Genomic DNA, 72,089 nt, shown 5'->3' on the forward strand with positions numbered 1-72,089 from the left:
TGTCTACCCGAACGATTGGTTTAAGATTAAGGGTCTATTTGGTAATTGAAAAATGAAAAACTGAAGGAAAATTTTTTTCTCTGTAAAATATTTTATAAGAGAATTTAATATTTTCTGTTATTTGGATAAATTGTCGAAAACATTTTTTATTATTTGGATCATTTTATAAAAAATATTTTCTATCATGGTAGAGTTATTAAGGTATTAAAATAATAAATAGGAGTTGATTATAAAACAATATTGATATTTGATTTTTGCTAATTTAGAATCAAAATTAAGAATGAAAATGAAAATGGACAAAATCAATAATGATATTTTTAAAAATTTAACCACATATCTATAATGAAAATAAACTCTAATTTTTAAAAAATCTTCCATCTTATCACTTTTTATTATAACTATAAAGATATAAATATTCATCAATTGTGTAAGATATTCAAAACCTATTCTTATAAATATGTATTTATTAAATGATGATCTTTGAAATATTTTTATTATAATTATTAGTAAGATTTAAACCTATTATAAATGTGTATTCATCAAATAATGATCATTAAAAATATTTTTTATTATAATTATTAGTAAGATTTATTCCATTTATAAATAAAAAATTTAATTGTATTGAATGGTTTCATTAAAAATATTTTTTTTAATTTTAATTGTGTTGTATAATTTAAATATTAATATTTAAAATTAATTTTTTTAAAGTTAAATATTAATATTTTATTTTTTTAATATTTTAAGTTAAATAGTAATATTTATCAAACTTATACTCATAAACTTAGTATAAAAGTGTTTTTGTTGTTCTTTGGAAAATGCCTCACGTCTTTCAAGAACGTAAAACATTTTTTGTGATTAACTCTATTGACTTATAAAATATTTTATATTTGACATTAATTTTTTGTTTTTTAAATAAGTATAAATTTTAAAAATATTTTTTTAAAAATATTTTACTATAAAACAAATGAACCCTAATGTAAGGTAAGACGTCATTTTCTAAAAACGATGGATCTCAAATAACTTGTTCTCTTAATAGAAACCACTCATCCAATAAATGTCAAGCTGTTCCCTCCAAATTTCTCTATAAGCCAAAATCATTGGTAATTGGGCCTTTTCTTTTCTTTAAGGTGACGTGTTGGCATTTAGTACTTTATAATGCAATGTAATTACAGGTAATGTGATTGCAAGTAATGTAATTGCAAGCAACGTGATTGCAGATAAAATAATATTACAATGTTTAGTATACAAACAAAATAATGATTAAAATATAAGGAAGATAACATTGCAGCATTTGGTTTACAAGTATTTTGCTGAAAATGTAATGTTAATTTTCAAAATTACCCATATTTATTAAAATATAAGTTTAATATAATTGTATTTTTTATTATTAATTTTTATATAATGTCATCTCTTAAATATAGTTTTAATATCATATATTTTATTTTTATTTTTATTATAATATTATATATTTTATTTTCATTTTTAATATAATTTTTTATATTATATATTTTATTTTAATTTCTTTTAGCTATATTATATAAATTTTAATTTCTTATATTTTATTTTATTTTATTTTTTAATTCTTATATTATATATTTTATTGTAATGTTTTTTATTTTAATTATAACATTACAAAATGGTTTTAACAAAGTAATAAAGTTGAAGGATAAAAATATATTTAATAACATTGCAGAGTGCAATGTAACGTAATTGCATTGGTTTTGAATTACAATCACATTATATCCCTTGACTATAATATGATTACATTGCAATATGATTGCATTAGTTTTGGATTGTAATCACATTACATCATTTGATTGTAATGTGATTGCATTGTAATCTTACATTATTGTGGTATGTTGCAAAACAAACGCTGTAATATAATTTAATTGGACACATTACAGAGAATGTGCTTCTACTTCTCTCATACCAAATGCTACTTAAGTTCATACAGGCATCCTATTAAGCTTTTTGAGCCACTAGGCCGCACCGAGACCGAGGTCTCACCCCTCCACTCATCATTTCCCAATCTAATTAATTCACTACTTCTGGTCGTTTTCTGGTCTTCCCTATTTTGTGAACATAAGTTTGTTTTTTTTTTTTTTGGTTTTTCCATAAGAGGGGAGACAGAATTTTAGAAACGAAGGTTATGAGTTTTAATTTCATCAAGTTACTATCCAATCTTAGATACATTTCTTGATTACTCGATTAATTATCTAAACCATTAATCCTAACTATTAATTGATTACCTCACCTTTATATTATTTACAAATCATGTTTTGAAATTTGAAACTTTGAAAGGAAATGTTAATGCGTCGCCAGCTTGCATCAGAAAAGTTTTCATGCAGGAAAGATGCGTACGATGCTTCAAAGAAAGTTCTATATAAAATCAGTAGCATAGCAAGGTTTAATTTCCAGCTTATTGTTCATGTATCAGATTCCTAATGAGTAACTACATTTATACTCAAAAAGGAAAAACCATTAATTAAGTAGATAATACGCATGCTATTGTTACAAGTGATGCATCATTTTCGGGTAAAACATAAGCAATGAATCCAAAAAGGAGGATCTTAACATGTAATTTCCTCCACTACAAAATCTCATGTAAATCAGTTTATGAAAATTTATAGTATCCTGGCTGAGTGTTTGAGTTATAGCAGATCGTTCTAATCAAATTTCATCAACATATATCTACGGGTGAAATTTGATTGCAAGAAACGAAACCCACCACCCATGACAGGCTCAAACGAGAAGCTGGTACTTATTGTCAGGCTGTCAGCTCATCGCTTCATCTTTTTCAGTGCATTGAGTTTTGATGCTGAGACTCTACCGACCAGTGCATGGTTTACATGAAACACATGCCTTAGTGAAGACGTTTTTTATTCAAAGAGAAAGAGACGTATGAGTAGACCTGTTTACTGATTGTAGGGTTGGGGATATTGTCAAAGGGTATCTTATTATCAAATACTTTATACAGTACTTTATAATCGAGTTTAAATTTTGATGATATATTTACGATTTGAATTTACTGATAAATAATTATTTTTAATATCAAATTTTTATTCTTCATATATTATTTTTTTATTTATAAATTTTTATAATTAATATAATATTTATTAAAATTTATTAATTGTTATAAACATGATTTATAATTTTTTGTGAATTAATTTTAATTTATTAATTTAATTTTTATTAATAATATACATAAACATTGATTTTATATTTATTCTAATTAAGAATTTAAGGAGTACAAGTATTTAATAGATAATGTCTAAGATACTTGGGCTATAAGTTTGGGTAACGATTCAAATATTTAATCGATTATTTATAACATTCAAATATCTTATCAAATAATAAGATTCGGATGAAAGTAAATAAAACATAATGAGTACTTTGGTGATTGATATCCTTAAATCGTATCCACTTATTATTAAGTTAAATTATATATTAAAAAATATTTTATATGAATATCTTAAAATATATATTAAAATTTAAATTTAAATTTAAATTTAATTAAGATATGTTTTTATTAAAATAATATGTTTTAATTACACCGAATCTCAATTTTAAGAATTATTTAAAAAACCAGATCTAAATTTAAAAAAAAGATCCATCTAAATGGAATCGAATTCATAAATAGAAAAAATAACTCCATAAATAGTTCCATGTTTGAAAACCTTAATATGTATGACAACCGATCTCTTGCACTCTTTTCTTGAAGTTTTGTTTGGTCCACGTGCATGATAAGACAGGTGCCCATCTGCCAACACGAAAGTATATACATTTTTGGATTGAAAAATAGACCCGTATTAATTAATTCATTAATTAAAATTAATCAATCGCATTCTCTCTCTCTTTTTTTTTTCATTAACAAATATTGCAAGGTTGAGAAAGAGATGGTATGTTCTTAATTCGATCTCCCCATTTATTTAATTAGGTGTTATTTTGAGCTCTTGGGTTTTCACCGATTTATAAAACTTCATTCAGAAACAATTCCAATCTTTACCACAATATGACATTGTCCCATACATTTGTTATGATCCATTTACACTCGGACATTTGTTTTGTAGTTACCAAAAATCTACTGACAATAGACTTGAATAATTCATCTCCCTTTCCTTTGCTCTACAATAGAGAAGGAACTGTGTGCCGTTCTGGCTTTGCATATGAAGGTAGGCAGACTATTTGGCCAAAACAAAAAACTTATGACTTTTCTTTCCAACCGTCCACTTGTGTGGACCTCACTATCACATCAAATAATTACGTTAGTGTTAAAATGAAAAAGTGAGTCCAAAGGAGAAATATTTGGTACAATTATTGTACCCCTTGTCCTTTAACTGATTCAATCAATTATTGTACTTGACATTCACAACAACTATTATGGCCTAATTTCCAAAACTTGAGGACTACTCTTCAAGGTTCAAGAAATCATCTAATGTTATATCATAAATATAATTCAAGTGCTGTGTAAAACTATTAAAATTCTTGAACCTTGGAAGCGTGGTTGGAGAGAGGGCACGGGTGTGCTACTGGTTGTTGTTGACAAATTGTCTCCAATTATATATTACAAGCAATGGATGGATAAAAGGTAGTGACAGTTGTTACTTTTTAATTTTTAATAATTTGATATTTAATTTATTATAATTATTTTTAATAATTTTTCATATAAAATTTTAAATTTGTTATTATTATGAGAGAATTATACAAATCTATTGTCAAAAAAATGATACAACTAGTAAAGAAGCATTATCACAAGGCTTCGAATTGAAACGAATAAACTATTTTTAAACGTACTTAGTCTCGTGTGGACAACCGAAATGTACCGCAAACTCTACGGCCAGGAGGAGTTAATTACCTCCCCCATTTTCCTCTTCACCTTATTTGTACCGTTTCATCATTCCACGAAAATAGAATAACATGACATTTGTCGTCATCAAAATGGCTGATTAATTTGTGAGCATGACTCATGTACAAGAATCAACTCTATTCTTAGGGAAGCAATTGATAGCGTTGAGTTGGCGACTTAACCCGGTCTGCTCCCATGCTTCAGTCGTCTGTGACTTCAATTATGGTTCATGAAGATTCACTTAACAAATTAATTAAAGTTCAATTCTATGACTTGTGAGTGTGTTAATTACATGGGTCTGTGAGTGTCATTCGAACAAGAAAAAAAAAAAAAAACTTTGTCTTGCATTGCGGTAATTAGAGAGTAGAGACCCACACATGAAAGAGAAATGGTTAGAGATACAGTAGCATTTAAGTGCCATCACATTCTCAAGTGATAGTTTATTCTAGAGCGACTTATATGTTGTTACTTTATCTCTTTCTGAATTTGTGAATCTCACGATATGTGTGCAAGTGATATCTGTTTTATAGGTGTGTTTGTGTAAATTTTCTTTCCTGTTTATAAGAGAGAACCAAGGACTCGTGTGGAAGCATCGCAGTCGAGTTTTTTTTGAAAATTTCTTTTTTAAATATTTTTTATGTGAAGAAGATGGCCCAAAATTCTAAAATTGGATCGACCTTTTAAAAATAAGCAAAACAAGCCCAAGCAAAGTAAGTTAATTCCAGAAAAAATATTGAAACCAAATTTATCACTAAAAACATTTTGGGCCAGAATGGTTTAGGGGAAAATTCCTACCGTGCTTCAGTTGGTCACCTCTTGGGCTAGACCCAGTGTGCGGTTAGAGCCCATTTAATAATGTCAAACAAACAAATGTACATTTAAGTAATTTATCACATTCAACTTAATGTCCAAAATTCATTCAAAAAAAAAAAAAAGATAATGTCCAAAATGGTATTTTCCTCTTACGTTACCGTCATTGTTATTTTCACTCTCACTGAAATTAATCTCATCGTCGTACCCAACAGACCCTTGATTCCCATAATCTATATTTATGAATAGTTATAGTATATATACAATCGTATATATACAAAAGCATGGTTGCTGAAAAACTTTTTGAGTGACAAAAATAATTATATTCGTTCTTTATATTTTTAAATTATTATTTTAAATAATTTTTGTTATTAATATTATCTAGTTTGTTAATATATGAAAATTTTAATTCTATAGAAGACTTTTATTAAAAATATTTTTTATTATAAATATTAATAAAATTTATCAAATTTATTTTTAATAAAAAAATTTATTCAATTGGTAAATAAGAATTCTATTTGCATTAAATAAATTATATAATTGAAACGTATATTGAATTTATATATAATAAGAATTCTAATTGCATTTATTCAACTATTTTGTCAAAAGATTTATCCAATTTTAAATAAAAATAATAACCGCATGGAATGAAATATATAACCAAAACATTAATTATTTTTATATATAAGTATCTTTCAATAATAATTTGTCTTGTGCTTATAATTTTCTTTTATTTATAGACAATTAACTTTACATTGAATTTAAGATTGTTGACTATGCCATGAATCGAATTTAAGATCAGAGTCAACCGGTGGTCAGATCAGAGTCAATATTTACAACCTTTGAGCCTGAAATCAAGCAGCTGCTTCTTGTTGGACTACAAGCAGAATTTTCATTTGTTAGGAGTATGGCTCGCTTTGCTGCAACTCTTGGACCTGTTGCATGCAAAGTTGCTTCCCGCAGGATTGAGCAAGCATTGCCTCCGGGCTGTAAGTTTGGTCGTGGGTGGGTTGGAGAGTATGAGCCACTTCCAACACCAGTATTAATGCTTGAGAGTCGTGCTCCAAAGGAATCTGCCCTGTTTATAAAGTTGCAGCGTGCTGCTGATGCTCGAAAGGATGATGCAACTTATGAGACCCCGGTTCCTTCTACTGGTGTTCGAAAGGATGATGTAACTTATAAGACGGCTGTTCCTGCTAAGCCACATCCTCTCAATGTCCCTGCTTCAGAAGGGAAATCATCTTCATTTCGTCCTGTTAGTGGCCAACATCAGAAAGAAGGCCATCTTTGTTTGCAGCTGCTGGGCCAAAGCCTGGTAAGCCTGTTAATAGTATTCATTAGAAGCAAAATTTGCCTCCCAGGAAATTTTCTGAGCCTGAGAACAAGGTCTCAAAGCAAGTTGAGTTGAACTTGCCACCCACCGCCAACAAAAATAATACTGATCTTATCACTGAGAAGAAAAATTCAAATAAATCAGAGACAGCGGCTTCCAAGTCAAGAGAGATGGTTTCAAGGAACATGAGTCTTGCAAGGGTTGTATCTTCAAAGCAGATCGAAACTAATGTAGCTGTTGATGGAGGGTTGCCTAATGGAAAAATCTCAAGTAATTGTTTTAACAATCGAGCAATGAATCCATCTTCTGACGGTATTCCTACACAAATGGCCAAAGCAGCTGCCTACTACTCCCATGGACAGGAGCAGGGCCTCAATGACCCAGTTCAGTTTATGAGGATTTTGGCAGAAAAGGCTCAAAAGCAACAAAATTCTTCAAATCAGTTCCCCCAGCTGATATTCCACCTGCTATGCCATCTGTTCCACCTATACGAAGAGATGATTCGAGCAGTGCTGCCGCTGCTCGTGCATGGATGTCTGTAGGAGCTGGAGCCTTCAAGCAAGCAACTCAAAATTCCAGCACTTCGAAATGCCAGATATCTGCAGAGCCATTACACAACCCAGCTAGCTAGGGAATTTCATCCACAAGGTTCACGAGTTCCAGGGGAGCTTCCTCTTTCTGCAGGGATGATATTTCAGCCACAGCCTGAGAAGAACAGTTTCCCACTTCATACTTTTGCACCCCAACCTGGTCGGTTGATGAATGAAGCTCAATTCCAAAACCGACCCATGGTTTTCCCACAACTAGTGGCAACCGACTTGTCTAGGTTGCAAGTGCAGTCCCCTTGCCCAGGTCTTAGTCCACGAACACAGTTAAGGCATTGTTGTAACATGCGGATATAAGAACTCGATAGCTAAATTTTGAAATTTGAGAAGTTTGTCATTAATTTTTTTTATTTAAATGTGATTGAAAACCTATTAAATTTATTTTATTTAATTTTAAATTGATTTTAGATATATCTAAAAAATAATAATTTGATCTGTAAGTTTATAATTGGATTCGGGAATACGATTATGTGTGGGGAAAGATTAAGATCCGTGATGCCCGTTTCACAAACGGTACCGTTTAATCGTATGTTGTTCTATTTAAACTTTAATTTTTAATTTTATCCTTATGTTTCCTTAATCATTGTTTATTATTTTATTTTTATTTTACTTATAACCTAAAACTTATTATTTGATTTTATGGGTGTGACGCGCACATGACACAATTATGAAATGTATGACATAAATCTCGATATATGTCAAATGAAAATCTTTTATTGAGAATATTTTTCAAATTCGTCTATCATACTGATGGGATCCAGAGATATTCTCTCACTTAGAGAATTACTCGAGAAAACTCGCATTCACAAGCTTATCAAGCAAATACTATCATCAGAGAGATCATTTGTGAGTAAAAATATTTTCATGAATGCAAACCCTAGTACGAGTAAAAGTCTTTTATTAAGAACATCCTCCAAGCCCTCCATCATATTATTAGGACCTGAAGATATCCTTTCACTTAGAGAATTTTTCGAATAAACTTGCTTTTGTAAGCTTTCTCAAACAATCCCATCATCATGACCTTGACTCGCATACAAAACTCGCATACAAAATATATCGATATATTATGACATTTTGTAATGCAATAATGGCTCATGGCATGCAAAAAAAAAAAATCAATATTTATTATTAATCGCTATTACTATAATCCTATCATTTTTTAAAATTTTTATATTGTTTTTTTACTTTCATTTATTTTATGCTTTTATTACTCTTTTTTTTATATACTTTAGAAAGCAAAATTATTCAATTATTTATTATATTACTTTCCTTCTTACATGCATTTTATATAGCTAAATATTTTTTATATCTATCCTTTTCATTTTAGAGATTTAAATTTTCGTTTTTAATTATTACAAAACTCTATATTATTTTATGTATTTCATCTATTATTTTTTGTGTTTATTATCATTATCAATATTATTATTTTTTATATTATTTCTTTTTTTGTTCCTATTCCTTTTTTTGATTTGATTAATATTTTTTATTAACTTAGGATTATAAATATTAAGTTTCGAAATTAAAACTCTCCCATCATATTGGCGAAGTTTTAATCAGAATCTTCACCTAGGAAGATAAATTCGAGATTGCGACTTCTTGAGTCCTGAACAAATATTTCATCATCGATTAATAATCCAAATCATATAGACTTTATGTTTAAAATTCTAGGGAAATAGACAGCCTATTTCCCAAGGCCTAAGTATTCTCATTATCTACATTTTTAATTTCATTATTTTTGTCTTTTATCATTTTATTATTTTTTATCAAAAGACAACCTCATGACTTACCTTACCAGGCCACAACTCAAATCCACTAACTATTCTTTTTAATATATATATATATATATATATTGCTTACATATATTAATGTTTTTTCTTCATAATGTAACTGCATGGACCACAAATATTCAACATAAGCATTCATATTTTTAAAAGTAATAAGCATTTATTTTAATGTTTTTTCCTCATAATGCTGCCACTTCCTTTATTACTTCATCATGTGCATATGTGCACATATATTTTTTTTTATCTTTTTTTTAAAAGTACATAATTAACTAATACAAAAAAATATCTAGATGAATACACATTTCTAAACTAAGCCCACAATCAAGCAATGAAATAAAGTTTCAAGGGGTTATACTTTCTTGGGCTCACTAAAGCAAGCCCCACGGCTGGCCTTCTTCAACAAGGCTTGTTCTCTCTTCCCATGACATACCGTCAGTGTTGAAAAGATGCCTCAAATGTCACTGTTTTAGAATTAACTTAAACCTGAATAGAAAAGCCTAATTTTCACTCACGCTTTTTCTCTACAACCACACTGTTATGCTTTTCTTCACCTGCAACCACGCCATTTAATCACCACATGGTTAACCTCTCGCCGTTGATCACGTCCTCGATCTCACCTCAACTACCAAATCCCTAATCTAGCGTAGATCTTAAAAAAAACCAACTTCTCAAACACAACAAAAACTGAACTCCTAAAACTTTTCCCCTAAAAAAAGTATGAAGTTGTATATATGATTTCTTGAAAGGATTCCATCCTATGTTTTCTGTATACATTTTGTGTTTCTTGTGGCTTCTCTGCTGCTAGATCTAGGGTTTATCTTCTTAGGTTTTTCTTTTACAGGGTTCTTCTCTTTTTTTTTTTTAATTCCTACCCTTTCTGTTTTGTTATCTTTGCTTTTATCAAGGATTTTTGAAAATCCCTCTCATCTTCTTGTTACCATTTGCAGCACTTTGGTGGTCGTATCAGTAAGGTCTTTAGGTTTGGTGTGGTGATTTGCTGTTAAATCTTTGATTTTCAAAATTGACTTGAGTCTTTCACTAAATAAAAGGGAAAAGTGGTAAATTTTGAAAAAGAAAAATTAGCTAAATTTGACATATCCTGGGAGAGAGAGACGCCAATTCACCTTGAGGAGAAATAAGGCTGATTGCCATGGCAGTCCAACCTTAGTTGACCACCACAGCAACTGCCTCGATTGTCATGCCAAGCATGGCAATAAATCACCATTTTTTCTCTCTTTTTTCAGAAAAAAATATTTATTATATATTTTGTTTTATTTATTCTGATATGAACCTTCTGGCCTTTGGGTCTTGAAGGCCAATTTAAAAGCTATGTAATCAAAAATAAAAATGAAAGTGAGAATAAGAATAGAAATTAAATTTACAAAAAATGGTGTCTACAGGCAGAACCTGGATGCGCTTCCTCCTGACTATCGGATTCCAGTCTCCAGGGTCTCCAGTGAAACAGGCGTTCTGGTTAATTCTCAACAGCCAGATCTGGCTCTGCAGCTCTGAGTGTGAGGTAGACTTCCTGAAAAATCGATTGAACTGGCAAGGGCTCAGAGGTGGTTAGATGGTGCTCTACCCTGTCTCAAGGATGTGAAAAATTTTGTCCCCTACCATGAAAGTGGATGGAATTGCCATTTCTTCCCTTATTCTTAGATGGTGCTCTGGCAAACTGAATGATAGATTTCGGTCCAAATCTTGGATTAGAGTTAAAGATGGCAGATTCAGCCCTTAAACCGTCTTACCTATATAGCATGAACTCCTTTTCTCTATCAGATGAGAAGGGAGAATCAAGAAGAACAGGGGCCAATAATCATGAAACGTAGACATTCGTTTAAGGTCTCTTTCCTAACAAGCATTTAATATAGTACCTGACGGAGCTAAGGTCATGAGAGTTTTCAGCAGAAGCATGATTGTTTTTATGAATTTATTGCCGGTTAACTCGCTGTTCTCCATCAGATGGATTACATACGTAAGCATAGTTCATGCTTGTACATTAGTAACAGGTGGGTGAGAAGTAGCTACTCAAATTTTTAGTTTGTCTTCGTTGCCTTTGAAAAAACAATGATCTTCTACAATTAGGGAAAAAACAACTAACAAATAAAAGCGAATGAAGCAATTTATTGGGATGGCACAAAGTACAACCATCTACCTAGGTTGGGTCCGGAGGCCCATTATTACAGAACAAATTTTCATTTGAAATTTGGGTCTTAAATTGTTCAGATAAGCCCATCTGGCATAAAGAGGGCAAAAAGCAGAAACGAAATTATCTTATATTTTTTTTTTGAAAAGCAACAAAGCTTGAGAGGTGGTAATTACAAAATACAACCATGTGAGGCAGTAATTAATCTCATAAAAAGGTACATAAGAACATCCAACAAGTCTCTCCCTCCATTAAAAAAAAAAAGGAAAATTCAACAAGATTCACTGTAAGTCAGTAGAGAAATTCTAGGTGTCACATTTTTCAGGCTTCATAATCAGGGAAATGGTAAATGGTCTAATCTTTAAGACAAGTTATGTTTCTTTCAAAAAGGGCAAGAAATAAATGCAAAGGACTTACATCCAAACATTTCAATATTTTTATGGACCATTGCCCTTGAGAGGACATTAATATTCACTACCTTAAATAATCTTCAACTTTTGGGGACAGATTCATCCCCCCTAATAAGGTAAAAACACTACAGAAATTCTAAACACAGGTGGTTAAAACGTGTACGAAAGAAACGAAAAGTTTACATCTATTGGAAGTCAAAATCTGTTGCACGCTCAATACATCACAAACTTTGAAATTAATATGCTAGCTAACTATATATACTAACTTTAAGATGTTCCATTCTAACTGCTCCTTTTATTTAAATATTTAATTTATTGATTAGTATATGATCTCCTTACTTAAAAGATATAGATTCCAATCTCCCTTCTTTCAAAAAAAAGAAAATTTTTTTACTCTTATGTGTGTGCTGAAATAATTACTACCAAACCAAAATATATACCTAATGGAAAAAAGAATGATACGATGATATAGAGATTAAATGATCAACATTCAAATCCTCCTTTCCTTCTTAAACTTCTCTAATGTACCTAAAAAAATTATGCATCACCTTAACATGTACAATCTCTTTCAATTTATATATGATATAGTATAACACTATTGTCATTCTTTTCTATAAGTTAAAGAATTTTATTCCAAAACTCAAAACCAATGCAATTGTAAACAATGAACCCAGACAGAAGCTTGCACAAAGAATGGAAAAACTAATTAAGGAATACAAAATCTTTTTTTTGAACCCAAAATGTCCAACAATTTTATTGGCAAGAAATTGCCATTTCTTCAATATAATTAGAAATTATTATCATATGTTGCCTGTAACATTTTTCACATCTCATAAATTTTGACAAATGTATATATATATATATTCTCTAAGTGGAATGTATTGCAATATGACCTTCAGTTCTAAACCCATTCCATATAGTAATATTCTTTTCTGAATGTTTTGGCAGATTTTTTTTTTTGCAACTCCTTCCTTGGAACATGTGGTAATATATATTGCATAATAATTCACTGAATAATTAAATATATATGAGAATATATATCTATGTTTGAAGAAAAATATGATGCTTCCAAAAATGTTCATAATGAAGAGCGAGCAGATTACATTATAATTAAATTCAGATATTTAAGACCAAGCACTCCATGCCTGTATACCTAGCTAGTAAGTATTCCAAAACTTGATCCCTATTATATCATAAAGATATTGCCTAGTATTAGTAATTGTATCCTATCTCTAACCTACGTCGATTTCTAAACCATTGTCTCCCTCCATCTCATCTCATTTCTCCAACTGCAATCTCCAAAGAACCTATGTTCCTAAAATGTTTATGGGGTTTCAGAATTGTTCTAGGGATAAGTTTTCAGCACTATGAACTGTAGGCTAATTTCAGTTATCAAGGATTGTGTAATGGATGCCTAAAATTAAGGTTTGCTGCACTGGCCAGGAAATACATGAATTCTACTAATCGTGTACTATAAGTGTGCTCTACAAAAGTACCAATATATATATATATATATATATATATATTATGTTTTAATTGTAGACTTACAAAGCTTAATCTTAGGGCATCCAAAATGGCTGCCTGAATTAATAAGTTTGATGGTATATATGTGTGTGTGTATATATATATATATATATATTAAAACATGCATGTAGCGAGTTAGGCCAAGAAATTATGATTAATAAAACAGAAAACTAGATTATCTTGCGCCAATTTCCTAAGGAAAGCTTACTAACCATGCGGGAAACTGCATACTCCAAGTATGCAATATATATGCACAGAAATATATACTAATGTCTAAGAACATATATCAGATGCTTCATCATCACTTGGTGCACAATCCAGGAACATGTAGCAAAGGTTAATTCACAATTGAACAAGAAGAATATTGATGCAAAAATTAAAAGAGAACAAAACCAAGAATTATGCATTCACTTAAAAGCAAAAACTGAACAAGAAAGAAGGAAAAGAAGAAAACAAAGTAGTAGTGTTTACATTTATGTGGCTTCGTGATAATCCATAAAAAGTAAGAAGAAAAGGGCTGCTTGATAACCTCACTGGATAGCTAACTAGTTCAATCTGCATCTCTGAAGGATAGCAGTCCTGAGCACCTCGTCGCTTATAAATCCAGTAGGAACTCTAACAACAACATCTTGAAGCACTAGCTCCTTCACGTTTGATATACTGGCATGGTGAACATGAAGCTCCAGGTCTCTAAGAGCATCCATCAATCTTGCGGCTGGGTAATTGACATCAGGACATTGAACTCGGATCATGGCTTCTGATCCAACAATCTTTACATCAACTTCAATTGTCTTAGGCCCATAACTAGGAGATGGCCTTGTATTTTCAAATGTAGATGTTGTGATTTGATTATCAAAAACATTTATCGCGTTCAACTTGGATTTTTGTGATTGTACTCGGAGTTTGGCCTCCAATTCTTCAACCTTGGATCTGAGCTCCTTGATATAAGCTACGGCATCCGAAAGCAAAGATGCTTTGTCCATCTTGGACACGTTAGGAACCACAGATCGAAGTGCATAGAATCGATGATTCAGTCTCTCACGCCGCTGCCTCTCTGCTTCCACGTGGTTTAAAGGGGAATCTTTTCCACTCCCTGGCTTTCTGCCTCTCTTCGACCGGACATTAAACTCCTTGTCCGCAGAGGCAAAATTGCCATCAGAATCAGGACCGGAGTCTGATGACGAGCGGCCTAAACCGGTAGTTTCTTTCTTGGCCTCGCCTTGTTGCTTTTCTTCAAGAATCCACTCCTTTTGGTCACCTGATACCATTCCGAAATCAAGAAAAGGAACACTTTTGGTTGAAATTTGGAACTTAGATTCATTGCTAGGCTGTTTTGAACCCAGACAGTTAATCTCAGAATCGAAAATTGATTTTGCAAGTTGCACCATGCCCCAGTCTTCTTTGATCATTTCTGAAGATCCCAATTCAACTACCCCGAAGGAAGTCGAAAGACAGACTAAAGTCTGAAACCCCCGCATACGAGCATCTCTAACTCGCTCACATTCGTACAATTGGAACTCCTCCTCTCCACTCAACCAAATGTAGGAGCCTGAGCCGAACGCCCTCCCAAGAATGCCATCTCCTATAGCGAAGGATCGGGTTATAGATACGGTGTAATACCACTCGTAGTCAGTGACGTCAACGTCCACCATTCTATCCAAGTCCATCTCTTCACTGAAAAGAGCTTGCATCTCTTTGTTCGACCTTTTTCTCTCCAAATTGGACACTAATTTGGGTTGGCTTATTAGCTTGTTGCAGGATTCGCCTGAAAAGTTCCTCGTCCCACGAAAATAGCCATCACCCCATGATAAAACAAGGTGTCCATGAGCATCCCTGGAAGCTTGCCAGAAAATGGAGTATACCCACCATTCAGGCCTGCTTTGGACGATGAATTGCAGGCGTTGTTGCAGCGTTGGTGAGGCATCTTGACCAAAGGTAATGAGAGAAGATGAAGAAGAGGAAGACATGATACTCCTTGATCCAAGGCTTTCTTTCCACTCTTCCTTTAAACTTTTTTTCTGTTAGACGTTCGAGCGTAAGGGAGACTTAATAAAAATTCAAAGGTTTTCAAAGCGATAAAGAAACCAAAGAGGGATCGGGAGAGGAAAGCATAGAAAGGGAAAAAGGTGGGAGCAGCAAAGCATTAGCTAGCAGCAGGGGCCAGGCAGCAGCAAAAAGAGGAAAACGAGTGATGCAGGCTGTTCGGAGAAAACAAGAAATTCCTGGGCATTAAAGGGCTATCTATCAGGGTACTATTGTGTTTGTCACAATCTGGACACCACTATCACGTGCTAATCCTATTCTATGTTCAACATCTGATTTTGATGTGCATCGACTCTATTCGATGTGAGGTTCAAGGTTCCGTTGGGCTACTGGGCTGTCACTCCTCGACTCGCCTTTCCCAATTCACTTCTTCTGGACGTTTTCGTGATCATCTTTTATTCGTCCTTTTCTATTTTTTTCCTTGAGTTTTTTATTTTATTTTACTTTTTTTTTCCAGAAACAGAAATACAGTATTTTAGAAATTAAGGTTATGAGTTTTAACTTTATTACGATACTACCCAATCTTAGCTTCTTAAGTACTTGACTAATCATCAGACCCTTAATCCTAACTACTAATTAACTACCCTACCTTTACATATCATTTAAAAATCATGTATTAAATCACTGAAAGAACTGTTTAAGCGTCACCAAGCTTGCATCACAAAAGCTTCCGTACATGAAGAATATGTAGGATGTTTCAAAGAAAGTTCAAAATCAGTAGCAAGGTTTAATTTCCAGCTTCATGTATCAGATTGCTTTTGCCATTCGGAACAAATGCAACTTTTAAGTATTAATAAAATTAAAAATGGTATTAATCTAATTATATGAGCAAAACAATTTAAATTGTACTAATTATTATTAACTATTTAGTGGCTCCCATCATATATTATTAAATTTTTTAAAATATTTTACAAGAGACTAAAAACGTCGATGACATTTATGGTGAATTTCAATATGAAATAATGAGTGTGTTTATTTTAATGATAATTGATATATTTAGAAATATAATTTCATAATTTCGTTCTAGGTATGTTTAACTCAGTTAAAAATTAAGATCTTGATATGTTACACAATATTGTTACACTTCATGTTTGACTATTTGAATTTATTTAATGGTCATGCTTTAATCCACATTATTATACACAATCTTTCCATTTGTTTTATGAGTGTTATTATTGTTAACATTCTTCGTTTTGATTGAAATTATTGTAACATATATTTAATTTTCCTTTCTATGTTACAGTTACTATGATTAAAGGAAAACATACCAAACCAAAAGAAAAATCCAAAGTTGTGTTAAGGTCTCTGCATCTGCTTGCAGAGGCTGCAATTTCGGCCGATCAATCAACTCAACCTCGGCCATGTCTGAATTTGGACACTAATCCGCTTATGGATGCATCCTGATTGATTAATCTATCCACTCGATCATGGGTGCATCTAGCTAATAATTTGTCTGCGGAGGCACCTTTTTTCATTGATCCATCCCCTACGGCGCTCCCTTCCGTCACTAATCCACTTACAGGTAGTGGAGATGGTTCGTCTACTGGGCAGCGGACTAGAGCGTCTAGTATAGGTTTATCGATGTCAATTGATTCGGACCAGAGATTGCGTTTGACTACTCTTACAGAGATATGCTAATTCATTAATAATGTGCTAACTCAATTAGTTATATATTTTAGTATCTAATGATTTGTATTATGTTACATTACTTGCTTAGAATCAAGAGTGATCTCGACAATTAAAAAAAAAAAAATCAGAAGTCATTCAAGCGCTTTGTGGTCCATGCAGAGGAAAGTTTTATACGGTCTTCAATGGAGACTTTAGTAGTGTAAAAAATTTATAAAAGATATGCAAGTATCGGTTAAAAGACATTATAATATCTTTCTTTGATGAAAATTTAAGAAGCATTTTGCCAAAAAAAATTATTTTTTTAATAAATATCGTGTAATATATTATAGTTTATTATTTAAGAATCACACAAGTTAAGTAAAGAAAGCGCTATTACTCAACTAATGAAAATATATTTATCCACTTGCGGCACAAATTACATGTGGGTTATTTAAAGTTGTAAAGCATGCTTGATTTATTATTGTTTGTTAAATCTCATTAAATAAGTAATAGCTGAGTTATAAAGTTGTAGGTAACAACATTTATACAAAAAAAAAAAAAACCATCAAAGTGATGCATCATTTTTGGGGAAAACATAAGAAATAAGTCTAAAAATAGAAAGAGGATATTAACACGAAATTTCCTCCAAAAATATTTATTATCATATGCAATCGGTTTTCAAGTAAATATCATCATGAAAAACGTGAGTAAGTTATAGTATGATCTTGAATCTGTGTTTGACTCATACTAGATCACTAGAAGCCAGATTTACCAAATGTTCCTTTGAAATTTCGGGAAGATACATTGATTTTGCAACAAATGAACGTAACCCTGCACCCATGAAAGGCACACAAATTAATGAGTAGTTGGGCCCTTGGTGTTAGCTCATCGTTTGAGTAACATATTTCAAATACATTGATTCTTGATGTTAAATCCTGCCAACCAGAAAACAGGATTGGGGAAATGGAAGCGGGGTTCAGCACAGGAAGGATAGCACATGAAACACGCCCTAGCTACTATGTTTGTGTGTGTGTGTGTTTTTTTTGAGAGAGACGGCTGGGAGAGTAATAACTTTGACCACTGATCTCTTCCACTCTCTCCTTGAAGCCTTGTTTAGTCTTGAATCACGTTCATGAATAGACAGGGGACCATATGCCAACATTATCGCTTTGTACCCCCTTGAAGGATAAATCGTCGCGTTCAGATGTAAACAGATATACATAGTTTAATACATCTTATTTGATTAACTTATTTGAATCAATCAATCGCTTTCTCTCTTTCGCTCCTGGGATTCAATGATTTAGGGAACTTTAATTATTTTTAATATGAGATATTATTTAATACATTTCTTATGATTTAAGTACTTTATAATTACCAAAAATCTACTTAGAATTACGAAGAAAATATTCATTCGATCTTGTAATATTAATTATTAATCCTACAATGTATAAATCATCACTCATTCCTTTGCTCTACAATACAAAAGTTTTGATGCGCCGTATGCATACGAAGTTAGGCTGACTATCTGAGGAAAAAATTCATCTGTCTTGCTGACTATCCATTTGTGACATGACTAGCATATCGTTAACGATTTTCAAATTCAAATGTAAAAGTGAGTCCAAAGATGAACAAGCCTGCACAAATTATTGTACTTGTTGTCCTTATTTAACCAATTGAATAAGCCGTTCAAACACTCTATTGAATATTTCAGAAGAACTGTTATGGCGGTTAAATTTCCAAAACTTGTGGACTATTCCTCAAGGTTAAAGATATCATCATGGGTTATATATATCTAACCTAATACATCAATGATAAAATCTAAGTTTGCTGCGTGTAACTAAACTTGTAAAAATTAATTCTTCTCAAGAACAGAGGGGAAAAATATAGTTGAACACATCGGAGTAGAGAATTACAAAATGGCGTGGTCGGAGACGAGACGTGCGTGCGCTAATGGTCGTCGTTGACAAACTGCAGTTCCCAACTTGTGCAATGGGGGAATTATATGTATCCCATTGTCAAAAATAACATAATTGGTACGGAAACGTTTTGCTAAGGGGCTTGAAAATTGAAGCATTTTGTTTTCAGATGTGGGCGGTCTAAGATTCTATTTCCCAAACATCTTGTTCACGTGGAGACCACCGAAATTAATGTACCACAAAACTTTAGAGGGGCGTGATCTCCCCATGTTCCTCGTCTTCAACCTCCCTTGTATCATAGCATTATTCAACGAACACACAATGACAAGACATTTGCCATTATCAAAATAGTTTGTTAGTGTATGTGGCAATGACTCATGTAGTAATTGTCTCAATGATACGACTTTATAAATATTGGAAACCAATTATTTCATTTCAACTTGTTTTCATTTCTGTTCACTATTTTCTTCTTTTTTATATATATTAAAAAAAGTAAACCATTACTTTAGTTATAACTTTATATTCTATGCCTCAATAATTTTTTCAAGAGATCATCTAGAAGATTGAGCTTTATTCTTTGGGAAAAACTCGTATTTCTAATATGGAATCAATTGTTAGGGTTAGGGTTGAGTTGGCAACGTAGCACGATGTGCTCCTCTGCTTCAATCGTCTGTGACTTGAATTATGGTTTATGTACTAAGATTCCCTTAACAAATTGAGATTTAATTCTATGACTTGTGAGTCTAATAATTACTTGTAGTATGTATGTGTTAATTGGTTGTGTGGGTTTTCTTTACTCCTAGAAAAGGAAAAGGAAAAGCTGTCATTTCGAAAGAAAGCTTCGTCTTGTATTCCTCTTTATACGAAAGAAACAAGTACTCTAATTCTTTTATGGTAACATATGAACCTTGGTGGAAAATTCCAAGATGTAAGGTTCCCGTTCTGGGCAAATTCATGCGCAACTTGCACTCTCTGTAATCAAATCAATTAATTGCTTGCAACACAAATAATTGAAAGTTTGAAACGAATTCTCCCCATCTTTCTCTCCAATCATTCCTGTATCGAAACTGAAATATCATAGCAACCTCCAAATAGTACACAATTGCAATTACTATGTGATATTGAATTCAAAGGTCAGAATTAATGAAAGTGGTGTATATCCATATTTCCAGAAATTAATCTAGTTAGGCAGGTAGAAGTTATTGTGTTACATCCCGGAGATTTATTTGACAAATAGATGGACCTAGAAAAACAAAGCAAGGAAAACGTCACCGCTAATGCTTGCTACGTGCTACTTGCTACCCTTCAAATTCATTTAAATTTGTTGGTAATTGCTGGCGTTTAAAGTCCACTTAAAGTTACTTTAAATTAACGCCGGGGTGGCAACAAAAACAGGGGTATATAGCCACCCTTTCCAAACTAATGGCTCTTCCTTAATTACAAGTCAAACTCCCAAGTATAAAAGAAAAGGGCATGTTCATGAACTATTATCTTTTACAAAAAAACAAAAAACAAAAGAGAGTAGAATACTGTCAAATATCGGGGTTAACAGCACATCAAATATCCAGTTTTAGCAGGGGGAAAAGGGAGATGAATGATGAGTAACGTGCGGTGAATGTGGGAGCAGATAAAGTTTGGTTGTAAACTTTGTGGGGTTTTTGTTTTTCCAGATGCAGATGGACGTTCGACCTCGTTGTCCTTTAAAAGAAAGCAAGAGGCAAAGGTGGGTCCCGAGGCAAAGAGGCCACGGACGTTTGACATAGAAAGGGAGAGAGAAGGAGGAAGCAGCAGAGAAATTAGCACATGAAATATGTGGGCGGCGCCCGTGCCTGGGAACAATGAAATGAACCACCATATAGTTACGGTCCCTTTCTATCATCGGCATCATATTTTTGTCACACCTTCGCGCATTTGTCAAACGGGAGATGTACAAAGAACCATAATAATGATTTTGATGATATACATAACTTTGTTAAATCAATTTGTTTGTACTATCATGTAGTGGGCGAATAATTCAACCGGTTATTTTTATGCAATATTGTCACCCAATGATTTTTTGTTATTATTAAAATAATAAAAATATGAAATATATAGAAAATGTAAACATAGAATCTATTACAAAAATGACAGTTTTGAAACAATATATTTTTATAAGATGGATGTTTAGATTCAACCGAAAGAGCTTAGTAAACGAAAGATTTTATGAAATTGTTATTGTACGTTAACACCGTTTTTATTTAAATCATATCACAAAATCATAATAAAATCATTAATATATAATATAATATTATAAAGTAACAATTTCATATGATTATTTTTATATTTGATAATTAATGATGACACAATCAACTAACTAAAATTGTGATTATTTGCTATTTGAAAGTTAAGCACAATGACCAATAACAGTAGGTGCATGAGTTAAGTTTCAGGTTTGATCCTTTAGATACCTTTCTTATCTTAGGCAAATTAAAGTTCCAAGTTTAAGTGACTTGCGTTAAGGTGATCCATATGAACTTCACATCAATCAAGATTTAACTCTTTTTTTTTTTATTATTATTGAGATCAAGATTTAACTCTTGCAAAATTACAGCCAACCCGAAAAGAAAAAAGTATTGTAAAAGTAATTAAGAAATTGGAAGCTAGTAATTCTTTAAGGGGAGCTTCTTCCAATTCCCTAATTAAATCACGACATAAATAATTATGTGGGGGTATTGATGAGATAATTGGGAGACACCCGGTTTCCCCTGAGGGAAGGAGAGAAAATTCATGTTCTAGAAAAGGGTAGGAGAATGGAGATCCCCATTTTTATTTTCATTTTTAATTTTTGGTCGGTTATGGGAAAAGACGAGAAAAGAACAACAAAAGAGAAAAGAAAAGGAAACAAGCAGAGGCTTTTCCACACAGTAGACACGACCATATCATTTTATGTTCAAACAAGGAGGCAAAGCCAAAAGAAATTGATGCCGGCGGAAGGGAAAGCCAGATTTCTTGTCAATAGCAAAGATTTGCCGCTATGAGAAAAACAGAAGTCTCAAAAAAAAAAAAAAGCAACACAGGCCGTGTCCGATGGCCTATGCCTTTGTTTTTGCCCTTAAGCGTGACAAGGTTGACCCAAGTGTTTCTGACCTACTATGATCCACGCATGTGACCGTGACTTTACGAGTATGAAATCAAAGATTTCAACTTCCTAGAAGTTAGGAGTTCTTTTTTCTTTTATTAGATTTGGAATAAAGAATTTGAATCTTGCCCTGGAAATTAGGGATCATTTACTAATTAATTAATCAAATGCTCTAATGTGTCTTAAAAGTTAAGAGTTGAGCCTGTAACACTTCTAATTATTGAAGAGAGGTTAAAGTCTCATCCCTACTTATCTTCTCTTATGAATTACATGCCCTTATGAATTCTTTTTATAGAAAACATGGTTTTATGGTTGGAGGAAGAAAAACGCTGATAATCAATTTTCCGGATAGTATTAGGCCCTTATCAGAGATATCCAACATCGGGGCATGGCCCAAATTTCGGCAGAGAGAGATAAGCTTCGATCATAGCGGGACCCATCCTGAAATTGAACATTCCAGGGCCTGGTCCATTTAAACATTAAGATGGATTCAATTTAAGGCCCATCAAGCAGCACTGATGGATTTATTAGGCTGCGTTGTCAGTCTGATGCATGGTCCATGGATAACATACATGCATTGAAGAATTGGGAGAATCAAATTTGCAGGTTTGAATTCCACACTTGACTTTGCATTAATAATATACCCAAATTATTTATATAAATAAGAAGAACACAGCGTTACATTCTTCATCTAATGGCTCATTCATCTTACATTTAAACCAAAGAAAGATACTACTAATTGTAGCTCTTAATTAGGACGACTGCTTGATATGGACCCACGTCCCTTTGCTGGGAATACCTTCATGCACCAAAAATAACTGGTAATACCCTGGCGGCGCCAGTGCCGCTGTTTCAGGCGCATAGCCCTTCACCAAATAGTTACCGGAAGGAGTCTTCTTCACTCCCTCATCCAATGCCAGCACTAGCAACCTTTGGTTCATCGCAATTGAATGTGTGGTAAAAGATGGAGCCACCATTGTAACATAAACATCTCCCTGATTAACATTCCCCTCCAATGTGAACTCCAGAGAAACCTTCTGCTTATAACCAAGTTTCAACCCAGGCCTTACGGCAAGGATCGATGGCCGAGGCTTTGTTGAGCTCAAATATGGAGGATAAAATGCTTCAAGGCTAAGTTCTGTTGGATAAAGGGCAGAGAAGTTGTAATTCATATTCGGATTGCTGCCACCGACTAAAACTCGACCGTCTGAAAGCAACTGAGCAGTTGAATGATAAAGTCTGGGAATCATAGAAGGGCTTAATACCTCAAATCTGGTGTTTTTGTCACTGCTTGGATTGTCCCCAGGGCGGTATAACACTGGGTTCAGGACAGGCTTTCGTGCAACACCCCAACCAGCACTGCCTTTGGCCGCACCATTTATGATAAGCACATCTCCTGTTGGCAACATGATCATGTCGCCCATCACTCTGTTGATTGGCATTTCCTCCATTTCCCATTCCGGGGATGCGGCTGTAATTATCAACCGGCCACAAGATCTTGATGCTGGGACAAAGATTCCGATATTAGCCTTTTCGTTTGAGTCCGGGGGTGTCCCACCGCAGATTAAGACCTCAGCATCCGGGGTACTAGTGTTGTTTTCGTTGTCGGTGCTTAAGAGTTTCAAAGGGAGAAGAACAGAGGAACCTGTGCTGGGATAATTGTGAGAAAAGCCACCAGGCATGACAGGATAAGTTCTAATCACCTTGTTGTTCACATAATCGAGTAGAATTCCTCGGTCATTGGCAAAAACAAACAGATTTCCGTCAGTTGAGAGATGTAGAAAGGGGTAGAGGTTGTTGGAGACCAGGGGTGAATATCTTGTTTCTTTTAGGAATGGAAGTTGGTATAGTCGTTGATCAGAACTGGAAGCTTTAGGAATAAATTCATATGTGAACTGGTATCTCCCACCGACGACAATGATCTTCCCATCTGGTAAAATTTGATTAGAAGCATACCATCTTGGTGAAAGAAGACCATTTTGATCCTCTTCCCAGTCGCAATCCATGCATGGCTTGAAGTACCGGACAACTTTTTCTCCAAGTCTGTAACCACCACTTTGTACTAAAGTACCATCCTGTGACAACGCACCAGAAGAACACCATGTATCTGACAATATAGTGAGTGGCCTAACAGCGCGGGTTGCTGGATCAAACTCTACAGAATGCGCAAAGCAGTCCGAAGATTGCAAGTCCTTCATGCACTTTCCTTGCGGAAGAGTAATGTTGGAAGGACCGAAATCCGTTCTGTCAAAAGTGACGATTCGCTCATTTGGCAGCAATGCCATGTGCATTGCTGAAATTCCGATGCTTCTCTTCAACAGTTTCCATTTTCCTTGGTAAGTTTGGGCGCCGAGTGCCAGATTGAAGAGTGCTGACGAGTAACTTACCAGGAGTAGGAATACCAAGATTTTAGGCTCCATTGCTGCTTTGCTCATTGCAAATATAGTGCTATTCGAAAGCATATAAACTATGAGGAACCGACATCAATTGCTCGAGTACTGTTTTGCATGTTATATGCACACAGAAAAGAGAAGTCAATGACAGGAAAACTCTTTTTTGGTCATGTGGCCTTTTCCTGCAGTTTCTTTAGCCCATACACCAGATAATTTAACATTCAATCTGGCTTCTAATTGGTTATGTTGAGCCACGGGACCATGAAAAGACTACATCTTAGCTGTACCACAATGCTCATGGTCAGTTTGGATCACTCTAAAACACTTCAAGGGTAGTAAATGCATGAACTACCAAAGTTTGCTGTTTTAAAGAAGCATTTATGTCTTTATGTAAATCAGTAAATCTGCTTGTAACTTCGTACTCTTTCGAAAGCTGGTAAATCTGAAATGTCTCTCTTGAAAAAAAATAGAAAAAAGTTACTACAAGGTACTTGGACAATTTCTAACCATCTACCTTTTGGGATGGTTGGCGCAGCATTATAGGTAAAGATGATGGGGTATGCACAGGTTAATAGCAAGGGACCGCTTACTGGCGACGATGATGGTGAAGATAATGCCAATGGTGACGCAAGAATATCATTAGCACAAATTAATAATCTGATGCCAAAGTCACCGATCAATTAGCTTAGAATATGAATACCCCCCATTTCCATGTATACCTGTTTCAGTTATTGGCAGGAATGGTCGATAAACCTGCTAGTTAAACTATGCAAACACAAATGCATAAAGCACATCTTAGTTTTCAGTCTCTTTCTCTGTGGTATAAATGTTTACAAAAACTCCCACCAAATCGTTTTGTTTCAGTAGAACACAGGGGGGGGGGGAAGGGATTGCAATTGTTAATTAAGGACATTAAACAATGGGTTGACATCAATACTAACCTATCTTGGAAATAGACAAAACTCTTAAAAGAAGCTTAAATCAATTGACAGTGCCAACCGCCATCTATTTACAAACTTTTGTAATTATTCCACCATAGATTGAAAGAAGTGTGGTATAATCATTATGACTACGGTAGGGATGGATATTCATGCTTCTAATAGTTACATTGGGATTGTGGACCCACAAGAAGATTCAACTTTTTACCCCCAAAAGAGAAATAAAAGGAGACCTTTATGAATTGTCGGTCGAGAAAGCGGTTTGGTTTAAATCAACATTTTCTTTTTATATTTAGAATGAAGTGAAGTGGTAACTGATAAGTGTGACATCCTAATTCCCAACTTTAAATTTTAATTAAATACTCTCTCTTTTCTCAAGAAGTAGTATTTGCAACAATTACTTTTACTGTGAAAAAAGTAATGTGCAACGGTTATTGCAATAAAAATTTTTTGCTACAGTATTAAAATTACTCAAAATAATTTTTGTTGCTAAATATATATGAAACTGCTACACAGTGTGTCTTCATTAGTTTGGGTTTTGTTTGCTCAAAATGCAGTGTTTTTCTTCAAACAACTTCCATCTCCCAGCAGCAGGCTGATTTTGGGCAGCTTTTGCTTCCATATTTGTCTAGATATCAAAGAGAAGTGTGGTTTTTGCTGTGCAGCTGCCAATGGCACGCTTCCTAAATTGGAGTTGGAATCTTTATCTCTTGGTAATGTAAAGTGGCAAATTCTGTCCATATGTCCGAAATTATGGACCAAGCATTTGCATTTGAAGGGAACTTGAGTTGGTTCGCTAGTGGCTGCTGGCTTTGCTTGAAGGCCTGCCAAGACTCAAAACAGAAACGGTAATTTATAGACGACAGCTTGAATGCAATATTCTTCGGCTAAATTTAGCATCCAAATTAAACTTGAACTACTCGTGAAGATCCACAAAAATATTGGAACCAAGCTGTAACAAATGCATGGACAGCTAAGCTATATTTTGTTAGTTTGTAACACTAACAAATTCTGGTTTTGAAACAAATCTATTCATAATTCACACACATTATGCTAATAACTAAATTAAACATGCAATCATATTTCATCAATTTAAAACTAAAAGCCTACCTTGATTACCAAATTCGAAAAATTTTCTGCATGCACAAGAAATATTATCAAAGACGATGATCCTAATACGGGGCAAATTGCAACCTTATATAGTCACAACTCACAACTTTCTAAAGTGACCGCGAATGTAGACTATTTAGCCCATTCAGGTACTCCACACATTATCAATAGCTTGCCCTGTCATATTTAAGATGGAGACGATCCATAACCCAGTCACCTTTAGTGGATCCAACAACAGAATCTAACCCATATTTGCTAAAAACCCAAAGGCCCACATGGGTCCAGAATATTTTAAATGGCTCAATATTTATTTCCAAAGAAAGAGCAGAAACAATCTGGAACGAGGTAACATCCTGCTAGAAAAGGAAAACAAAATACAAAGAATTAATGATAATAAAAGCTATCCTGCAATCCTCAATTTTTACAGAGGTCCCTATTTACATCATCTGCTGCGACATGCTGCAAAATAAAAAAAATAAAAAATTCTGCAAGACTCCCTCAGACTTCCTTACCATAGACTCTATGGATCGTTCCCTTGCTTCTAAACGAAATGAAGATAAGACACTCAAAGCACTCCTGAGTACCACTTACCTTAGGTAGCTCAACATTGTTCCTTGCATTATAAATTGTTTTAAGAGAATGATACGTATTCCTTCTATAAACTGATTATGTATATATATGAAGAATAGTTTCAACTCAGAAGCAAATCAAGTCATTACATTTTTATCTCACAAAAGAAAAAAGAAGATTATTTCAGGCGGGTGCTAATCTGATTGGTGTGATTGTCTGTCTAAGATATTCAGATGGAGGAATTTCAATGTAAGTGTTGTGAACTTATAGGCCAGGCCCACGACGCGACAACAGCCCTGAATGTGGTCGTTCCGATTTTGAAATCAACCCCTTTTCTTGGTCCAATTCGATTCAAGTTGTGCCAGACCCGTCAATAGCTTTGCATTGGCCCCCACACTGAAATTCATTGGTCTATAGTAATCGATGCTGCAAATGCTGCACGTACATGTAATTCTTGGTGTTTCTCCAGATAGACCCCCCCGGCCCCTTCAAATTCTGCAAAACTATACCATGTTTGCAGGGGCAATAGGAAATTGCATTGTTCCTTGCTTGCAACACTAGATCAACAACCATATTATTTGGACTGACACTGCCATTATATGCACTCATCGGAGCAATATTCCTGGCAAGTATTGCCCAAGACCTTAAGTATCAACTATCGATCATATAGGGTTAACATAGGCTTCACGAGGTGATTGAAGTGATCAACACCCCAGCTGAATCTTAAAGAGTACCTTCTAAGAAGACAATTAAATACTATCTCATATTGGAAAACTTTTCCCCTAACCAAAGAGCAAAAGTTAAAAGAAGATAATGTCAAGTTAGCTTATTCTTATCTTATCAATGGTTGTAACCTGTGTTACATGTGCTGAATAGTACAAAATACCTGTGGCTGTAACGCACTTATCTGTTCAGATATCATGGTAAGACAAAACTGTTCTCGTCCTAGTCAGAGTAATCGCTTCTGACTCCACTATTCTACTGGCGTATTATATCTGAGATGTGCGCAGAAGACTAAAAAGAGTACATCTCTTTCATTCATTTCCCTTCTCACATGGTGTTAACCAGAGAGTGCCTCTCTTTCATGCATTTCCCTCATCACTCCATTCTTGTTTTGGATAGCTGATTAATGGAATCTTGTTAACATAAATACATGTTAAAACTACCATATATCTTTAAGTTACTAACATTTACATAAATTTATCCAGTGGCAGTGTGTGAAAATCACCTCTCGAGATCAATTATTTGATTAAATATTTAAACTTTTATTTAAAAAATATATTCATCCAATAGTCAATGCATAGAAAATCAGCACATTTACAGTCAATTTATATGTTGCATTTGTCCTAAAGGAAAATACTAAAAGATCCCAAACCAAAAAAAAAAAAAAAACCTGTCTATTCTCTGAATTATCGACATTAAACTTATTAAGGAAACTTAGAGCAGTAGTTAATGCTTACATCTTTAAAATGGCACGTCATTAACAACTTGAATACTGTTTTAATTAGCAAATACTAAGTTGGCACTCTATCCGATGATTAAATTGCCTGTTGAAGACTAGCACACGATACTATAGTCTACAGCCATCTTAAGCTTAAGAAAAAAGTTTTCCTCATTAACTTGCCATATTGATAGCCAATGTTTTGAAGGTTTTCCACTTGAATATATATAACAAGTGCTTCGCTTGTAAACATGATACAAATGATGAAAGACAAATTATCTTAATTTTGTTCAGGGGTCACAGACTCTTTAACAAACAACATATTTCATCATGTTTGGAAACATGGTCTTGATTAAGTAATTTTAAAAGAATATATCTGCAATACTCAAGTTATCGCATATTATAATGTTGATAGAATAATTTGATTCCATTAAGAGACATAAAATGAGAAAAAGATATTGTAGTTTTATCAGGGTAGAGCATCTTTACGAGCGACACTTTATAATGGCAATATATAGACTACTATAATAGATATTGTGGCTTCAAAAGATTCTTTGGTTTTACTTTGCAAATGCAAAAGAGATCAAGAACAGATGCCAGGGGAGTGGGGGTTGCAACGCTTAAGCTGATAATTATGTACTAGATTCCTAACTAGATTGTGGAATAGCAAACAGAAAAAAAAAAAAAACCTTGGGTTTAAATTCTTAGAGCTTTACTTTAATGGATACTACATGGGTAGTCCATAAATATTAATCACAGTCAGTTTAAAGAGGAATCCATGGCGTCAATGCTGATGTTGACTCAACTGTATAATATACTAGCAAATATGAGAGAGAGAACGAGAGAGTCAGACCATTAAAGGCATTCAGTGTTGCATATGCCTCAGCTTCAGAAATTGATGACAGAATGAGGCATAACATACACAAAAGCAAGCAGCTTGCATAGACCCATCACGGTTGTCCTGTTGATGACGCTTCTCTTTCATTCACCTTTTCAATCACCTGTTTTTCTTTCTCTATTTCACTTCTGTATGGTCTCTGTTGCCCCTGCCTGATCAACTACACAAAGCTCACCATCTAAAGAAAAACACATTAATTAACATAACATCAACACACCAAAGACCGCCTCATCTTTTTCCTTTCTGCATATTGTTTTCTCTTCTGAAAACCTCTAAAATCAATGCCATGTATTTAAAGATGAAACACGTGAAACCCTGGTGATTCTGTGTGTTAGGTGTAATTATACATCGGTCAACAATAACTATAAACAAATATGAAAAGGAAAAAGAGAACAAGAAAACCCTTTGAGGTTAACCCTCATTGTATGTTTGGAATGACATAAAGGAGAGAAGCAATGGGGGTTTTCTGTTTTAAACTGCAAGCAGCTGATAATGTAAAAGACAAGACCACATGGTTCAAGCAAAACTCAGAGGTCCAATCTATCACATCATTCCTTTTTTGATGCAGATGAGTCCCAGAATTCCCAAACTGGTTTATAATGCTAAGCTCAAACCTCATAATTTATGAAGAGTGCTTCATTCATAATGCTAACTTAGTGGCATAGTTTTGCAAGTGGTTTTGATTCTCGAATACTGCCCAATAGTCACAAATCTCTCTCTTTTTTTGAAAGATTATTCTCTCACCTTTCTCCTTTTCTTTAAGCAATAGAAGAAGTGTAAAACACACGCTTCACAAAAGCTAGTACCATATAAGGATCAAATCTTGGTGATACTTCTAAGATTTACAAGTCAAAATTAAGCTCAAATTTAGATCTAAGGAACCACTTAAAAATTAAAAACATCAGATCAGAATAATAAAACAAAAATGTATGAAAGAATACCTCCAGGGAGTGGAGTCCATCTCTTCAGCCTTTCAAAGGGTATCAGTTGACCAGAAAATACACAGATCCAAGTGTTAATACTATATAAAAAGTACCAAAGTTAAATCAGAGATAAAAGCAGGCATAAAAACAAAAGAGGGCGGAGATTACACTGCTCCAGATAGTCCAGTAACTTACCCACCACTTCTTGCAAAGAAAACAAGCAGAACTGATATAAAGTTTTTCTGAAAGCGTAAGAAGGTTTAAGAAAAAGAACGGAAAAAAAATAAAAGAAGCAAAAAAACACCTCGATGTAAGCATCTTCAGAGTTGAAAACAGGTAAAAGAACATTCACTTCAATAGTAAAAATTACTATTAAGAGAATCTCAAGCAAAACAAGTGTTCTGAAAGAGCTACTTCTCTTTATCAACCGAGAAACCCTAACCAGAAACCTGTCTAGTAAGGCAAAAAAAAAAAAGACGGTTAAGAGAGAAGAGTTGGTAGTAGTTGTGGGAGGGGAAGAAGAAGCCAGCCAGGGCTTAGATCAGGATGGAGCAGAAACGGACAGAGAAGATTCTTAAGGCCATCATGAAAAAAACCAGTCCAATGATGAACCTAAAAGAGCTAGACTGACAAACAACACCACCGAGCCATAAAATTTAGAGAGAAAAAGATATACTATAAGATATATATGGCATGTAAAAGAGTAATGATGATCCTTTACATCTTCAGTCAGAAAAACAAAAAAGGAGGAAAAGCGCAGTCAAAATCTTTCATCATTACACCAATCTGGTGATGCCCAACGACCTTAATTTCCCTAATGACCAAAAAACCCATGTACAAAAACGATTAAAAAAAAAAAACCCCTTAAATTACATGTGACGAAGAGAAGATAAACAAGAACAAGAACAAGAAAAAGAAAACTCACCAGGAGATCAATGCAAAAAAATCAAGAAAAGGTTCGAAAGTAAACATCACGGAACATGGAAGCAATAATTGGGGGGAATGAAGCCTGGTCCGACGTCACTAACTTATGATCAATGATCATGATCTCAACTTTAGTCGAAAAAATAAAATCCACAGAAAATTTTGATCAATTGAGATAGAATTATAGATCTAGTTGGTGGCCTCGAGCCAGACAACATTCCCCTCAAAGGAAACAGCTTCCTTCCATTCTTCTCATCTATTTCACCAAAAAACGAAAAAGTTAACCAAAGTTCCCTGAATAAGAGAAAGAGTGAGGTGTAAAGAGATGGAGAGAGAGATGCTGGGTTGATTGTGAGTAACAGTGAATGAGAAATGATATGGGTGAGTGATGGAAGTGAGAAAAAGATAAGTTGATATAGAGATGAAAAGGCTAAGAAGGAGAGATGGAGAGGTGAAAAGGACAAAGAAAGTAATAAAAGTAGCAGACCCCCTGACCCTACGTCTGGGTCTTGGGTTCCAGAAATGACCAGACCCCCAACCCCCACTTCTCTCTCTCTCTCTCTCTCTCTCTCGTGTACGTCACTTTGCTTATATATCTATTTCATCGATCAATATATATATTTATAGCAATATAGCATTAGCATGCAACAATATATTATAGAGAGAGAAATTCAGGCTCCCCCTTTTTTTTCTCCCTCTTTTTCTCCTTGATATCAAATCCCATGTCTACCACGAGATCATAATCATGACCTAATCACACCATCAGCTCCAGCTGTTATATTTAGCTCTATCTTAATCCTAACTAACCCCATATCGAAAAAGAAATTATTAAACTAGTATATTAATTAATCCATTTCTTAATTTAAGAAATAGCCACTCTCAAAGCTGAATAAGCTTAGCTTAATGATAAAAAACAAGTTGATACATATAGAAAGTTTAAAAAGAAAAGGACATTTGAATTATGAACTTAATTTAATATTTTTTAATGAAAGTAGTAATCCATATTAAACTGGAATAATAAGGTAAAGCGCCCTGATTAAACTTGATGGCAACATTGTTAAAACATGATAAAGGAAAAAATATCTTTGCATTCCAACGCTAACGAATTTGACTCCAATATTTGCTACTTTCTTCTCACAAACATGTACAAATTCCAAAACTAGAGAACAACATTTCTGAAGGATTCCGTTCATGTCTTCTGTTCGAAAGGAAAACCAGTAGCAAATAGCCATAGTGGTATAATTATAACTTTCCCGAGTAAGAGTAACCTCTCCCAATAGCACTTTATAGGTGTAAGGGTAATTAACTTAGATCATATAGTTAAGAGGGTTTTAGCAATTATTCACTTAAAAGAAATAAAGAAAAAGAATATAATAAAATTCATGATCATGTTATAATTAATGATGCTGATGACGACGACAAGATATAGAGGAATTGACAAGGATGAGTCAGAGGATTAGTTGAGCTAATTCACCGTCCTATATTTGGACAAAGTGTGTTCCGTTTAGCAAAAGGATAGCATATATCATATACCATATTTTTGTACAGTATAAACTTTGATAGAAGAAATTCATAAATAAAGATCATGAAAATGGGAACCACCTTTCTTCGGCCCTCCCTCGTTCACTGCAATTTTTCGCTACTTTTTTTTTTCTTTCTACGCTCGCGGGGGATTCGAGATGACGACAGTCACAGACTCACACAGACTTAGGAGTAGTAGTAACAATATATTTAAAAGGAAAAAAAAAAAAAAAAGACAGGGAGCGTGTGGTCACTGGTCAGGTCAGCGTTTTCTGCTTAAAATTCAAGTGCTTTCAGCTTCACTGATGACACATGGTCCTTCCATTCTGATTCATTTTCATTACGTACTAAACAGTTTCCATGACGCTGACTATCCACTTAATCTCTGCCTGTTTTACTCTTTTGAAGCATAATTCCAAAGCTTTTTAACTTTTTAAGCACACACATTTTCAACACTGCAAGAATTCCTCAGCCAATTGACATACCTTTATGTTGCCAATAAGAAGATTCAACAGGAAATGGGGAAATCGTTTTAACCCTTGCATAAGATTGATCTATATGTGATGGCTTAGTTATTAGTGTTGAGAAATTTTATGACTAGTCTTATTACAAAGAGATGAAATTGGTTCTTCAAAATATTTTTTCTTTAGAACTAGAGTGTTGAAATTATAAGGTTTTTTGGTTAGGTCATTCAATGTTTGAAACTTTTAGTCACGTGATATAATTGAATTTTGGTTTAGACTTTTAGATGCATGAACCCCTGTGACTGTAGATAACTTTTTCTAAGTAAATCAAAGCTTGGATTGGTCATTTTAAATAATTTCTTACAACAATTTTTTCCTTTTAGCATGTCATTGCAGTGTCTAAATTAATTGAAAATCTTCATTTTACAAAGTTAGAGAATAAACTATTTTGACATAATGTTCAAAAAAATTTAAATAAGTCATTATTATTTTGTTGCATTCAATTAAGTTTTTATACTTTTATTTTAAGTTAAATAAGCTCTTATAACTAATGATGGGTTAATTGTCATCACTCAAAATATCATTTGTCATTTTATACTCATATGATATTGATATAGACGTTGAAAAATGTCACATGAGTATATCATTATGTCACATTAACACATCAAATCATCATCAATTATGACATCTCAATATGTTGTCTCATCATCAATTATAATATGTTAACGTGACACGTTAGAGACACGTGGTAAAAAAATGTAAGTGGCATTTTAAGTAAGTCAACTATTAATTATAATGATTTATTTGACTCAAAATAAGAGAATAAGGATTTCATTGAACGCAATAAAAAATAACTTTTAGAATTTTTTTGAATAGTTTAGAAACTTTTTTAAATATTATGTCAACTATTTTTTCATAAAAAAATTACACATAACAGAATTTAAGCTCGATCTCGTGCAATTTTAAACTCTGAAAATAGAGTTTCAGTAAATCTTTAAACTAAAAAATACAAAAACTAAAGAAAGAAAGAAGAGAGAAAGTTATTTAGAGAAAGGAAACATGAGCTTGTGACAGTGGTATATATCATAACAAACTTAAATCTTTACTGATATGGGATTTCCATAAGAGATACAAAGGTCGAAGTTAATCTGGACTATTGTAAGAGTTTCTTTCCTCTATGAGTAAAGAGCCAATGCAATAAGGACATCGCACAATTAACAAAGGTGAAATGCCATAAATCTCATATTAGTAAGGATAGGTAAGTCTTGAATATATAAATATGGACTTTCTTTTACTTATTAAGTATGTTTTTTATATTGAAAACATGGGCTCGTAATAGATTAAGTTTTTGTGACACATTGTTTGACCAAATTTCTTGACGATGGATGAAAATTAATACTCTTTTGCTCCCAAGCAAAAATAAACAAATTAAAAATGAAAAAATCCGAGAGAGGAAAATAATTGCCGCATATTTGTTCCATTGACCTCTTTAAGTCACTGTTTTGACCTTACCCTCGGGGAAAAACATTTTGAATAAAGTATTTAATGTTACATTTATCTTTTCCAAGACCCCCCATCCACCCCATTCTTCTTTTTTTTTTTTCTCTAATTTCATGAAGATTGACCTAACTCCTCATGTCGGCACCAAACTTTACCTAGATTTTTGTTCTTTCCCAATTCCCACCACATTCATTAACAGCTACGTCTGCCCTCTTCTTCCTTGGAAAAGAAATAATTCAAGCAAATCAAAGATAAATCCTTCAACTGATCTTATATGGGCTGATTAAGATTTTGGTTTATTATATTAACCTGTTGGGCGCAGCAAATAAGCTTTAGAAAATGTGGAAGAGTGGTTGAAAAGTGAAAAGGTGAGAAGCCTTTTTTGCAAGCTTTTAGGCCACCCAACCCCAATTCCAATTGAGAGAAGAAGAAGAAGATTCTCTACAAACTAAACAACGTAGAAAGCAGAACCAAAGGTTTTCTTCTTCTTATCCTCCATGTTTGAAATTTCCAACTCAAAACATACATGCCACGACACATTGAGTTTCGTTTCCTTTATTTTAACGCATAGCCAAACTGACCTTGATCATGCTGTTCCACACTGTTTTACTGCCAAATTTTTATTGTACCATTAAAGCTGGATACCAAAAGTGAGGGGGAAAAATATATTGTACTTTATTAAAGCACTGCACCAGAGACGTTAAAAGGGGAAAGAAGAAAGAAATAAAGGGGGGATGGAAATTGAATACGTGAAGCCAACAAACAAATCTATCAGACATTCACATATATATATGTGTGTGTAGAAAATCAACATTGTTGTAACATGGGGCCAGCTCCCTTCTGCTCACCCTTGTATCTGTATATATTTTTTTCTGATACACTCATCTTTACAATCTGGCATATGCCTGTAACTCAGTTTTACCTGTTAGTAATATGTTTCATGTTTATGTATATTATATTATATTGTGATTACAAACTGCGCATAAATTTGTGGGTCCTGAATCTCTTTTCAGGCCTCATCCTTTTCGTTTCCTGTAAACAAATCTTTTCTTTGGGCCAGGCTTTCACGGATTTCCTATGAGTAAAAGAAAAAGCGATAGAATGCTTCAACTTAACTAAAAGAGTGAAAGACCCAAGTATCGCCAAGGTCCAATCAGGGGCGATCAACTGGACTAAGCTAGCTGAAGACAGCTGAAAAACTGAACAGAAACGAATCAATTGGGACAGAACAAGGCCACCATACAGCCCATGGGCTCTGGTGAGTCCGGTTTCCAGATTGTTTGCACTCGCTCTGCCTCGGTTTTCATAGATTTTTAGTGCTGAAAAATGAAACGGATTCAACAACTATCAATTTCCAGAACATTGAGAACACATTTTGGTTCTGAGTTGAAAAGAAATGGCAAATCATTCGTATATATGTTTGCAATCTGTTAAAGAAAACTACGACAAAAGTTAAAACCTAGTTATATACTCTGCCTACCACTAATACATAAGATATTCATATGCCAGTAGCTTTGTACCAATTCTTCCTTGAAAAATTTAAAATCCAACCAACGTTAAGAATGTCCCAGTGTGAACTCGGAATGATTTTTTGCATAATCTGGGTGAAAATTAATTAGTTCAGATAGGTTGAGGATATTAAGTGTTTTGATAAAATAAATATATATCACATCTCAGTCTACGTCCATTAAAGTTCCCAATCAAAATTTGATTTATCGCTTCATTAGAACCCCACCAAGTATGAACGCTGATACCGTGGGGAGGGTATAAAATATTCTTAAATTCCAATTTGAACATGTGAAAGGAAGGATGGAACTCAACTGATGAATGTAAGTGAAGAAGACCCACCCACCCAACCCCATCAATTTATCAGAAACCGTAGGAGGACCTAAACATACAGCGAAGTGAGGATGCTGAAACAGTAACTCAGAGCGACAGTCTGGCTGGGAAGTGTGAACATCGAATCTTCAAGAATCAATTTTTGTGCCCTATAAGTAGAGTTAGCGGCCACTTGTCACCCAAAAACTCTTTCCAAAATCCCATCAAATTACACTTCACGTGTCCACAGAACCACAAGATGATCGACACGTTCAGATGCAAAATACCCCATGAATTCCGCATTCAGATAGATTATTACTGGCAGGTCACAAAAGTGGACCTCTGTTTTGACTCTGAACAAGTGTGGCGTCTACTGATTGGTTCTATACGTAAAGCCTGCTTTACCCTGGCTTTGTCCTGACGCTACGATCCAAAGTTGCCATTGTCAAAAGAATTACTTTAGACATAAAACGTGGCTTTCCCGCATTGTACGACGACGAAGTTGTTCCTAAACGAAATGACTTTGCTGAAAAATACCTTTCAATAACTTAGAAGATGGGAATGGGTGGTAGTGTCCTTAGATATTCATATTCCTAAGTCATATACCCAACAAATGAATTTGATATGATTGATTTCCATGTTTAATGGGTTGAGATGAGAATACGCGTATGGGCCTGCGAAATTTATGTATCATCATACCATCATCCGAATTGGGAGAATGAAAAGAACGTTTGCTCCATCCCTGAAAGAAATCTTAGGGAAACCCAGATCCCAAATCACAGAATAGACCCATGCAGGTCCCATAACCAATCACGTTGCGACATTATACATTCCAGGACGATTTTAAAACAAATAAATGGCCATGTCGGTTTGAGAGAAAAACCCACACGAGGCTGTCCAACAGGTGCACCAATAGAGCAGCAGCAGTACAGTTGGTATTTTCCCCATCAAAACCGGCTTTAGCCCACCCCTTGGATACCCTCACCACTTATCGCAGTCCCACCATATTTCTATACATTAAGCTCTCCATCTCCGTTTGCTTCACACTCCACTCTACAAAACAGATACTACCACCATGTTGACAAGGAAAGAGCAGCACCAAGCGGCAGCGACGGTGAAGGTGGAAGTTGGTTTATCAGGTTTGGATCTGCACGACCACCCTATTACAAATATTAAACCCAGTAGCAAGAACAAAAGAAGATTCAGTGATGAACAAATTAGGTCACTAGAATTCATGTTTGAGTCAGACTCAAGACCAGAGTCGCAGAAAAAACAGCTGCTAGCTAATGAGCTTGGACTACAGCCTCGACAGATTGCTATCTGGTTCCAGAATAGGAGAGCTAGATCAAAATCTAAGCAAATTGAGCGAGATTACAACATTTTGAAAGAGAGTTATGATGCTCTTGCTTCTAGCTATGAATCCTTGAAAAGAGAGAATCAATCATTGCGTATCCAGGTATTTTCCCTTGTCATTCACTATACATGTTAGAACACTTTTGCTTACAGATTCTAACTTCTAAACCTATTGGTTCTCAACAGTTGCAAAAACTGAAGGGTCAACTTGAGATGGAACATGGAAACAAAACCCATGAACCAAACAGAACTGGAAACAGTGGCGATGGCAATTCCGAGAACAAGAGTGTTATATGCGACGCTAACGAGAAGATTACCTTTCTATTTGAAGGCTATGACCACATGATTTCAAGCGATAACAATAGCAGAGATGCTGAGAGCAGGGATGAGGATAGAGTGGTTCTGGATATGATGGAAGCCACAGATGGTTCCTTGACTTCATCAGAAAAATGGTGCGGCTTCGAATCCAATTGTTTCCTTGATGAATCAAGTTGTAGTTCAAATTGGTGGGAATATTGGTAAACTTGAATGCGAAGTGAACATATGCAGCGCTTGCACTATAGTACACTGACTGACTCACATCAGAAATTTCAATTCTGTCTGCATATATTTTTCTATCGGCATGTAACTACATCCATGATGCATGCACCTTCGGTTCGTTTTCTTTTTCCTCTGTTTTTATTTGTTCGGAGCACTCCCAGTTATTAACTCTCTTAAAACTATACTTCCTTACACTGTCTAGGTAGTAATTGAATTCAAAAAACACATTAATGAAAAAGAAAAAGGTAACAAGGAGTTCAACAAGGCAGAGACGACCTAACTGAGAAAAGTTTCTAATACTTGGATTCTTCAAACATTCAAGACGATCACAGTTGCATGATATGAGCATGACAAGAGTTAAGGCCTCAAGCTGGACATCATGGTAGTACGGATTTTACGTCCATGAGCAGGATCACAAAGTCAGCGACAGTAGTTTTCCGAAAAATGTACAGCACTGTAGGATTCCCTTCCAGTCATTTATACTCATTTAATCGTATAAAAAATGCAAACGGGATGATAAAAGATTATAGTACAAATGACGCAAACAAGGGGACTATATTCAGGCAGAATGAGCTTATGAAAAAATAGGCAATATAGTAGAAAGACTGTGCCCCTTGACTAACACATATGAGTTTATGAGCAAGAAGCCTCACAACAACAGGCCTCCAATATGTCTAAACTAATATCTCTGTCAAATAACTGCACAACAAAAAGTACTGATGCAAATATACAATTTTGCCTTTCCAAGCTTCCAAATACTAAGAATAACTGCAAGAATATTTTCCACTTATAACTAGAATAACTGCCAGAATATTCCCTGCTTTTAATTTGCCCAGCATAGAGTTTTATTGTCAGTCTCCAAATAAATGGCGACAATTCAGCTTCAATCTGTAAAATAAAGCATATTGTGAAGTTTGGCTTTATTTGAGGGAAAAGAATGAGAAACAGTACAATAATTTTTGCTTCATTAGTCATGAAGAGAATGCTCATATGCTCCCATCATTAATATCAGAAACTGTACTACAAATTGCTGCATTCTTAATACTACTAATTGTCACATTCTTAATACAAGCAGGAAATGCTGTTACATCAGAATGTATTGACCAAATCTTGTACATACATAAACCTATATAAATGAAAAAAGGGTTAAAAACCTCCAAATCATCATCGATATGAGCGTCTAAAGCTCAGTTTTGACCTTTACATCTCCATTTGGTAACATACTTTGTGATTGAGCAAGCCGTTTAAATTCCTGCATTGTACCAAGTGCTTTAAGCTAACAGTAACCAATGAAAATAACTTAGTAAAGACTGGTAAAGTAAGAATTTCAATTTTCATGAAACTGCATGAAAGTACCCATAAACTTAACAAACTAATCAATTTGAATTATCCATGGTTTAGTATCAAGTGAAGTGAACTCAGTTAAACCTATGAGTCGTTTAGACATACACACCTAAAAAATATTGGATTCCAACAATTCATCGCTAAAGTATTTCATATCCATCTAAGCTTTAGCAATTGCAATGTGCGCTTAATGCTTCTTAACACTATAAGATATGCAGTTCAGATATCATAACACATGTTCTTAAGCCTTTTTCCCAATTAAATAAATAAACAGGTACATGCTTGTTTCCACTTTCGTCAACTACCAAACAGAGATTTGTATGCAAATGCAAGAAAAACATGAAACAAATGCAAAGAAAAGTCTAAATAGGCAAATAATTGTTTAGGAGTGTCTTCTTTTTAGTGCCTTACCCAGCCTAAGAGATTGTGCTCTCTCCATGAGAATAACTTGAAGACAGAAGCCAAAAACACACTAGATAAGGAGAAAATAAGCCTGAGTATTTTCAACAACCAGGCAAGACAAGATCCATCTAAAGATGAAATCAGGGAGGAGGATAACAAGATGTTGCAGGGAGAATGAACAAGTGATGATGGGTCAGAAAGCTTTGCCAAGAGGCCATGAATAAGGAGGTTTCCCACTTAAGAATCAAAATCCAACAAGAATTGATCACTACAACATGAATAGAAGACATATTCATAATCAAAGTCAGCTTAATTTGACTTACAGCAGCAGAACTTGCACGTATCTCTCTGTATGATTCAACTTCGTCAGGAAACGTCTGCTCAAGCTCTTCCAGAAGATGCTTTCGTAAACTCTATAAAATTCACGAGTTGAGTAAACACATATATACTAGTGCTGAATAAAATGAAATTAGAATAAGATATCCCATAGCTGGAGATAAAGACTACCTTGAAGGCATCAGTTTTGCCTTTAGTAACCTGATTTTTTGCAATACAGCTGTTTAAAACATCCCTTGTAAATTCATCAGGGTTCTTCCCATCATCAATCAAACTACATGAAAACACAACAAATTACAAGTGGGCAGTGAAGAAAACAAGCTTGAATGCACCCGAAAACACACACACACACGGACAAAAAGAACAGGGGAAACCCACTTGAGAACTTCCATAGGCACTTGAATATTACACTTCTCAGACAATTTTGCCATGTTATCAAGCTCCGAAACCAAGGAATTCCTACAACAACAAAAAGTAAACCCCAATTAGATAAGCAATGCTGCAAAGACTAACTAAAATCTTATAAAAACAAGAACGCGAAAAATATATGGGATTTGAAGAAAAATTACAGGCGTTGAAGGAGAGGGAGCTGCGAAGCAGCATTAAAAGAAGAGACGGTGAGGTATAGTTGATGGAGAAGGCCTAAAGTTTTCTGGATGGAGTTTATTACTTGAGTCAGATTCTGCTTTGGATCATCATTCGGCGTGGCGGTTCTCGTATCATTTGTTTGACTGCTGACTATCCCATTCCCGCCGCTCCCTCCCGTCCCTAACGTAGATGATTGTGATGAATCCATTTATACAGACTTGTAATTTTTCCTTCTCTATTACAATTCACTGTAATAATCAAATAGGTAAAAAAGATGGAAAGTTTTTAAACCCTAAAAAACAGAGAAGAGGGAATTGAAGTCCTGCATAAACCCTAAAATCTACAGCAAATAGTAAGAAATTGGCAGCTTTGAGAGAGATTTCGAAGGAATTGAAATACCTGGTTTTGGAGGAACTGGCAATGGAATATCAGGAGCTCCAATTTGCCTCTTTTTTCTTCTCTCGTTCTCTTCCTCGGTTCGAGTTGTCCAGTTCTTGTTTTCGGTTTGAGTTTTTGGGCTTCGGCTCTACTCCGGGAACTCTGGATTCATGTGGGACAGGCCCAATTCAACTGCCCGGGTAGAAGAAAGTTTCGAGACTTTTTTAAAATGAATGAAAATCGGGCCGATTGTTTTGGGGGAAGGGATAATCGACCATAGAGGGAAGCACTGTGCAATTAAGAGAGTGCAATCTGCCTGCTTCCAAGCCCACCTTAAAGTGAACCAAGAGAGAGCCCAGCTTTTTCCTTATTTACTTATCCTACTGAAAGAGAAATGTGATTCTTTTTTTTTTTTTTTTACATACATAATTTTCCAAACAAAACTGACTAGCTAATAATTTTCCTTATTTACTCTGCAAGGCCTAGCTAATAAAATCTTGCTACAACAAAGATGCCCCCTAATGCATGTAAGTGAAGGAGAGAACCTGCCATTAATGGCGATAGAAAGGGACAGAAATGAATTGTGTTGTCAGTTGTGCCATTTGGGGCCTATTCCCCCTAGACATTTTCTTTCTCATCAACATCTACTTTTTATAAACTGCTGGCGCGACATCGGGTTCGGAACAACACGAAAAATGTTGAGCCAATTACTATCAGGGGTATCATAAAAGTTGTAACACTTTTAAAGCTAAACCTTATAGGAATTGACAGGAGAAATAAGGTAAAATAATGTGAACCCATAGCGAACCTACTCATCAATTTGTTCACAGGTCAATTTTTAAAACAAATTTTGCCTGTTAAAGCTATGGCTGAATAAAACACCTTTAGTTTTACCAGCTGTACAGTTCCTTGCTGATAAAAACCAAAAAAAAAAAAAAAATTTTGTCCCCCCAGAAAAGTTGGTTGGTAATCTGGGCCACAAGACTAGCAAAGAATGGATTCTAATATTCTGCTTCATTCAAGAACATATGCTTCATCACGTGCACTTTATTAGATTCATATTTTCAGAACCATTTTTTTAGCTGATCTCACTATCAAGCCTTTATCCAACTTGCAATTAAGTTTTTTGCAAGGTCCTAATCAACTTGTAGTATATATATAGCACAGAAAAATAAAGCAAAGTGCGAGCTTTAGATGCAATGTGCATTCTGCATCAAAAAAAAAAAAGACCTTGATGAAAGGAAGGACCAGCTGTTTGCTTTAGCAGATGTGAGATTGGCTGGAAATATTATATGCATAGCACACAAAGCAGAGAGGAACCAATCCATCAAATAATATGCTGAGGGGATCACGTATTGCTTTTTAATCCAGGGGTCCCTCCCGGCTTTTATGTGTACAGCTCAATCCCTCCTCTTTTTTCTCCAACAAATGACAGTTGAAGATGTCAATATCATTACCTACTCGCCAAACATGCTGAGTTATTTGTTAAGGATAAAACCTCTGCTGATTGAGCTAATCATACAGAACATCATACGTATCTACATATAATAAGAATTTAATGGAGAAAACACACACACGCACACAAAGTCACAATTTAAGAAAACTGGCTCCGAGCTGGCTATAGATTCCCAGGCTGACCTTCCTCGCAGGTAAAAACCATGTACTTTCTCAGTCAAGAAAAACAACGTCCCTGTATTTCTCTTGTATCCACCCTGTATCTTTAGTTGGAGTTAGTAGCACATACACAGCAACATGGGGCCAGGCTACTTGGTAAATGGAATCGATTCCATCTTTTTGGTCAGGTATTGAGTTTGGGATACATTTCATGCTTAAGAAGAATGGTTCTAGGCAGTAAAGGTTTAGCCATTCACCTTTTGTTTTTGGTGAGTTCCTTGTCACTGAAAGGGAAATAAATTGTTGCATGATGTCAAATATAAGAGTAGCTGATGTCTTTCCCTTCTCATTTGTTGCTAAATTATCCTAAATGCGTCGCAGCCTTGCATCAGAATTTCCAAGATGGTAAAACCTTGCGGAAACTTATGTAAATACTTTGATTTTGGTTAATATATATTCTTTAAAGAATTATTTTATAGTATAATACTATACAAAGAATAATGAAAACAATCAAGTGAAATACTATTTTATGTAGAATAACTAAAACAAATGAAGTACTATTTTGTACAAAATAACTATAATAAATGAAATGTTATTTTATGTAAAACAACTAGAATAAGTAGAGTATTATTTCATATGAAACAATTAATACAAGTAGAATAACTATTTTGCACAGAATAACCACTTCACATGAATGGTGCAAACAACCTGAAATAAGTGACAAGATTCATGAATTACTTTTATCTTAGAATGTTTCAGAGAGTTTGGCTTGATGATTTAGATATAGAAATAGTTAATTAAGAGGTCTTTCTCTTAACATTTTTCTAGAGTACAAGTGTTTTACCCTCATACCTTGTTCTCATATATTTGTTCACACACACCTTCTTTTTTTATACTTGTTTATGTACAACTTCTTCAATTGTACTTGTTCACGTATAACTTTTTCTTTTATACATTTTCACGTATACCTCTTCTCTGTTACTTTTTTATTTGAGAATAAGTTTTATTACACCTAATTACTTCAATGATCACATAATGAATTTTTAACCATTACTTGATATTAACTCTCAGTAACCATTACCCAACATTAAAGTTCTTTTTAATAAAATCACTCATTACGTGCATTAAAGTCTTTTCTTGTAACTGCTATTTTTGGTATTATATATAAAGTCTTCACAATTCATTAGAGGCTTTTCCCCTCAGCTAATAAATGATCCTCCAGAACTTCTCTATTTCAAAAATCGCTCCAATCTTCTTTTCTGCCGCCTCCAAACGTATTTTTTTACTTATTTGCACTACTTCATCTACCTATCACAAGAAATCTCTTTACATTTGATAATTAAAGCAACTGTAGACACCCTAGAAGCTGTATTCAGTTTGTGAATGATTAAGACTTTCTCTTTTAATTATGAAAGGAAAATTCAAATTTAGACCATATGAATCATATGAATCTCTCAGCCGCCTACGGCACTCAAATGTGGCCTAGTCTCAGTCTTCCCATGATTGCAGATTGCAGAACATATTTTGGAACAAACTGGATCCACCCCACCGAGCTTTCTAGCCAAGTGAAATCTAAAGCTTTTGCTTTTGACCCAGTACAGTGAAATCTATAGCCATTTACCGCGGTCAAGTTCATCGAATTTCAAATCCGAATCAAGAAAGAGAACCAAGATCTGATTTGATCACACCTAAATCAACTTGGTTAATAATCATTAGTTTCTAGGATTTTAGATTGTGGCAACTTTAATGGACCTTCAAATTAGTGATTTGCTACCCTATTTGCTGAGAAGAAAAAGAGAGAACTGATATGCAATAGCAACTTGTATGTCACTAACCATTTAATATATCAAATTATAGAGAAAACTATGGAGATGGATGTTCTGTTCTGGATAGCAACCCTTTAAGCTTTCAAGTTGAACATAATCAAATCACTAAACTATTCATTATCTGGCATCAAATCTTCCCACAGGGAAAGAATAAAGCCTCGTTTCCTTCATGGTTATTTCATTACTAATTAGATATGCTTTTCAACACAGATAGTGCTTCTTTTCTGTGTTAATAGAGTACTTCCAAACCAGTTATATACTTAATCAAAGTCCTAGATTTAGATTTACACCGTACATGTGGCACCCAACATTGTGAGTTGCAAATTAATATCTAATTGTAACAGTAAAAACCAAAATTAGAAGGCCACCAATTTATCTAAATTCAGCCATAATTAAAATCCCTTCTGTGCACTTTGTAACTCATGATTTGTGAAAAGAACAATGAAGAATTAATGCTGTTGATGTATCAGTAATTTGAGCTAATTGGAAGAGTTCTTAGGGCATCTTAAAGGACAGTGATCATAATACATATTTCCTGCTAAACATTCAACCATTCATGGTTGAGTTAATTTAAACCTTCCATTGCTTTTCTTCTGTTGTCGAATGGAATCCAATCACCCCAAGCTCTTTTTGTTACTCAAGTGGGAAAGACTAATATAGTCCACTAATTTAGAACATTGACTCAGTCGATCAACTAATTGTAACATGTAAATAATGATTAAAAGCCTGTTAATCAAGGACTATCTTTATAATCAATAACCCTAGCTCCTTTAGCATCAAAATCTTCTTTGTTCTTGAAGGAATATGATGTGAATGTATTATGTAAAATGTTCTTTGCTCCATGTAGAACACTGAAGTAGCTCAAACAGAATCCAGGATACTGTTGAGTTGCTCAAAACTCAAGAACCATTTAGCAATATGTTATATATTTGATTCTCCTAAGTCACTCTCACATTATATAAATGTTAAAAGAGTTTGTGGCAATTGATATTTTTGAGATTCATAATTGCACCTCCGCATAAACAACTCTTGTATAGTAGTATTCTATAATAACCAACAGCTTATGAATTAAGGTTATTTGTTTATGCTGGCATCTGCTATTGATGATTCTTTTGAATGAAGCACTTAATCTTATTCCAATTATGCTGCAAACATCACCACAGAATTGGATTTTCTTTTGTTATCCTTACTTCCCCTTTCAATTTCCTTCCACATTTTAGCCATAATTTACCTCTGCAACTTTCCTCATTGCGAAATATTGATCCTAAATTCATATCAAGTCCTGCCACCTTTAAGGCCAGGATTGTGTCTGAGTTTCAAGCCTTTGATTGCTGCAAGGTGGCTGCTACAAGAAGATGGAAGGTGAAAATTGACAAAAAAAAAAAAAAGCATTGGAAGATGGCTTTCTTTCTTGTTTAATTGCCCTAAAGCCTAGAGGGCACGATCCAAGGCGCACTACTAGAGAAATATAAAAGTTGAGGAACCATACCCACCTTTGGCTTTGGCCATGGGATCAAGTGCTTTAAGTGCAAGACACGTAGATAAGAGCTTCTAATGACATCATTTTATCAAATACTTTAGTTACACACCTAATGAACAATATTCTAAGCTTGCAGTTTTTGCAGCGAATTTTCAAGATAACTTTTTTCCATCTTTCTTGAACTTCTCCAAATGCATATATGAGAAAAAGGAAAGAGATCATGCGTTTGGATTGAGAATTGAGAAAAGGCAAGCGTAAATAAAATTATCTTTCCTGAGATAGAAATCATCAAGTTCAATGAAGAGGGCTGTTTTCCTTTCCTAGAAAATTGGGAACGAGTTCATTCAAGTCAATCCTTTGCTATGGACAAAACCACAAGGAGAACTCCATAGGGTGATCATTCTAATTTATCAGCATTTGATTCCCATCAGAATCTAAACAAACAATGTGAAAGCAAAAGAGCAATTATTTAAAAATGTACTTGAGCGAAGAGAAGGATTTTGACAAGCCCATGTATAGATGTAAACAAAATTTAAGCATTTCCATAATCAAAAAGAAAAAAAGGAACATTAAGGGGATAATTGGCTTCCCCTATGCAACATTTTGTCTGTCTCGGATCATTAAAAGAAAACTAGGCAGCATTAGCTAACAATTTTGTTTTAAAATGTGTAAAAACTCCCAATAATCAGCTTACATTTTGACCACCTGGGACCAACTGTCGGGGGTGGATTTTCAAGTGGGACCTACCTCGGGGAGAAATGACTCAGACTGGTCCTTGGATTATTATTTTGTGTTGTCCTATGTTTGAATATGACAACAATGTCCCTGCTCTCTCAAGGGCACATGATTTAGACAAAACAACGGGAAAAGGGACGGTGGGTGTCCTAAAGCCCTTTCATGGGACCTTAGACGCGTGGAGTCATGAACAGAAGCTTTGGTGCAGGGGAAAGGAAATTGAGGATGCATGGAACACGTGGCGTTCCGACCCGCAGGTCCACGTGGGCTTTGGCTACTCGCTGTACTGGGGTTAGTGCCTAAATCCATGCCAGATTCGTGGGTTCAACTGAGGGACACGATAGCATAGACACCAGACATGTGTTAACGTCAAGTAACTTTGTTGAGCTGCTTAAGATTTTTTTCTGTTGTAAAAAGCCCCTTAACATCAAAGATCTTTGTGGCTATTGATCTTCGGCCCACTCTCACTTTCAAGTGCGTGCTGATTAAATTCCTTGTTTTCTCATTTTAAGAAAAACTCATGAAAGGTTAAAATCAATCTCCTTAAATGAAAAATATATATATATCTAATTTCAAATCGACGTCTGAAAATGACTATCCGAATTATGGTTGAAGTTATTTCTCATGAAAATAAATTAAAAAAAAAATCCTTAAGTGAGAAGAGATGTTATGTTTTCACTTTCATAGAATATCACTTGAGTTTACTCTATTCAACTAAACCGCCTAAAACTTAACATGCCACTACTAACTGCTATTAATGATATGTTAAACTGATTGATTCTGAATTCTGGTCATTCTTGTTCTGTTCTTTATCAAATAAAAACTTGAGTGATGTGACTAAATGGTAAAAAAAAAAAGTCGTAATTTTAATGAAATTTTAATAACTCATTGCTCATCATTCATGTCGATGTGGTAGTGTTGTGTTTATGCCATGATAAAAGAAAGAAACTACTAGTTAAAATTGGGTATACAATCAAGTGATATTTGACAAAATGTGGCCCGGAGGTGGAGGATCAGGACCACTAGCTAGCGGATGCCTAAATTCTGAGAGCGATGCGTAGAGGAGAGGCATTGATTTCTGATAGCTCTAGAATAAGATGGCAGCTTCCACAAAAATTGCTAGTTGGCTGGGCTATGGCCTATGTTGTTCCAAGAAAATCAACCACGCGAGCTAGAACCAGCGTGGGGCATGGGGCAATGGCCCCCTCCTCAAATCTCATTTTCCGTTATGCTAGTGGCGGCGCACACTGATATTTCGATTTTAACTTTCATTCATTTGTTTATTTCCGTTATACTGCTGATAAACTCATAACGCCCTGTTTAACCGTTACTTCTATAGTCCACAAAATCTCTATATAAGCAAACCTCCGATTTCATGGTTTAACCCAAAAAAGGAAACCCATAACTCTCCCAAATTAACAAACATCGCCCATTTTCCTTCTCCAATGGCAAAACACTCTGATTGCTTCTGGGTTTTGTTTCTGGCTTCCAAATGCCAAACTTTCTCCTCTCTAGACTCCATTTTACTTCTTCCTTTTCTTTGCATGGCTTGGCTGGCCATGGCACTGTGCTTCTGGAAGTGCCCTGGAGGCCCTGCCTGGGGTAAGTATTGGTTGCGAAAGAGAGCAGCATCCACAAAACCCAATAACATCATTCCAGGGCCGCGAGGGTTCCCGGTTCTTGGAAGCATGGACCTCATGGTTAACCTGGCTCACCGCAAGCTTTTTGCTGCAGCCAAGTCTTTTGGTGCTAAGCGGCTCATGGCTTTTAGCTTGGGTGATACACGGGTTATCATTACATGCAACCCTGATGTAGCCAAAGAGATTCTTAACAGTTCTGTTTTCGCTGATCGTCCAGTGAAAGAGTCAGCATATCGTTTAATGTTCAACAGAGCGATTGGTTTTGCTCCTTATGGAGTTTACTGGCGAACCCTAAGAAGAATTGCTGCAACACATCTCTTTTGTCCTAAACAAATCAGCTCCACCGAAGCACAGAGGTTGGATATCGCCTCCCAAATGGTGTCTGTAATTGCATATCGCGGTGGAGAGTTCTCTGTACGTGATGTACTCAAGAAAGCTTCCCTTAACAACATGATGTGCTCAGTGTTTGGTATTAAATATCAACTGGGTTCTTCAAATAGTGAAACTGAAGAACTCAGCCAGCTTGTTGAAGAAGGTTACGACCTACTAGGGAAGCTCAATTGGTCTGATCATCTTCCATGGCTTGCTGGTTTAGACCTTCAAAAAATCCGGCTTCGATGCTCCGAACTAGTTCCCAAAGTGAACAAGTTTGTTAACAGAATCATTCAAGAACATAAACACCAAACTGGGAAAAGAAACCATGATTTTGTGGACGTTTTACTTTCTCTGAATGGACCTGATAGACTCTCAGACCACGATATGATTGCAGTTCTCTGGGTAAGTAACAATCTGATTGTCATGATAATTAATAAAGCAACAGTTAGCATTTATTATGATATGCATGTTTTTGGTTTCTCTTGCATGATGTTATCTAGCTGTGACATAGTATGGGAAAGGAATCAAAGGTGGAATCCTGATAATGCTTTGGGATCAGTTTGTTGATTAGATTCCTATAATATATGCATTTCCCTTTGATTAAAAATTTAAACGGTTTTTCCTAATCATGCTATACTCATTACACAGGAGATGATCTTTAGGGGAACTGATACTGTGGCGGTTTTAATAGAGTGGATACTTGCGAGAATGGTGCTTCACCCTGAAATCCAATCAAAAGTGCAGGCCGAGCTTGATCAAGTTGTAGGGAGATCACGGCCGTTGATGGAATCAGACATTCGATCGATGGTTTTCCTGCCAGCAGTGGTGAAGGAGGTTCTCAGGCTGCACCCACCTGGCCCACTTCTATCATGGGCCCGTTTGGCAATCACAGACACTGCTATTGATGGATATCACGTGCCCGCTGGGACCACAGCCATGGTTAACATGTGGGCCATCACCAGGGACCCAGATGTTTGGGCGGACCCACTCAAGTTCATGCCGGAGAGATTCGTGTCCAAGGACAGAGCCGACGTGGAGTTCTCTGTGTTGGGGTCTGACCTCAGGCTGGCGCCATTTGGGTCAGGCCGCAGGAGTTGCCCCGGAAAGACTTTGGGTTTGGCCACTGTTAGCTTCTGGGTCGCCTCCTTGTTGCACGAGTTTGAGTGGGTGCAATCAGATGATAATCCTGTTGATCTCACCGAAACGCTTAGGCTCTCCTGTGAAATGGCTAATCCTCTGAAGGTCAAGGTGCACCCTAGGCGCAGATAAAAATGAGAAAACAAGTGAGAACCGTTTGAAACGATAATCGTACAAGTTGTGATGTGTTCAATCGCAACAAAAGCGATTATCCTTAATTAGCAACCTGTTAGATATGCTGGACCTAAAAATGTACATATAGCACGTGTTTCTCTCTATAAATGTCAATGCGCCGTGTGTTGATCTTAACCTACTTTTCTATCATACGGACAATCTAACAATAAGCTAGAGCCACGGCAATGTATAAATTAGAACTATTTAACTGAAATATGGTTTTGATCTTTTGGGTTTCATTTCTTATTCCAAAAGCAGCAGCTTAGAAAATTCACAAGATTAAACCACTAATGGAATATTCATTCCTAAACGGATCGAATATCCACCACGGTGACAACAAATGAGCACAACAGGGTTCCCCATGATTGGCTTCTGTTCACCTTAATCCAATCGAAAAAGGAGGACAAAATTTAAGCCCTAATTAATAACAGCAGGCCCAAAATGTTGCTCATCATGCTTTAATTTGATTGCCTAATTACTTTGCTTAGTAGTAGTATATACGTTTCCTTAGCAGTGGGCCATGAAATTTGATGCAGACATCACAATTCACTATAAGAGTCATCTTGTTGCTATTCACGTTGCCGCATGTATGTGCTTTCAATAAAACGTAACAGCTCTCCTTTTCTGCACAAAAGTGTCCAAGACACCTTCTTTTTAAACCGTTCATGGAACAACAAGGAGAAGCGAAAGTGGACAACATTGTGCATTTCAAGAAGCAGGTAATATATATGACGACCAAATGTGTGTAAAAAAGGACTAATACTGTCTTCTGTCAGCTGTAGGCTGCCAATTATACTATATTGAAAAGCTAAAAGGGTTAGGTGATGCAGCAGGAAGCTAAAAGAGTGGAACATTAGTTGGATGCTTATCTATCCTATTCAGTACAATAAAGATGAACCAGTGTGACAGATCAAGAAAGAATACAGGAAAAACGGACAACCTTCCATTGCTATAAGCCAATATATATAGCCCTTACTCTTAGACTGACGCGCTTAGCCGGTATTTCATAGTTGTATCCAAATTTTCAAATATCAAATCTCGATTTTTATCAAAGACAAAGGGAGAGAGATTTATGAGAAGAAAGAAGACGCTACGTTTTACTGTGTGACTTAACTATTGAAGAAAATCCCCACTAATCTGAGTTAGGCAAAATCTCAGAAGTGGGGAGTTAATTAACATGGTGGTATATGTGGAATTTTATGTAGCAATTATTTTTGTATTTTTTACTATAATTTCTTCTTGGGTTTTCAACAACGTTGTAGCTAGTACTGTTTTTTCTTGATCTGCAAAACTTTATCCTTCTTCTTTTCTTGGAACCATACCTTAAACCATATCTTTAGAACTCGAATGAATTCACATATATAGAACTACATGCAAAGGTGACAAATAACCAAAAGGAGTTTTGATTAGCTAATTATATTCAAATTCCGGTCCAGGTACTATAGGGTTTTTTTTTTTTTTTGAAAAGTGATTTTTATTGACCAAGTACTATAGGGTTGCATGTATCGTTTTACATGACTAATTTTAATTTATTTATCCATCTATTTATGGATACTCTGTCTATATCATGTATGCAAATAAAATGAATGAATTTTCATTTTCAAAAGAAGAAAATGGCAGAGCAGAGAGCTGGAGACTGGAGGGGATATACGATTTCCGGTCTCCTTTTTCCTTTTTAGCTTAGGAAAAAAGAATGATAAAAAGCACGATTTTGATGTTACTGACGAACAATTGCTATCATCTTTAGAAAACACAAGTACATAGACGACCTTGCCTTTTTGTCTTCGTGAGTTTTTCCATTATCTAAACTTTGGGTTCGGGGGCCTCTCCAAAGCTCTTCCCCTTCGCTAGGGCCATCGCTTATGACAAGCAACTAGTCGATGGCACGTGAAATGCACATGGATCGAAAGACACTAATGGTACTTTCGTGAAAAGTACTTCACATTGAAACAACTTTTGTCTATTGCCCCAGACACTGATTGTGATCTTCCCCGTCTGTTGCAATAATAGCCGCCTTATAAAACCCCAAGTTAGAAAAAGCCAATCGTTCTTGTGTGCAAAAGCATATAGAAAATGTCCAATTTTCGGTTAAACCAATGTCTCTTGGCCTTGGCTCGGTGCATTCACATCACTCTCACACGTCCTAATTTCATGCACCCGCCTAGCTGGATCAGCTGATAAAACAAATCAAATGTAAATCCAAAGCTTTTTTTGGCCACTTCAAATTCTAGAGTAGTACAACTATTTCTTGATTTCTGAATCTCTTGCGATTGGAAATGTTATGTTCATAATGACACATGCTCGTGTCTCTACATGGGCCATACATGAAAATCTTGATTGATTCGTTGTTATCCCCGGGACAGAGCAAGGTGTGGTTACCAAATGAGATCCTAGTACAGATGGATCAAACCATGATTACGAGGGGGAATTGCCGTACAGATTTGCTAAAGTGATTATGTACCCAAAGAGATAGAGAGATACCCAGAAAAGCATGGGGACAAAAATAAGACTTCAAATAATCGGCACAGGATGACTACTGGGCTAACTAAGGCTTGCATAATTATTATATATATGGCTGATATTTTGCTGTCTTTTTGAACACGCATTGTCCTTCTTAACAAGTCCCACCATGGTCCTCCCCTGCTTGATTGATGATGACCATATTCATTCCTTTTGGGGTTACATCTTATGGGAGAAGAAACCCACAATGTTCTCATTAAGAAGAAGAATAATCACAATAAATCAATATGCATTATTGTAGATAAGGAAATGTAAGACCCTTTTTTTTGCCTTCTTTTGTCTAATTCTCTGCACCAATTTAGTTTCATTCCATTCAAATTGATATGAAATCACAAGGCAAATGAAACTGTTCTCTCCTAAAGCCTAGATGCTCGTTCCTTGTCGCTAGTTAATACTTTCTTTCACAAATTATTGTTTACAACTTTATATATTGGAAGAATTTAAAGCACTGTCTGCCATATGATATATGATCATCATGATGATATATTGGTAATGGATCAACATGTAATTAAATGCAATAATTTTGACATATGCTGTATTTTAATCGAGATAATGTTAATATGGCAAACATTGTGATTGAAGGAGGGAAATCTGGAAGTTTATGAGTGAAGCAATTAGGTGAAACATACAGTCCTTTGCTTTCATCCATCACCAAAGATTTATCCATGAAAAACACAATCAAGTTCAAGGGCACGACGTCAAGCAGATTGAACTGGTAATTTCATTATAATAATAATAACGTGAGAGAGCAGAGAAGTAGGAATATATGCCGGGTTTGCGGGTGATCATGCGCACTGACAAGCCACAGCCAACCGATTAATATTTGAATGGAGCATTCAACGGAAACTTTGCTGACTGAATGATGTAAATTCTTGTCCTGGGGATAATGCACTTTTTTTTAAGTACATAATTAAATTTGCTTGAAATTCCTTTGAAGATGATTTATGTTATATTAAAACATTGCAACTGTAGACTATGTAATGATTATTTTCTTAACCAAAATCACTTTTGTTGATGCCATAACCAGAACGGCTATAATCTTAGGACGAGATTTTCCAAACTATAGGCCTAAACTTTTTAGGTCTATAATTAGTGTGTGGAAAATGTCTATATGAGTGAATTACAAGTCAATTTAGTGATCACTTTAAAAATATATATTATCCATATCATCATGAAGGAAAGTATTTTTGTTTTTGGTATTAGACGATAATTAAATTACTTAATTATTTGCATTCAAGAATTTGATTCATTGATTGATATGTGATTTTCTTCATAAAAAATAAAATTTGAATTTTTTTTCTTTTAATTAAAAAAAATCCCTTAATTACTTAAAAGAACCTTGAAAATTAGTTTCATGTATTCCATTCCATATAGCTTGTTACTTTTACTTTAGCAAGAATAATTTACCACTGATGTTGACATCTACCAATGCATAAGAGTCGCTGGCTAAGTTTTTACAAAGCATTTTCTTATGTTATATATATTTCATGTCCTTTTTCTCTTATTGGGTGAATGCTGGCAGAGGGAGTGGTCCTTGCCTCGATTAGCTCTTATTTCTTTGGGTTCCAAGCCCAAAGAGATAGGGCAGTGAAATCTGTGACTCAGGACTTAAAACATTTTCATTGCTTGAAAGCCTATCCCTTTGGGCCATATTCCGGCCGTTACCCTCTTCATATGTTGATTCGACTTTAAGGCTAAATGCTTATTTATATAATTTAACATTTCTTCAAATATTTTTTTTAAGATTTAATTTATTATTTTATTTACATTAAACTGTAGTCTTTTAAATTTTATTTATTTTAAAAAATTAATTAATTACAAAAGTTAACAAATATAATTAATACGATTAATGATTGTTAGGTGAAGTTATTTTTAATAAATATAGATCTAAATATCTTAATTTTAAAAATAATAATTTATTAACTTTTATCATTAAAAAATTTACATTCTAATTTAAATAAAATAATTCTTGAATCTTGAAATGAAAAATTTGATGAATTTTAAATCTTATACATTTAGCCTAATTTGAGCAAAAGTCAGTCGGCTCTCACTAGTAGCCTAATTTTAACTGTAGGCTGCGGCATAACACAAATGCTGGGCCCGGCGGCAAGAAAGTAACGGGAGGAAAAGACCATTAGGCCACGTATCGATACTAGATAGCGGATTCAGGGAATCTTCTTCTTTTTTCTTTTGGACACAAATGCTAGGAAGATAGGAAAGTTCAGAGTTGAATACGGGCAAAATCAAATTGAAAAGAGACCTGTGATGGCTATGGCTGAGGGAGTTATCTTTGTTGTCAATGACTCCATACCGAGTAACTCTATGGTTATATCATATTATATCTTCAATCTTGTTCTCATCCAGAAAAGACTTGTTGAAGTTGAAGCTTTTTTTGCTTATTAAAAATTAAGAAACGTTATATTATGCAAAAGGTCCAGCATCTAACAAGTGAAATAACACAAAGGGAAACCTTCTATACATGAACTAGGGACCAACCCATTATTGAACATTAGAGAACATCAGTTTTTATTGAATAAGGTGGATTCCTGCATCCTCGAAAGCGCCTTCTCTAGTTGGCTCCACCGCTGCTCCAGTGTCCCAATGTATCCAATCGACATCCTCACCAGCCCTGGCGAAATGCCGGCAAGGGCCTTCTCTTCAGCATTCAGTTCACTACTTGTACTACTACCGGAGCAAGACATTAGAGTCTCATAGTAACCCAAGCTCACCGCCATCAAACCAAATTGAGTATAGTTCTGCAAGTGGTGCATCAACCTGTTGGCTCTTTCTTCCGATTCCATGTCAACGCAAAGAAGCCCGCCAAACCCATATTCCTTATTGGCCATGGACTTCAATAGCTTGTGTTGGGGGTGGTCCTCGAGGCCCGGGTATATGACCTTGAGCCCCAATTTCTTCATTCTAGTGGCAAAAGCCAAGGCTCTTCTGCAGTGCTCCTTCATTCTCAGGCCCAAATGAGGAATCCTCTCAGAGAGTTCAAAGGCCACCTTGGCGTTCATGGTCGGGCCCAGAAGCATCAGAGCACCTTGATGAAGGTCCATCATGGAGTTCACCAGGCTTGCAGGACCACAAACAGCACCTGAGGATTGCCAAAATGGTGGACACTTCCAAGATAAGCAGACAATGATAGTATATTCCAATATCAATAAACTGATATGAATGCTAAGGTTACGTGTTCAGAAATGAAATTAAAAAGAGCTTTCATATTTAACAAGAATTAATGGTTTTGACTAGCCAGTTTTGCCTAGAAGTTAACTAGGCAAACATGAGGATAAAATAATTATTGAAAACTTTTGTAGAGAAGATGCTTAATTTTTCTTTTCAACTAGAAATGTCAATTTAAAGCCTTGGAACTTTAAGTTGGTATACAGAATTTATCAGAAAAAAATACAAAAGACAAAACACATCACATGAAAGCTTATCCATAAGAGGGAAAGAAAAGGAGGAACTGAACGCACACCACACATCATCATATGCAACATGATGATGATCTTATCGGTGAAACATTGAAATTAGTAAAAATGCAGGAGAATATCCTTGTCAGCCATAAAAGCTAGCTGGAAAACGAAACTTAACCATTAATTGGCTGCTTTGCAAGTGATCATCAGTAGAAGCATCATTCACGAGATAAGTTGCCCCCACTATCCCGAAGCATGTTTTTCTATTTAATTATCTAGTCAATTCTTTTCAGAGTTTTTGTTTCCATACCAGAAATCTTATTTGTTTCCCATCTTATGAATCAGTCAAAACATATTTATCTTTTTCATTACCCACCATTCAACTTGATTAATCACAGGATCACACGTCATTGATGTCACTGTTTCGAACGTGAAACAGAGGGATGAATGCCTGACACGTGTACGGTAAAAATAGAAACATACGAGACAACACGCACCTGCAATAACATCGGCCCCACCGCTGATGAACTTGGAGATACTATGGACAACCACATCAGCACCAAGCCGAGCAGGGGAAAGAACCATGGGAGCGAAGGTGTTGTCTACCACCACCGTGGTCCCCTTTTCGTGTGCTATCCTGCTTAGCTCCGGAATGTTGGCTACGGTGAGTGTTGGGTTAGACATGGACTCGAAATACAAAACTTTGGTCCTTCCTCCGACGATGGCATTTCTCACTGCTTCGTGATCACAGACGTCCACGAACGTGGTTGTGATGCCACATGCTCTGGGCAAGAAATGGGTTAGAAGTGCATGTGTCCCCCCGTAGAGAGTCCTCGATGCCACCACGTGTCCGCCGCTGCTGCAGAGTTGCAACAGGACGGAAGAAATAGCAGACATACCTGTCACGAAATCAATTTTTTTTTTTAAGGCGTCACGAAATCAAATTAACCACAAAATTAACAATGTTGATAAGAATGTTAATTAGATTTTTACGTGTAATAACGGGTGTAACAGAAAAATTACCGCTAGCAGTGCAATAGGCAGCTTCGGTTCCTTCCAGCGCTGCCATCTGACGGCCAAGATTTAAGACAGTGGGGTTGAAGTGACGGCTATAAATGAAGAAATCACGATCAGGGCCGAGTTCACCGGCGAACATACGGCGCATGGTCTCAGGTTCCATGACGGTGAAGGTGGCAGAGGCCTCGATGGACATGTTAACGCCACCATGCTCACCGAATTCATGCCGCGCGCTGGCTAATGCAGCGGCAGGGTCGTTTTCCCATGCTGGTGCCAGTGTTGGCAACATTGATTTCTTGGACATGAAAAGATCATCCCCGTCGAAGTCATCAGCCCCCGCAGCTCTCTTCTTTCCGGAAAAAACAAAGCCACGGCTCTGGGTTTCCGCCATAATTAATTCTCGTGGAACAGAAATGAAGAATGAACCCAACTTCCCCTTGAGTCTTTTATATGTTTTTTTGGTTTTGTTGGTGGGCTTGTTTGGACGTAATCGGTGATAGCAGAATTGAAGGACTAAACAGGATTGGTGACAGGGAATTGAAGAGCGGTGTGGTGAAGAGAAGTGGGGATCGGAAGCTATATATAAGCGGAGAAACGAGAGAAAATGGTGGGGGTTAGAGATTTTGCAAAAGAAAGAATTAATGGAAAATTAAGATTATCTGGCGTGGCGTTACCTACATTTTTTTGTCTTGAAATAAAGTACATTGAATCTAGTCGGCTTTTTTTATTAGGAAATGATTAGGATTCGGATTTGTAATGTGATTACCGTTTTCTGGGATGAGTTGCGCTCTGCCTAGAGAATTAACAACAAAGTTGGAAGAATTTTCTAAACAGTGACTGATTTCCTAAAGTAACCTTGCAGGAGTGAACCGCAAGCTAATATACCCAAAAATACGGGGTTAAAATGTTACTACATGGATCAAAGGTCCCCATAATTTTATCTCTAAACTTTTACCAGATTTGGATGAATCAAGTTGAAATTTTATTCTAATTATACTTGAAAAACATTATACTATCACCTTTTATGTATTAAATAAATAATCTTATCTGTCTATGTATGCTTCAGCTTCATATGGCAGGTCAATAACTGTTAAATCCATGAAACTGGGCAACAAGCAATAATATTTTTGAAGGGCCAACATGTACTTGCATACTTTAAAAAATGTTTGACCAACTCCGTTCCACGGACCTCTTTTCTCATTAATTCATTATTTTTTTTGTAGGTATTTTTTTAATAAAATATCTTTATCTCTTAAGTTTTGATTAAAATTTTATTAATTTTCAAAATAAATACTCCTCCCCTAAAGTGTAAACATCATTAACAGAAATTGTGAAAAGATTAAAATATTATCTCCCCAAGAAAAGGGAGCAGAACACCGATGCTCTCTAGATAGGGAGCTTTTTTTAATTAATAAAAATAATAAAATTATATAATAGTAATTATAAAAATTAATTAAGGATAAAATTATCTTTTTACTCTTACCACATCAATAAGTTGATAGACATACTAACGGTTGGACCTACATATCCAATAAAAAATATTTTTTTTGGGCAGAGTATCCATTTCAAAAATTAATGAACCTCTATATAATTTCGGTTAAAACTTAAAAGGGTAAAAGTATTTTACCTTTTTTTTTTTGGACTTAGGAAGACAAATTTAAACCTTGCTCTTTAAGTAAAGAATTATACACCAATCAATAAGTCAAATGCTCATATGCCTATAGGTATTCTTTTCAAATATATCTAGACATGCACACATATTTTTGGCTATATTCAGTGCATGAGTGAAATAGATAAGGAAAGGAGAAAAGTCTAATTTATTAATAAATTATATATATATATATATGCCTATTATAAATATATATATATGAATATCCATTATGTCATCATCCAAGAGTTTAGACTAGCCAAGCAGTCGAGACAGGCCAAACAGCCTAACAAGCCAGGCACAAGAGTGTAATCTAATGTGAACTCTTATATTTGATTGTGTATATCCAGATTTAAATGTAAATTAGATTAAGTTAATATTAAGATTTAATTCATTCAAATCAAATCTTTTAAACATTATCTTTATTTTATAAAGTCTATCAAAAGAATGGATTATTAGCCTATAAATAGTTTAAAAAGTTCTTTTTACTCCTAAATATCTTCTCATAGTTACTCTTTCAAGTTATATTTCATAATACATTATCAACACGATTCTCTAATCTCTCAAGTTTTGGTATTATTTAGTTTTCATAATTTCCAGGTTTCAAAAGAATTTCAATGGTTAGTCTTTGAATTTTTGTTTTAGCAAATCAAGTAAGTGACTTGATATTTCCTTGGTGTTTTCATTTTCTTAAAATCAGCCTTAATGTGAATTTTGCTATCATATAGTGATTATCATATTTTGTCTCTTGATTTATTAAATCAGGTTGAGCATGAAAATATATAATTATATACGATATCTTTGTTTTAGTTTTGGAATATGATTTCCTTAATATATGATTTTTTTGTTGAATTTCGACTATAATTTTGCTTAACATATGTAAATCTATCTTTGATACATTTTGAATTGAACATATAAAAATGACTTTGTATGATATCTATTTTTATAACAACTGAAAAATGCTATACGTTGGATAATTTGAAATATGTTTTGTACTAGATTTCATGTCTTTTTGTGATTGAGCAAAATAACAAGTTACTAATGAAAAATCATAAACTTCGTCCATTCCTTAAAGTCAATGTGACATAATTTAATAATTATGGTCATGGACTTTAAAAAAGTCATCATAATAATTGTAATAGTGATAGTTACACTAATCACTATTCTAAGAATATATTTAACCATTGGAAATGGATGGCTATCTTTATCCACCGAAAGTGGATGGATATATTTACCCATCGAAAGACCCACTGGAAGTTGATAGATACCTTTACCCATAGGAAGTGGATGGATACCTTTATCTGTTGAAAGTGTAGGGGTGTGCAGACGATTAGAACAATTAATTCGGTTTTGGATTTTCCAAAATAAAAAAAAATAAAGTTAAGAAAAATCAAAATTGAACTAAAAAATATTGATAGTTGAAAATTGAACTACTTTAATTAGTTCAATTTAGTTACCAAAAACCAAACGTATGAAAAATATACTAAAATTAGATATATGTTAGATATCAAACAGTGTTTGACTTACTTGCTTGAGCTTAAATTCGCATGATTTAGGGGTAAGCAATTGGGTAGTTCAGTTGGTTCAGTTTGCCATATCTAAGGATCAAATAGATCAAATAGTTTTAAAAAATCAACCAGAATCAAGTAAACATAAAAGAGGATCGAATAGGTCAAACATCGAATTAATTCGGTCGATTTGATTTTGGACCAAAAAGACTAAAGTTTTATCACTTTTTTTCAAATTATAATATTAAAATTTATAAACTTCACCCATAATTATAAAATATATAAATAATCTAAACATGAAAAGAAAACATAACATTTGTCCTAGTGTAACTAGTAGTAACTTAATAATGAAAACATATATTTTATATAAATTGAAAAATTAAAAAATATTATATATATACAATATTAGTTTGACCTTTTGGTCGCTTCGATCCAAAAATTTTAAAATTGAGAATCGACGAAATAAATCAATTGGACCAAATTTTTTAATAGACCCAAGAACCAATTGAATTGAACCATTGTATCCAAATTTCATTTAGTTTAGTTGGATCATTGGTCCGGTCCAATTTTACTCACCCTTAGCATGATTCTAAGCATAATTTCTTCACACCTTAACTTAGTTATAATAAAAGTTAGAATTCCCTTGAAAAAAGACTTGTGTAATCAATAAAATTATCCTTTTTTGTATAAGCATTTTCCACATCAATTAGTTTGGTTGGGAATTTTCCCAATCGAAAATCAAACCGATTAAACTATCGTAACCAAACAGTTTTAATCGAAACAACCAAACATCGAACCAAAAAAAATTGAAATCACTTTGGTTTGATTCAATCTTTCGATTCAGTTTGAATTTGCACACCTTTGCGAAAATGGATGGATACTTTTACCTACCAAAAATAGATGAGTAGTGAAAAGATATAAAAAAAAAAAGACAAAAGTGAACAGAATAAATGGAATATTGAAAATGTTTGTCATCGATGTGGTATGAAAGACCATTGGTCACGTATTTGTCGTATATCGAAATATCTTGTTGAACTTTATCAAACATTACTGAAAGCTAAAAGAAAAAAATATTAAAACAAATTTTGTTCAAGATGATTTTAGCCATTGCCAAGTTGATATAACATATCTATATGTTGTTGCTTTTCATATCCACCCTAAAGAAGGAATTTATCATGTGATTGGTGTTTAAAATATACAAGAGTGAAATTTCTTTACATAATTTGTTGGTATATTTTAGTATAATTTCATCATAAAGATGTTTGTATATGTTTTCATTATATTTAAATAATATATTTTTGTTATGTGTTTTACTAGTAAATCATATATATAATATTATCTTATATTAACTTGCAAGTTTTTTACTATATGTGTATCTTATTTTATTGAAGAAAAATATAGATATTCATTTGGATTGTACTACTCAAATATTAAAATGATTGAAATTAATGTTATAGTAAATCAGAAGTTTACTAATGATTTTAATGTTTGATATAACCAGTTGGGTCATCCCAAATCAATAATGATACAAAAAATTATTAAAAATTCATGTGATGTTCCATTGAAAAACCAGAAGTTTTTTTAATCTGATGCATTCTTATTTGTTGCTTGCTCTCAAGATAAAATAATTATAAGAGCATCACCAACTAAACTTGGGATTAAATCCCTTATATTTTTTAAATATATTTAGGGTGATACATGTAGACCCATACATCCACCTTGTGGACCATTTAGATGTTTTATTATTTTAATCGATACATCAACTAGATAGTCACATATGTGCTTATTATTAATTTGCAATTTGACATTTGCTAGATTATTCACTTAAATCATTTTTTTTACGAGCACATTTCCTAATTATGCAATTAAGATTATTCATCTTGACGAATACTGGTAAATTTGCATATCAAGCCTTTAATGAATATTACATATTAGTTAGAATAACTGTTGAATAGCTTGTTACTTATGTTTATACACAAAATAGTTTAGCAGAATCAATTATTAATCACTTCCAACTAATTGCAAGACCATTGTTTATGAAAACTAAACTCCTCATTTTTCCTTGAAGGCATGTCATTTTGCATTTAGCAGCACTTGTATGCATCATGCTAACGAGTTATTATAAATTCTCCTATACACAAATGATTTATGGTCAAGAATCGAAAATTTTCCTTCTAAGAATTTTTGGACGTGCAGTATATGTCTCAATTGCTCTATGCACAAAGATAGATATTCAAATGAGGTTAGGAATATAAGTTAGATACAAATCTCCATCTATAATTAAATATCTATAACAATTAACAGGAGATTTATTTACAGTAAAATTTATTGATTGTTATTTTGATAAAACAAATTTTCTAACATTAGGAGGAAAAATTAGTAGCTGAAAAAAAATTTCTTAGAATGCGTTACCATTATTTAGTTTTGATCATAGTACAAAGTAATGTGAACTTGAAATTCAAAAGATAATTCATTTACAAAATATAGCAAATCAATTGCTATATGTATTTACCAACATAAAAAGAAAAACCAAATCTCATATACTAGTTGCAAATACTCATAGTAGAATTGATGTCCTTGTAGGACAAAACATGTTAAAAGCATAAGAAATGAATCGGTTTCAAATATAAAATTCTCAAAAAAGAAAAAGAGCAAACATGCATAATGGTCAGAAAGAGGAAATAGAAACTCCAGAAGAGACTCTTAAGAAAATTGATAAAATTCTAAAAAAAATTCAAGTACCTGAAATCATTGAAAATGAAGATATCTCAATAAATTATGTCTTAACGAGAAAAAATAGAGCTAGAATGAAATAAATGTCGATGATATTTTTGAATGTAGCTACAGTCTATTTATATAGCTTACTTGATATTGATATCTATATGAAAATCCCTAAACGATTTACGTTGCCTGAGGCACACAATTCTAGAAAAAATTATTTGATCAAATTAAATTAATATGTATATGGATTAAAGTAATGTAAACGCATATGGTATAATCACCTTAATGAATATTTGTTGAAAGAAAGCTATAAAAATTATCTTATATGCTCATGTGTTTTTATAAAATGATTCAGATTTGAATTTTTTTATCATTGTTGCTTTTGTCGATGATCTAAACATTATTGAAACTTTTGAAAAATTATCAAAAACCGTAAATTACTAAAAGAAAGAATTTGATATGAAAGACCTTGGAAAAAGAAAGTTTTGTTTGGATATTCAAATTTAACACTTGACAAATGAAATTTTTGTCCATCAATCAAATTATATCGCAAAAGTACTAAAACGATTCTATATTAACAAAGTATATCTATTAAGTTCACCAATAATTGTAAGGTCATTAGATGTGAAACAAGACCCTTTCTAACCTCATAAGGATGATGGAAAACTTTTTGATCTCGAAGTACCACATTTTAGTGCAATTGGAGCACTAATGTATCTTGCTAGCAATATACGACATGATATACTATTTCCTATAAATTTATTAGCAAGATATAGTTCCCCTTCAACTCAATGATATTGGAATGGAATTAAACATATACTTTAGTATCTTTGAGAAACAATGGATATGGGCTTACGTTACTTAAATGTATCAAAATCAAATTTAATTAGTTATGCAGATGCAAGATATTTATCTGAGCCACACAAAACTCGATTCTAGATGGATTATTTATTCACATATGGGGGTATGACTATTTCATGGCATTCTGTAAAATAAGCTATAGTTGTTGTTTCTTATAACCGTGTAGAAATTTTAGCAATTTATTAGGCAAGTCGTGAATGTGTCTGATTAAATATATAACTCAACATATTCGAGAAATGTGTAGATTGTTAACTAAGAAGAAAATTCCAATAACGTTATCTGAAGATAATACCGCTTGCATAATACAGTTAAAAGAATGATATGGTTTTTTTTAGAAAAGCAAAGAAATGATATATTAAAGGTGACAGAACAAAAAATATTTTATCAAAATTCTTCTTCACTCACGATCTCCAAGAAAAACGTGATATTAGTATTCAACAAATCCGTTCAAGTGACAATTTAGCAGATTTATTCACCAAAACCCTTCTTACTGCAACATTTGAAAAGTTAGTATAAAATATAAGAATATGTCATTTTAAAAATCTTAAATAAAGCAACCATCAAGAGAGTAAAATAGGCAATATATTCTTTTTTTTTCATCAAGTTTTTTTCCACTAGGTTTTTCTTGGTGAGGTTTTTAATAAGATAGTATTTCAAAGCGTACTCTTAAAAAAAATTATGTACTTTTTTTCTTTCACTCGATTTTTTTTCATAAGATTTTTTCTTAATAAGATTTTAACGAGACATATTCTTAATACAATAGACATCTAGAGGAGAGTGTTATAAATACATATGTGAATATCTATTATGTCACAACTTAAAAGTTTAAACCAGGCCAAGTAGTGAAGATAGGAGTGTAATTTAACCTGAACTCTTATATTTAATTATGTATATTTAAATTTAGATATAAATTAGATTGGATTAAAATTATAATTTAATCTCTTAAGTATTATTTTTATCTTATAAATTTTATTTAGATAAGTAGTTATTAAACTATAAATAAACCCCTCACGTTATTTGTAAATACTTTCTCAAATAAGTTTTTTTAACTCCTTTTAAATACTTTCTCTCATTATGGATATAAAGGATTTTGTACTTCTGTGATTTGAAGAAATCTTTGTTTATACAACTTAGATTACAAACCTAAAAGCACGTAGGAGTTTTATAAATTGCAAGGTTGTTTCCGTGTAGAAACTCTGGTACCCTGTCTCTATGGAGACTTTTATAACTAAAATTTAAACGAAATTTTAGCAACTGCTAATGGTTTGAGAATTTTCAAATCTATGGAATATCCTGTCGTTTCAGCTTGTATCTGTGGTATAATGCTACTATGATTTTCCTTTTCTGGCTTTCGTCTTGTCTTAGATAGGACCATGACCAACGTGGCACATTTTCATTGATAAAACCCCGTTAGAAAATGAATACGGTGAGAAATCATATTCCCCTTCCGAGCAAAATGAAACATATCGCATTCCAAGTGGGTCCATGAATTCAATGTTTCTGCCACTTCAACAAAATCCTGACAAGTGACAACCATGGACACTTCTAGTTGCTGATATCAATGGTGCGTGGGTCTTATCTGATCACCCAGCAGGCAAAACCTCATTTTCTCCTTTAAGGTTGCGTCTCGATCCTGGACCATACTCTTCTTCCCATCGAGGGCTTAGAGGAAGAAAAGAAGACATGAAATGAAAAATAAACCCCAGAAAGGAGAAAACTTCTACTACTTACTGTAACAGAAAAGTGCTACCTGTCCTGTTTTTTGGACTTCGGGCAGATATAATTTAGCACTAGGACAATGATTGTACCTTAGTTTGCAGTCATTGTTCACATTTTTCCACATTTTGAGCTTGCATGTGATCTGGGAGTCTTTTGTTTTGATACTTGATCTTGAAGTCTCTTCCGTCCTGTTTTGGAACCACAAAAAAAGAGCTCTTTTTATCTGTTTTGAAAGTCCAAAAACAGTGGAAAAAATTGGTTCACACCAACCTTATTATCAACTTATAAACTGGGTGTTGTCATATTTCTTAATAGTGGACAAGGTGGAGTTATCAAAGGTTTCGTATTAGAAAGAAGGGTAACCCTTTGGGACCATATTAAAGTTTAAGATGTCCTGATTTGATTAAAAGATAGTAGCCAAGTTCTGGCAATTCCGAGGAGTGTATCATCGTTTTCACTCATAGCTAAAAGGAATCCCAACTAGTTTATGATGGAGTAATTTAGGCACATTAATTTCATGATGCAACTTTCTGTCAAACAATATACTAATAGCTTCAGTACAAAAACCACATGATTATTCAAAAGCTAATTGAATGAAAAATATATTTCAGCTGGTGGAAAAGGTGAATCCATTCACCAGAAAAAAGGAAAAAAAAAATCTGAAAGAAGCGATAAGGCAGTGTGAACCTAATTCCCTTTTAAGGTTTTATAATATTATATGTATATCCTATTGGAACAAAATAATATTGGGTTTATGAGCCAAGTTTCACATTTTCTTTTCTTGATTTAACTGTTTCACAAAATATAAAAATAAATATATATATATATATATATATATATTTTCATGATTTACATATGTGCAGGAAAGAAATAAACAAAGAAAGAAGATAGGGATGCAAGTGCAATTGACAAAAGCTACCTAATTAACTACTGCTTTGCATCGTCAGATTAAGATATGGTACTATAATTTTCCCTTTAATATTTCCTCCCAATCCCACAAGATAATATACGAGTACTGATATATATGAATGTGATGATAAATAAAATATAGAAGAAACAAATTGAGCACAACAAACATGATAGCTTCTTTTTCTTGACGTTTTGCATGTAGGCGCACATTTGCTTAATTACAAGCATGTATCTAAGTGACAATGCAAAACATATGTTTATTTATTTATTTATTTATTTGTATGAATACGTACATGATCATTAATTATATATTTATTTCATGTGAACATAATTTTATTTTTGTTAATTACATTAATAAATTTCATGAATGGTAATTTCATATTAATTTGTTGAACTAATTCTGGGATTAGATTCAAGTAATTAAATTAAGTGAACACTATTTTTTCCAACTTTCCATATATATATACACACACCGACTTGAATTCCTAAGCCAAGATGGATAAATAAGAAAGATGACTCGTAACATATATTAAAACTTTTCAAAAGTTATTAGTATTTCAAAATTCTAAAGCATATATATATATATATATATATATATATATATATAATANAATATATATATATATATATATATATATATATATATAAATGATCGTGACCTCCAAACATGGGGGAACTGCAGGAAACGTGGACAGGAGATAAGAAAGAAATGGGTGTTTGATGGGTTGCAAGAATTTGGGCAAAGAAACGAGACAAATACATAAAGCTACTAGAGTCTGGACGCACCAGATCGAGCATGGGGACTATCGTTATCGTGTCCACTGCCCAGCCACTGGGTCTCTCTTGCTGGATAAGGCAGAAAACAACCACAAACAAGTCTTCCAATAATGGCGATTGAGTTGTCTTACCCTCCTAATTATATGTATCTCGCATTTTCTATTTATTCTATCTTTATCTTAGGGAGAAATTTTTGACGCGCGCGTGCAGACGCAAACATGCAACTAGTAATTATTTTGGTGGAAAAACCTCGCATATAGGTGTGTGTTTTTGACTTAACGGCTTCTTCAATTGTTTTTATTGTCGTTATTGATTCCTTTCATTTTTTAAAAAACACAAGTACTAACTTTATATTAACCATATTTAATAGTTATTGGATCCCAAAAATTATTCATCTTGGATTATAATTTATTTAATATTAATGATACATTTATTATATAATATTTTTATATGATTAATATCATGGTATAATATGTTAATTTTGCGTAATATTATATAATATATTATTAATATTATAACTTTATTTATATTTATTTATTTTTTTAAATTTGCAAATGAAGCTTTGGGTATGTAGGTTTCACAACCACATCGAAAGTCCCGGATACACGTTTTTTTTAGTAATCATATCTGTATTTAAATAATCAAAAGTAATTGTCATAAAAAGAATTTCAAATGCAAATACAGAAATTAACGTGTGAACCAAATTACCGTTTGGTACAAATAGTTTATTAGGCTAACAACTTCACTCTACTGCTGAGAAAGAGAAAACTTGTTAGTTCGTTTAACTTTGAGAGTGAAAGCAACCAATAATAATATCATCATTTTATTATAAGTGCTTTCACCGGGGGCAGAGGGTTGTGTTGTTATGAGGGGCATGGCCCTTCAAAATTTTTAAAATATTTTATATATTATATATTTAAAATATTAATTTATATTAATTTTTTTAGAAAATAATATTAATTCATATCATAATAGATAAGGAAAATATTTAATTTCAAAATTTTAAAATATTTTATTTATTATATATTTAAAACATTAATTAATACAATCATTATGAGAATAAATAAGAAAATATTTAATTTTTAAATTTTTAAAAATATTTTATATATTATATATTTAAGACATTAAATCATATCATTATTATGAGAATATGAATTGTGCAAGAGATTAGCAAAAGTAGGAAAGTTAAAAAATTATTATTGATTGATAAATTAATTTGTCATGTTTTGACTTTTTCGATTTATACAGTAACTATAGAGTTAATTATTTCAATAATAAAAATTGTGAAAAAAAGATTTTGAAACAAAATAGATAATAAATTTTTACAGATAATTTAGTTGTTTATTTTGAGAAAAACGTTGTTAACTTTTTCAGTATAGAGTTGATAATTGTTAAATTTGAATTTAAAAAATATTGTCGAGCATAATTTTCCTAAAAGGTTATTGTAAGCATTTCTTTTCCTATTCTTTTCATTTACATATTATATAAAATTATTATTTATTATAATTTTTTGATTATTAATTAAGTTTAAAATATTAATTTAAAAATTTTTTAATCTTTATTTTCCATCTTTGACTCTCATTAAAAATTAGCTAACTCCAACCTTGGCTTTCACGGAGCATATAGATATGGCCATTGGAAACCGCTTTCCAAGACCATTTGTCATGCTCTCCGGTGGGCTGAAAATTGGGGATTGAAATGGGTGAATTATAAAGATCTTATAGTTGTTTTACAGAGTTGGAATAGGTTTGCAAAGTGTGTGGAGAACGGGGATACATGGAAGACAGCTTTTTTTTGCCATCGTTTGGTCCATTTGGCTGACTAAGAACAACATCATTTTTAATGGTAAACTCTGGGACCGTGAACAAGTGTATGACATTATTAAACTCTCAGTGGCACGGTGGGTTAACGCGAAGTGGTCAAACATGAATATTTCGATCTTAAGGCTTCCAAGAAAGCCAAGTATAGGGCTTCAACCTAGGAAAATAAAAACAGTTAAACTCAATGGGATATGGCAACCTCCCCGAAAGGCATGGTTAAATTTAATGTTGATGGGGCGTTGAGAGAGAATCCCGGTCAGGGAGGTATTCTAAGGGAGTAAGGAGGTAAAGTGTTAATTCAATTTTCCTTATCTGTTGGGATTATTGATGCGAATACAGCTGAGATCTTGGCGATCAAAAAGGCTCTTCAAATGGTGGCTACATCTAGGTGGGACAATACTGATTGTGTAATTGTGGAGAGTGATTCAAAAAATGCGATAAAATGGGCTAAGGAGCCATCAACAGCCCCTTAAAAACTCAGCACCACCATGATGCTTTTGGAATTTTCAAAATCCAACTTAAGGGTTGCAACTTTCTGAAAATTTCGAGAACTGTGAATGGGGTCGTCGATTATCTTGCTAAGGCGGGCGTCGAGAGAAAAGATGAGTTCCTATGGGTTTTTGTTGAGTATGGTGATGATAGCATGATCTATCATGAGGTTAGTTAGTTGATCTTTTTTGATGTCTTCCTCCTAGTTCTGCTTGCTTGTGGTTAGTTTTGCTCCCAAGGTGGTTTAGTTTTTGTTTTATCCATTGAGGAAGCTTTTACTGTGAGATGGTCTGACCTGTTGCTATCGTGCTAGTGGGGGGACCTCATGCTTGTTTGGTTTTTTCTTCTTTTGTGTTGGGGTTATGTATTGTTGGATTGGACAGGGGTGTTTTGATGTTTTTGTGATTTGCTCCCCTGGATGGGGAAGGTGAAGTTTTTTTTTTTTCCTCTCTTGCTGAGTATGGGATGATGTACATTGTGGTTTTTAGGGTCTAGAAGGGTTGCTTTTGCAAGTTCTTTGTATTATCCCAAGTTCTTTGCTCCTAGAGCAAAACGCTTCTCCGCTCCTCTCCTGAAATGTGAATGAATTTTTAACTTTAAAAAAAAAAAAAGTACATTGGCAAACATCAAAAACTGTGCCTCAAATACTAACTATAATCATCTTCCTTAACTCTTTCATAAAGACTGGTCGATGAAGCGAAAATGAGTTTGAAGTTTGAAAAGTGTAAGCAAGTAATGGCTTGTGGGATACACGTGGCTGTATATCTGCGGTTACGTGATTCTCGGGCCCTCTAGCGCTTGAACCCTTCTGCTGATCATCTCTCAAAGGGGTTGGATTCGGGGGAAGGACGTGGGCCACTGACATCAGGCACAGGAGCAGTGGGCCACGCTTTCCATCCACCCGTTTCATTCTATTCGTAGGCTTTATTTGCATCGTATCAGACATATTGGCGGCCCCCCAAAGATTCTCCATTGTCCCACATTAGCTCTTCTGGACCCAGACAAAAACATAATGCTTCTTTTGCTTCGGCCTCAAAAGGCTGTGGAGATCATCTCTTGTCTGGTGATAAGCTCGTGGAGGTCTCAATCTTTTCCTTTCTTTTTTTTTTTTTTTCTTTATTGGAACCTCGTGAATCATATTATTCAAACTAGTGCCTTCTCCATTTTGTCCATATATATACATATATATATATATACATATATATATATATATACATATATATATATATATACATACATATATATACACTTTTTAAATCTCATCGGTGTATAGTAATTCTTTTGACAACAGCATAATAGCATTAAGAATTTGACAGTAAATTCTAAATTTTCTAAGAAAAAGTGGAAATGATCTATCTTTGGGTCCTTAATAAATAATCAAAGACCAATTCTTCACATTTTTTGGATTGTTGTTTCTTACGCAAGGATGGATTAATAATTTGTCAAATTTTACAGGCTGCTTGAATTTTTCGTGAACACGTTACTGAATACAAGTCTGAAATTAACTTATCGTCTTCTATAGCTTCTAGTTTTGTACTTAGGAACCGTCCAAGTTCATTCTCAAAGATCAACTTGCACTTGATTTTGGCAACCCCGGTCAAAACAAAGTCTACTTTGCTTCACAAGACTATTCTTAAACAAATCTCTTTCGCTTCGAAAAAAGAAAATAAAAATAGTATATTAGATGGAGATGAGTCAGATCACTTAAGTTTATTAATTCCAACTCATCAATTTAATCTAATCCCATAATTATTGAAGTGGGCCGGATAGGATTTGAACTGAAATGTTAGCCAACTCCACTTAGGGAAAGATAAGGATGCAACTTTTTTGGAATTCTGGAATATTTATGCTCTGATGATGCCAAGGGTGGTTGGAATGAAGAAGCTCCATTACTAACAAGAGGCCAACTTAGAACGGATATAAGATTCTTTCCCTTCTGTTTTTGCAAAGGGAATTTCGGATTTCGAATTTCCCCACCTGACAGATTTTCAATCTTAACATGGCCCAACATGGATCCGCGATAACCAAATACTGATATTATAATGCTAAAGAATCCATACAAATATAATAGTGACATTCCCCCAAGTGACTCGGAAAACCAATTTCTAAAAGGCTATAG

The 72,089-nt window shown here is 34.1% G+C and overlaps 7 protein-coding genes and 2 long non-coding RNA genes across 10 annotated transcripts; 3 read left to right on the forward strand and 6 right to left on the reverse strand.

The window, feature by feature from the left end:
• Nucleotides 6,368-8,772, forward strand: LOC18605969. The gene has a single exon (XM_018118483.1). It carries the CDS (start codon nucleotides 6,564-6,566, stop codon nucleotides 7,062-7,064), a length of 501 nt encoding a protein of 166 aa, XP_017973972.1. The 5' UTR covers nucleotides 6,368-6,563; the 3' UTR covers nucleotides 7,065-8,772.
• LOC108661441 lies at nucleotides 10,144-11,448 on the reverse strand. Its single transcript, XR_001927274.1, has 2 exons — nucleotides 10,996-11,448; nucleotides 10,144-10,906 (listed from the first exon to the last, which is right to left on the reverse strand). It is a non-coding gene; the product is annotated as an uncharacterized LOC108661441 (long non-coding RNA).
• Nucleotides 13,835-15,659, reverse strand: LOC18605970 (transcription factor MYC3). Its single transcript, XM_018116871.1, has one exon. It carries the CDS (start codon nucleotides 15,423-15,425, stop codon nucleotides 14,004-14,006), a length of 1,422 nt encoding a protein of 473 aa, XP_017972360.1. The 5' UTR covers nucleotides 15,426-15,659; the 3' UTR covers nucleotides 13,835-14,003.
• Nucleotides 22,776-24,737, reverse strand: LOC18605972 (aldehyde oxidase GLOX). The gene has a single exon (XM_018116841.1). The coding sequence runs from the start codon at nucleotides 24,603-24,605 to the stop codon at nucleotides 22,896-22,898; it is 1,710 nt and encodes a 569-aa protein (XP_017972330.1). The 5' UTR covers nucleotides 24,606-24,737; the 3' UTR covers nucleotides 22,776-22,895.
• Nucleotides 27,262-31,327, reverse strand: LOC18605973. Its single transcript, XR_001926872.1, has 2 exons — nucleotides 30,435-31,327; nucleotides 27,262-29,671 (listed from the first exon to the last, which is right to left on the reverse strand). It is a non-coding gene; the product is annotated as an uncharacterized LOC18605973 (long non-coding RNA).
• Nucleotides 37,316-38,669, forward strand: LOC18605974 (homeobox-leucine zipper protein ATHB-12). Its single transcript, XM_007039326.2, has 2 exons — nucleotides 37,316-38,099; nucleotides 38,183-38,669. The coding sequence occupies exons 1-2, from the start codon at nucleotides 37,719-37,721 to the stop codon at nucleotides 38,516-38,518; spliced, it is 717 nt and encodes a 238-aa protein (XP_007039388.2). The 5' UTR covers nucleotides 37,316-37,718; the 3' UTR covers nucleotides 38,519-38,669.
• LOC18605975 (mediator of RNA polymerase II transcription subunit 10b) lies at nucleotides 39,071-41,908 on the reverse strand. 2 transcript variants are annotated; one of them, XM_007039327.2, is made up of 7 exons: nucleotides 41,606-41,908; nucleotides 41,188-41,454; nucleotides 40,997-41,077; nucleotides 40,790-40,892; nucleotides 40,606-40,695; nucleotides 39,691-39,788; nucleotides 39,071-39,424 (listed from the first exon to the last, which is right to left on the reverse strand). In XM_007039327.2, the coding sequence occupies exons 2-6, from the start codon at nucleotides 41,412-41,414 to the stop codon at nucleotides 39,717-39,719; spliced, it is 573 nt and encodes a 190-aa protein (XP_007039389.2). In that variant the 5' UTR covers nucleotides 41,415-41,454; nucleotides 41,606-41,908; the 3' UTR covers nucleotides 39,071-39,424; nucleotides 39,691-39,716. The 2 variants fall into 2 exon arrangements, with proteins under 2 accessions (XP_007039389.2, XP_017973756.1); XM_018118267.1 differs by lacking the exon at nucleotides 39,071-39,424 and having other exon boundaries at nucleotides 39,440-39,788.
• LOC18605976 (cytochrome P450 78A3) lies at nucleotides 48,539-50,715 on the forward strand. The gene is made up of 2 exons (XM_018117954.1): nucleotides 48,539-49,656; nucleotides 49,903-50,715. The coding sequence occupies exons 1-2, from the start codon at nucleotides 48,685-48,687 to the stop codon at nucleotides 50,521-50,523; spliced, it is 1,593 nt and encodes a 530-aa protein (XP_017973443.1). The 5' UTR covers nucleotides 48,539-48,684; the 3' UTR covers nucleotides 50,524-50,715.
• LOC18605977 (methionine gamma-lyase) lies at nucleotides 55,460-58,186 on the reverse strand. The gene is made up of 3 exons (XM_007039332.2): nucleotides 57,525-58,186; nucleotides 56,999-57,400; nucleotides 55,460-56,182 (listed from the first exon to the last, which is right to left on the reverse strand). The coding sequence occupies exons 1-3, from the start codon at nucleotides 57,907-57,909 to the stop codon at nucleotides 55,605-55,607; spliced, it is 1,365 nt and encodes a 454-aa protein (XP_007039394.1). The 5' UTR covers nucleotides 57,910-58,186; the 3' UTR covers nucleotides 55,460-55,604.

This window comes from Theobroma cacao, chromosome 3, assembly GCF_000208745.1.
Source record: "Theobroma cacao cultivar B97-61/B2 chromosome 3, Criollo_cocoa_genome_V2, whole genome shotgun sequence".
In the NCBI taxonomy this organism is placed as follows: Eukaryota; Viridiplantae; Streptophyta; class Magnoliopsida; order Malvales; family Malvaceae; genus Theobroma; species Theobroma cacao.

Bases quoted from the DNA above. Each gene is read 5' to 3' on its own strand.
- LOC18605969 (XM_018118483.1), top strand. From the start codon at position 6,564: ATGGCTCGCTTTGCTGCAACTCTTGGACCTGTTGCATGCAAAGTTGCT.
- LOC18605970 (XM_018116871.1), bottom strand. From the start codon at position 15,425: ATGTCTTCCTCTTCTTCATCTTCTCTCATTACCTTTGGTCAAGATGCC.
- LOC18605972 (XM_018116841.1), bottom strand. From the start codon at position 24,605: ATGCTTTCGAATAGCACTATATTTGCAATGAGCAAAGCAGCAATGGAG.
- LOC18605974 (XM_007039326.2), top strand. From the start codon at position 37,719: ATGTTGACAAGGAAAGAGCAGCACCAAGCGGCAGCGACGGTGAAGGTG. The intron at 38,100-38,182 runs GTATTTTCCCTT...GGTTCTCAACAG, and splicing joins ATCAATCATTGCGTATCCAG to TTGCAAAAACTGAAGGGTCA.
- LOC18605975 (XM_007039327.2), bottom strand. From the start codon at position 41,414: ATGGATTCATCACAATCATCTACGTTAGGGACGGGAGGGAGCGGCGGG. The intron at 41,078-41,187 runs GTAATTTTTCTT...TTGTTGTTGTAG, and splicing joins CTCCCTCTCCTTCAACGCCT to GAATTCCTTGGTTTCGGAGC. The intron at 39,789-40,605 runs GTAAGTCAAATT...GGTACAATGCAG, and splicing joins TACGTGCAAGTTCTGCTGCT to GAATTTAAACGGCTTGCTCA.
- LOC18605976 (XM_018117954.1), top strand. From the start codon at position 48,685: ATGGCAAAACACTCTGATTGCTTCTGGGTTTTGTTTCTGGCTTCCAAA. The intron at 49,657-49,902 runs GTAAGTAACAAT...CTCATTACACAG, and splicing joins ATATGATTGCAGTTCTCTGG to GAGATGATCTTTAGGGGAAC.
- LOC18605977 (XM_007039332.2), bottom strand. From the start codon at position 57,909: ATGGCGGAAACCCAGAGCCGTGGCTTTGTTTTTTCCGGAAAGAAGAGA. The intron at 57,401-57,524 runs GTAATTTTTCTG...ATTTCGTGACAG, and splicing joins TGCCTATTGCACTGCTAGCG to GTATGTCTGCTATTTCTTCC. The intron at 56,183-56,998 runs GTGCGTGTTGTC...GGCAATCCTCAG, and splicing joins TGGGGCCGATGTTATTGCAG to GTGCTGTTTGTGGTCCTGCA.